This window comes from Schistocerca gregaria, chromosome 1, assembly GCF_023897955.1.
Source record: "Schistocerca gregaria isolate iqSchGreg1 chromosome 1, iqSchGreg1.2, whole genome shotgun sequence".
Classification (NCBI taxonomy): domain Eukaryota; kingdom Metazoa; phylum Arthropoda; class Insecta; order Orthoptera; family Acrididae; genus Schistocerca; species Schistocerca gregaria.
The window spans coordinates 733,362,830-733,434,918 of NC_064920.1; positions in this window are offsets into that span (position 1 = coordinate 733,362,830).

The window sequence follows — 72,089 nt, forward strand, 5'->3', positions numbered from 1 at the left end:
CACTAAAACTACTGTATGTGCAGGAAAGAATCCCAAGTCATAACCTTGCATTTCACCCTAACAGCTGTGACCGAATGAGCTGCCCAGGAACGTCCTGCCTGTCTACAATACAGATTCAGTCTCTCTCTTGCTCTCGGAACGAGGAATTGGCTGGACTGTCCGAATAGCTCATTCCCTACGAAGTACAATGCTTCTATAAGACCCTTAAAACGTACTCTCTCTTGTTGACAGGGGTCACAGTGGACGGTAAGATGACACGTGGACATTTCTGAACACTCGGTTACTTTACAGCTAAATTAATAAACCATCCACATTTGCACATCCCGATGAAAGTTCCTTCTTCCGTCAGGTATTACGCCAGCTGTCTTACGAGTCGAGCGCCACCGTACAATCGTGCGTTAGCGATCTCGACTACGCACGAGCGTATTTGTACAACTTGGCTCCAGTAAATAACGCATTATACACTGACGGAAAGAAAACGCTACGCCAAGAAGTAGATGTACCACATCAAGGGAAGTTGGCAGGTGCCTTTCTGCTTCTGAAAGACGATTTCTGTTCAAATTTCGCATAAGAGTGGCACTAATAGCGCCACTATGAGGATGCAAATCATGTTTTTGCTTCAAACAGACGCTGGAACGGTAGTGATATTTACTTATCTTTGAGACTGATCTTCGTCAACAATACTTTAAGGCGGCAAAGACGCTGATATCGAGACCAAACTGAGTTCGATCGAGATCGTTTACAAGGGTTACGAGAAGCAGGACGTTCCTTCTGCGATGCTGGAGAAAAACTTTGACACGATTATTGCCTCTATACATGATTGCTGGCAGCGGTGGTCATGAAAATGTACTGTTGTAAGAATTCCGGAACTCCGGACGGCCACGTGGCACTACCGAGAAGGAAGACAATCGTGTTCGGTGTATGGCTCTGATGCAGCGTACTGCATCTGCAGCAGCAATATGGCACCACAGCGACACAACGAATTGTTCGAAATCGGTTACTTCAAGAACAGCTCCGAGCCAGACGCCCTGTAATGTGACTTCCACTGATCTCGAACCATCGCCATTCGCGATTTCAGTGGTGTGGAGCGAGAGCTCATTGGAGTGTAGGATGAATGTCTGTTGTGCTTTCTGATGAAAGCTAGTTCTGTCTCGGTGCCAGTGATGGTCACGTGTTCGTTAGGAGGAGGCCAGGTGAGTGCATGCAACAAATCTTTCTGCGGCCTGGACACCAGAGACCTACACATGGGGGTATGATATGGGGCGCAGTTTCCTGTGACAGCAGGAGCACTTTCGTGGTTAATCCATGCACCCGAACTGCAAATTTGTACATCAGTTTGGTAATTCGACCTGTAGTGCTTCCATTAATGAACAGCATTGCAGGGGGTGTTTTCGAACAGGATAACGTTCGCCCTTATACCGCTGTCGTAACCCAACATGCTCTACAGAGAGGCCTGCTCGATCTCCAAATCTGCCTACTTACGGGACATCATCGGATGACAACTCCAGCGGCATCCATACAGCATTAACTGTCTTTCTATTGACTAACCAATTGCTAACGACGTGTAACTCCATCTCACAAATGATATCCGGACCCTGTAAAACACAATGAATGCACTTTATTAATGTACCAGCAGTTGTCATTTGCTATGGCGTATCTTGCGCTTACATTAACTTGTGGTCTTGCGATGTTAATTTCTGAAACAGACAAATGTATTACTGAAATTTCATTACTCTAAATTAATTATTTTTTGGTATTGCGATTTATTTTCCCTCTGTGTACGTTTCCATTAATCCCATTACATTTACTGTTGAAATATGCAACGTAATGGAGATAATGAACACAGAAATAGCATAAATAAACTTTACTTACAATATCTTGTCAATAACCGCTTTATGGGTATTCAAGTAGAAAGTACTGCTAGTAAAATTAAGATGGGAGGAGACTCATTCAGTTCCTTAGACCTTATCGGTGGCATTAGTAAACAAAAAAAAATTTTATGATGTACAAGAAACTAATTTATGCACACAGTGATACTTGCCAGCTCCTAGCATCCTGTAATATATAACTTACAGCCACCCAACACAGCCACAAACCAAATTAAGTTTTCAGAATGAATAAAAAATAACTGAAGAAATTGCATACAGGAGTGGTTATAGTTCCACCCTAGAAAGACTAGACAGAGAATAACAGCACCTGCATCCTTCTCAGAATGAAATAAATCAAACTAAAAACAAATGGAGACGTCCTCGTGTTATATATAGGTCGGACTTCACAGGTATTTGCCATCAAACTAAAATGTAAGAAACGTACACCACCTATTTATACCAGGAATACTGTTTCCCACATTCTGTGTGAGAGTGAAGACAAGAATCGACCTTTATAACAGAGTGGTATTTATCGGATTTCTTGTAGCTTGCGTGGGAACTGCATGTAACTCGATGAAGTGTGACTATAGCTGCTGGACTGAATAAACATGAAAGGAACTGGAGACTAATAAGAAAAGATTGCACCTTTACTGTGAATACTGTAAACTATTGCCACTGTTATGATACTGCACACCATGTTCTCCACAGAACAAATAAATTTATTGGAAATTCCGGCCATCAATAAACACTAGACACAGAATCTTGACTTTATCATGATTGGTCAATATTGCATTACTGACCCTTGTTATAGGAGCATCAGCCAGTTAACATTCTTCCCACCTCAAGATGATACGCTTGTCCTAAATTACGTGTTTCCGATATCGCATATTCTCCTTTCATTCCTCTAGACCACCCTATCCCACTACCTCCGGATTTTTCCCATATTCCATAGTATTCTGTGGCAGTGCTCATTTGGCATAATGTTTTGAGATTTAACATCTGTATAACTAGCGTACTACAAAATGTTTAGGCTAGCAAATCAGTAAGTATAGATTCATACTAAAACCTTCACCACAAACATCACACTTCTCGTTTTGTACCTGCGTCAAACTGAAACATTGCAGTTTTCTGTTTCTCGTATAAATTCATAATGTTCAGGTCGTCATCTTTAGAAATAACAGTGTTTGTTTGGCTCGAAACTGTCGGTGATATTGTGGGGACTGTCCGTTCACCTTAAGTTATCTGACGATGGCCTGGAATGCCGGGAGATGGTTCACCACAAAATGTAAATATTATGGTGGTACATCATTGCCGTGAATACTCAATAGATGTTAATAATTTTTGCGTGACGTTTTCTATGAAAATCAAACAAAAAGAGTACTATAATGTTCCAGAAGGCTACGTGTTGTGAGCTAGTCCATAAGACATTCTAAATGTAAAGATTCTAGCGGTGAACTCGGTTATTAATTACTTAGACCTCTATAATCCCACTTCATAAGAATAGCAGTTGTTCTCGTTTTAGAGCCACGAAAACCGAGCACTTGTAAATTTTAAAATTCTTTGAAGTGATATATATTACTCTTGATTTATAAGTATAGTTTATCGCTATAATAAATGTACTGAATGCATCTTAACATTTCTCGTGCACGAGTTTGCATTCTACGATCCATCCTCCCGTTAAGAAAGCCAAGTCTACAATCAATAATTTACCAACGTACTATTTTCTACTGCAACTAATTGAGGGAACAGAGACAAAGAAAGCGTGTTACTCTGAGTCTGCTACTGTTCCTTGATATTCACATGGGAAGACTGGTTATCCAGAACGAGTCCATGTTGTATACGTTCAAGCGACTTATCACATAGCGTAAGCACGCTTACAGATAGCTAACAAACTAGAGGACGTGGCAACAATGTAAAAATATTTGGATGATAGTAAAATTTACTTCTACAGTTATTTGTAAATTCATCCACTAAATGCCGGCCGGTGTGGCTGTGCGGTTCTAGGCACTTCAGTCTGGAACCGCGTGACTGCCACGGTCGAGGTTCGAATCCTGTCTCGGGCATGGATGTGTGTTGTATCCTCTCAGGTTAGTTAATTTTAGGTAGTTCTAAGTTCTTGGGGACTGATGACCACAGATGTTAAGTCCCATAGTGCTCAGAGCCATTTGAGCCATCCACTAAATCCTTTTGAAAAAGCCAATGGTACATGTCACGAGTGACCTACGTGATAGAACAAACTATTTTATAATTCGGGCAACTGTGGCTGTTGAAAGACATGATGTTAGAAAGAACTACGGTAGCAACTGGTAAAATTATCAAGTGCAATGTATACGGTAAAAAGCAAAGTACAGTGTCATTATATTTTATGGATATTAAAATTAATGAAGAAGTTTCTAAAATATACCCAACGACGTTAAAAGTACATAGGCCCAATCGCTCCTAGTCAAAACTTACTATTCCATGAATGACGTCAGTACTACGGAAAGCGAAAGGTACTGAAGACGTACTCCATTCTTTAAAATTTGCCTGCATGCAAAAAGAAAAATATTTTATACTGAATGGACGCTAAAAGTTTTTAAGAAGGGGTCCGATTGACGATAAAAATTGCCACACTGTGCCAACTACTGTGGAAAGTATCAGGATGCAGTTTCTTGCCAGTGTGAGGACAGGGCAGCTCGGTGCAGGGCAAAGCAAAAGCGACCCGCACGAACGACAAAGAGAGAGTAGCTGGCTGACAGAACGGAACCTGTCCATGTGAGCAGTGTGGCGTCGTATGCTCATACTCGCCACCTTTACAAGCGAGAATAATGCAGAATTTTATTACTTTCTAACATCTAATAGTATAAACAATGAAAAGTAGCCAGAATGCTATGGATCTTTAATTCCAACTGGTTATTCAACGTGGACTGTGCGTTTTCGTTTTTGCGTCTAATAATTTCTACTTCCTCTAATATATTAAAAATATGTTTTTTTTTCCTTTTTGAAAAGTATATTTAAATTTTCCGAAGGGCTTGTGATGCTGTACCCCCCTTCGCGTAAGTGCGCTGCTAATGTAGAATGTGAGTTACTTGAATTAAATACACAAGGCAAACAGGTAGGTCATTTAGAATAAGCTTTCAGAAAAGCCTTAGGGCGCAGAACCGGTTATGTATAATAAACAACAATTTTATCAATTGGTAGCGGATTTCTTCCTAACATTGTACTTGTTAGGAACTGGCACATGTGAAGCAATGGATTTAGTGGAGCGCCTGTGCCTACGAAATGTTGTTTATTTGGCTTAAATACTCACAATGTATCATATAATGCTCAAAATGCCCCTCAACACTGACAATGACCCGCAGCGTGTCCTGAAACTATATCAATAGTCTTTTCCTCGTGTGAGATTCTCATTAGGCAAATGATATTGCTGTTTTCAACCGCTGTGACCACGAGAGCGGTCAGTGAAGGGTAACTGCAACAGTTGACGAAATGTTGAAGTATGTTCATAAATGTAGTGAGATTATGAAAACTTGTGAGCGAAGTACCATCTAGCATACGCACAGAATATTTTCGGGAATAAATTTATGTTCACTGTTTGCTTTGTATGAGAAGAAAACCGGCAGCTGTTGCATTGGGACAGTAGCGTCTTTGAATCTGATGCCCAATATATACCTTAGAATAGTCCTCTACACAGGTAAAGAAACTTAACACTCCAGTCGAAACGACTCTACAGAATTATTTGTTGTTCTGGAAATTTCGTGTTACAGTACTTGGAGCAGGATTAAAGCAACCTGAACTGCCTATACCTCTCACGTTAAATTTAAGGAACATTTCCTCATACGGCACATGCACTACAAGGATAATACGATGGGAGGGATTTGTGGCAGGACGAATAAACCAGTCAGAAGACTGATAGTTGATAGTTATTCTTAACATAATTTCATGCAGCTGGAAATATTAAAACAAGTCTGTTATCAGATTCTTTTGGTACACAGCTTTTATTTTTGACATAAATATCAGGAAAAGACCATGATAAAAATGTAAATTTGTCGTGGGGTCCGAAAATTGAAAATTTTAGGTTGTGGTGCAGGACTTCGAACAAGATTAATGTAGTAAAACAAGTATCTTATTTACGTAAATGTTCCTCAAATTCCGATTACGTCATCTGCACTCTCTACTGTAAGCTGATCAAGATACGTGCTAGGTGACATTATCCTATGTACTGCTAATGAAAGTAATGAAATTCCTGTTATGTAGTTTAAAAAGTTGCAAATTATGAGAAGTGGAAGGCTGCTGTAAATAAGCATTCTGGCATTCACCTAGAGTGATCTAGGTATCCACGAAAACTGAAAATAATATTGCCCAGCCATGTAACAGTCCTGGTTCCTCACTACAAGAACAAAATTTCCTGATTTTCATTCCATTTAGTTAGATGTAGCAACAGTCTCGGCAGTTAAATTGGAGTTTTGTATTCGTGCGGTTAGTATAAGCAACTGCAAGGAGAGAAACCTTCAATCAGGTTTCAGTGTTATATTACTCCGTTGATGGTGAGAATCTGCAGAAATTATGCTTGCACTACCGGAAAATAAATCTCCATGTCCCAGTAGGCACTATTAATATTCGTACGTAACACTAACAAAATTCACTGGGTGAATTATGGACCCCTGAGGAAGCCTCAATCTAGAGATTTAAATTTAGTTATCAGAGGTTATGTGAGTGTACATTTCTACTTTATAGATCAAAGATAACATTAGAAGCAAATCCTTCCAAATTTAGAACAAATCATCACAAATACACTTTAACAGTGACATGAGTCATCCAAAACCAAGCGTTACTAATTAAACTGCAATAGTTCGAACCCCAGTCACTTCAATATGCGTGCATACGCACACATTGTTCATATGCAGTACATATGAAATCACATATGTACTGTTAACGGTACATATTAAAGCATATCGTGCACATAAAGTGATTTGAGTTGTAAAATTAGAAAAATATTATTTCCCACTGTTTAACTGAGATGCAATATTAAAATAATTAGACAAACGAATGAAACCATTTTATCCTGACTTAGTACTTAAAACTAGAATTTAGTAACATTAACAATAAACTTTGCACAAATTATCTCTATAATAACATGGGGCATTTAAAAACTCCATTATATACGAACAAATCACACGTGATGAAACAGGATTTCTGTTTCATTATTCATTTGTACATGAATATATCTGAATGGTTCGGATTTAAAGAAAGTTAACTAGCGGGCTCAGCAGCAGCAGGAGGACTGGCAGCGTTTTACCGAAGCGTAAATGGTGTAATTAGCGTCCTTGTCACTAACCCATCAATGGAGCCCATTTTTCAGTCAGTAATTTGGAATCCTCCACAGTGCAGCGGTCTCCGGTTTAATAACCAACGTAGGTATATCGACGCGAGTAGTTAGGTGGCTTCAGTGCAGCTCTACATGTCCAGCGGGACACTATACTAAATTTTCTTCTATATTTTCTTTGGATCCAAAGACAATATACCTGTCCGACCAGCCACAACAAAGAGACATTTATACAGTTTTCTGACGAACGTTTCGTATTTTAATTTACAGGATTTCTCTTTTTATATTTCTGCTCTTTTGGTATACAAGGTGTTTTCATGACAGTATAACAAACTTTCAGGGACGATGGAGAAAAGTTAACGTATCAACTTCCGGTAAGGAACACGGATCTGGAAACGACCGAGTCGAAAATTATACACAAAAATCGTTCTGCTATCTCTGACAGTGGACCGGTATTGTTGTTGTTAGGAGTAAGGGTAGGCAACTTCGTGACGTGGTTTTGCGGACCAAAATAAGGAAAATACACATGAGATGTAAAACATATACCCTAAAAGCTATGAAACTTGCTCGTCTTCGCTACTGTGAAACACAACTCCTCCACTGAGCAAGCGACCATACCTCTTAAAGTACGCGTTTTCGAGCCCATATTTAGTTCTATACTACTACTCCAAAAGTATGGAAATCAAAGACCTTACAGTAGAAGGGACATGTGAGCGAACAGTTGGTGCATTGCTGGCGTACACGTTGAAGAAGGCTGCCGGCGGCCCTTCCTCTTCAGTGACGACCTCGAGGAGCTGGTGCGACGTCGCACTATAGGGAACCGTCTCTCCGTCATTATGTGTCACAGCACCCTTTTCCCACAGATATCTCGATGCTTGTTGCATGAGTCCATGTCGTACGAGGAAGTGAGTCCCAGGTGGGTCATGGGAAACCTGATGCCCAAATACGAAATGAATCGCTTTCGAGCAGCGTTAATATTTCAGCAGTGGTACTATGATGACGACGGGATACTCAAGGGGGATGAGATGGGGCTTGCAACATTCAATGGAGTAGCGTCACAGTGGATCTCCAATCGAAACGAAGTTCAGACATATTGGGCCGTGTGTAACGGTGTGTGTACGCTGTTCTGGGACAGGAAAAGTCGTTGGCTCCTTGAGTAGTAAGGTGAAGCAATTTCTGGCACACTTTCGATATGAAATTGATATGCAATTTAATTAAATTTTGGCAGCTGATTGATTTATTACATTAATTTATTGTTCTGCTATGTGGTATATGATCCCATGGGGTTAATAAAACATTCTGAGAAACTCCTACCCCATCATCTCCCCTTCCTCCTCCACCACCCCTCCCCCTCCAATACAAGCTCACTGTTGACATCAAATTAATTAACTAATACTTAAATCGATCAATTAAATAAATAACTCCTCCGCCTCTGAGAAATTCCTCAGCTCTTCCCTCGCCTTCCCAACTCCTGCCCTCCCCTCCACCACCTGGAAATTGACAAGAGACTCAATCTGTGCTGGAGAGAAAGACTCTCACGGCACGAAATTGAAATCAACGTCAATTGAATAGCAAAGGATATACTGTTTATTTATAAAAAATCGGTTTGTAGGTGTTGGATCTCTCTTTCATTTGGTAGGAAAAAGCTCGTGATTCTCAGCTATTTATTGAAGAATCATGTCGTAAAATACACTGTAAAGAAGTAATTAAATATGTAAATAGATCGATTTTTTCTTTTCACGCAAGGAATAATGTCACAAAGTCGACGTCATCATAACTAACCGCACACACACCGTCTGCTGGGTGCACTACAACGTCCACCACAGCGCTCCTAGCTGTCGAAAGGCATGCAGATACCATACGCTGGAAGCAGCGGCGCACCTGGGCTCACACACACCACATTGCCACGAAAGACCACCAGCCGTCTAACGTTAAGCTATATCCCCTGCTACTAGCACAGTGATTGTAAGATACTGTAAATCAATACTAAAAGTACATCATGCGTACTGAGCACCTTGAAGTTCAGCTGTCGAAGGCATCAGATGTAAGGTACAATTTTTAGTGACCAACTGCAGCCAAGTCACGCCACAGCAACAGTTCACTTTCTTCAAAGTGACATCCTTTGTTGAAGCATTTCCTTCTCATGTGGCTACTTCCAGTTGCGGCACCTGCTGAATCTTCTCCTAAACACACGTCTTCCAAACTAGGTCAGTGGAAGCAGTTGCTCTATATTCTTGCTCTACAGTGGTTCAAATGGTTCAAATGGCTCTGAGCACTATGGGACTTAACATCTGAGGTCATCAGTCGCCTAGAACTTAGAACTACTTAAACCTAACTAACCTAAGGACAACACACACATCCATGCCTGAGGCAGGATTCGAACCTGCGACCGTAGCAGTCGCGCGGTTCCGGATTGCGCGCCTAGAACCGCTAGACCACCGCGGCCAGCTCTACAGTGCAGATACTGACTGAGTTAGTTTACAATACCACTAGTAGAGGCAGAGACAGGGCGTGGTGTGTGTGCTTGCAATATCGGAAACAATAAATTTTTCAAATGGGAATCTGATGTAGCTATTGGTTTTTAAAGTACTGCATAATCAATAAGTTGGTTCTCTCAACTATAACAGGACGAAAATCAGGAGTAGGAGGAGTTTATCATGTGCTCGGACAGTAACAACAATGAATAACATTCCCACCTTTCCACTGCAAGAAAGAGTCCACTGGACTGTATTTGAAGCAGTAAACACCACAGATTTAAAACATGATCCATACCATAGTAGTAGCTGTCATGATTAGATATCAGAGATCTTTGAGACACTCAAACAGTCCTCGCGCTCGTGTCTCGATGTCCACACACAGTGCCCCAGATCAGATATCATTCAGCACTAGTTGCCACCATGGATGCAAGTTGCGCATCTCAGTAATCGCACCATGTATGCAGCCGGACTCAGCCCACCAGTGGGGTCGCCTGGCTGTGGAAGGTGTCCAGGATGACCAGAGTCGTAGGAATTCAGATGTTATCAATACATCCAGCGCCAACACTTGTCAGTGACTGATACTGAATCTTCTCAAATATCCATGTAAGAATCATAGAATGCTCACAACAGACATAATCATGAAGGCTGCCCAGCGCATACTGAGTATTAGTTCACTATTTGCCTGCCCAGAGGACGACATGGTGAGGTCAACTGCATCCCCATACACTGCCTGACCAGTTCAGGAGGCTCAGTGATAGCTCGTGCCCTAAGCTGGAAACATCCACTCATTGCAGGTTCCGGCTACAACTGCCACATACCCACACGCGAAGCGGTGTCATCCTAGCAAACCAGCCCTATATATATCAGTGAAATCGCAATTAAATATTACAATTGTAACGCCAATCTGGCGATATTCAACAACGAGAAAAGTATCGTAAATACTTCCTGATGACTACGGCGCTGGAAATATCAATTTTCCACATACATTTATAGCCTATATATGACTCAAGATAATTTTCCACATAAAACCTTTCGTACCCCATTATGTATAGCCGTGACCTGAACCGCAATTTTACACGTCAAATCTATACTTCCCTTACAAATGGACATATTACCACCCACACTATTTTCCCTTACGCATGTCCTAACACTGACCACAGTAACCTGACGCTGCAACACATACACATTTCAGACATGTAGTGTAGGTATCATTTACATGGGTATAATGCCCGAAAAAATTGTGGTATTGCACACTTTCAACGGCTAGGTGTCTCGATTCTCCTCAGCTCAGCAGGTATTCACAATCAGCACTTTGGAAGGTGCTGCATTCCGCCAAGCCTCTCTCAAACATTTGTTGTAAAGCCCAGGCTTCTGGCACTATGCGATAATCAGCAGTGCCCCTGCGGACGAAAGGATTGGAAAGACATCACTGATATGGGTTGGTGAAGCAGTCGATAGTGCGACAATGAACATGTGACTATCAACTTAGGAGAGCCAGTCAGGTGATATTCTGTGCATCCATAATGTTACAGCCATATTCCTTGCCCTGTTTGTATTCTTTGGAGGCTATAGCAGATCCAGTGTGAGTTGCATTGCATTGCTATGTTGTGCAGCTGTTTATGAAGTGAATCTAGCATCCCTTATGAACGGATAAACTTGTCAATACGTTGAAATCACAATTCCCCATGTCAAATATATCCCACCATAAGGCCTAGACAAGCATAATTTTTTACGGAAATAGTAGACCGATCACTTTCCACACACGTCTGGTGGTATGCTGGAACACTAACCACAGTAACTTTACCCTCCAGCAGCATGACATTCCCTACAAGTATCGTGATTATCATTTGTACAAGATGCATAGTGTCTGAAAAATTGTGCTATGAGTTATGGTATGTCCACACTCACACCACCTGGATGTCGTCCTGCATGACATACCACAGTTTCCCAGCAGCAAATCCCTCCCGCCACACCATCATTATCACGTATTTATCGAGGAATAAAGTGCGTGATTACAATTAAAAGTCCTCATATCTCTTATCTGTGTTATGGACGCTCTTGAAGGACAGTTGCCGTTTGCTAGATGAGGGTGAACTGATATCCCAAGCTCAGTCACAGATCCCTGCTAGGTCTCTCGAAATCCCATCACGTTCTGACAGCAGTGTTCGATTAGTTACAAGGCTGAGAGGTAGAGAGCTATCACAGTGAGAAGAACAGCACACTAACTTGCAGCAAGGAATTCACAACCATACGTACTATACGTAGACTGAACCAAGAAATTCAGAAGGATAACAACTGCAATTCATCGATACCGAATGACAGTCTATAAATACCCCAATGTTCAAATCATAATCTCTTTTATCGTACTCCTACGATTACCATGCTAGAAATTTGAGTAGAATTGTGTGATGGTGTCAGAGTCTTCGTTGACAGTGCAGTCTCTCCCTCTCTCTCTCTCTCTCTCTCTCTCTCTCTCTCTCTCTCTCTCTCTCTCTCTCTCTCTCTATCCATCTATCTATCTATCTACCTCTCCTCACATTTCCGTAACATCCAACAGAGTAAAACTACAAACTATAAAAACCACTAATGTCAGCTGGTAGAGAAGACAATAAATTTCTCTCTTCCGATATACCAGAAACAAACACTGTCTGCTTATTGACGTCATCCATACGTGGTGATCCCATTAAATGTACTTGTATTGGTCAACTGGAGCAGGCGGCCAGTGATTGTATTCACTTCCACAAAGCTGTGTAATGTTTTGTCGCCTGCACTCGAGCAAGACCACATCCCAGACTGTCAATCACAATTGCAGGTTCCTGTCTGGTTCTTTCATAAGCAGCTTGGTACATTGTTTTTTGCTGTAACACATTGAAGCAGTGTATGACTACAGCTGCGTACACATAAATACATTTTGTCTTTCTTTTCCATGACTTTGAGATCTGTGCCAGGTACTAAACCAACATTAACATGATTGAATCTATTGGTTCTCAAAGAAAGCTGAGCATCGCATAGTGTAAACAAAGCTGCTCTCTTAACATGGAGAATGATTAATATAAAAGATAGAGCCAGTGTTTCTTATTGACAAAAATGGGGAACATCTCAATATATGGAAAATGGAAGAGGCTGCAGCATTGTGGAGCGTTTCTGAACAGTCATTCGAAGGTGATAAGCTCTATATTTAGTCTCATTTTCCACAGTGAAGAGATAGTAGGTCTGTGTTCCATTACTGAAGAGACCCATAGTACTGATTCCTCTTATTGTGCTGCAAATTGCCACCTAGATATGTTTCGCTGTCTGAGGTGGTTATCATCTGACCTCCAAATCTTTGGATATGGTGTCTTTCATTTTTATCTTACAATGCATAGCTGCATGTGGGAAAAGCGGTATTTTGCAGGACCTAAACCAAGAGAGCGTGGATAGTATGCAACATCTGTTGTCAAAAACATATAGGTTAGAAACGAGGGTTACTATACTTTCGAGAACCTAATATCAACTACGTTTCCAGGGCACCCAACATCCACTTTCTGCTGCCAAAACTAGGTAGTGTGCAATATAGTAATCCTCGCTTCCTACCTATATGACAACCATTGTGCAATGTCATTGACGCAATATAGCGTTTTGATGACGTTACAATTCGTCAAGAGTGGCGGTTTGGAACTTGAGTAAAATTCATTGAAGTTATGGAAAACCTAGCAAAATTACGAAAATTGATGGAAAACACATAAAATGGAAGAAAATACGACCGAAAATATATTATAGGATGAGGGTACTTACATGCTTGCCTTAGTATATGCAATCATTCCAGTCCATCACTGGTGGAATTGACAACTGACAGTCCATACTATGCATGCTCTATTACTTTAAGTCCTGCAGAATACTCCCTTATTCCACATGCATTTATGCATTGTAAGTCACAAGAATGAAAGATACAGTGTCTAAAGACTTGGAGGTCAGTATGACTACCACCTAGGTCTCCAAAACAGCGATCACACACCCAGGTGCAATATGCACCACCAATATGAAGAGTTAATGCTCTGGGTCACTTTGAAAATAGAACACCGACACATCTGCTACCTCATCACTGTGGAAGATTTACATGTAGAGGTCATCACTTTCAGGCAGCTGTTTGGAAATGCTCCACAGTGCTCCCTGTGAGAGCCAATACATCGAAATGGTTTAATGTTGGTTTAGTACCTGACACAGGCCTCAAAGTCATGGTGGAAAAAATGTAAGGCAGTGTACAAAACTGTAGTCATACACTGCTTCAATGTGTTACAAGAAAAAATAATGTATGAAACTGTTTATGAAATAAAACTACAAGAACCCTCTATTGTGACTGATAGTCTGTGGGAATAGTCCTCCTACAATGAGGGGACTTATCAGAGGTAGCTGGTAGCTGGAACGAATGGACATTTCTGGCTTAGGGTACAAGCTGCCACTTAGGTCCTTGAACTATTCAGGTGGGGTACAGGGATGTAGCTGAACTCACCATGCCGCCCTGCTGTCAGCTGAATAGCGAACTAATATTCATTATGAGTTGGGCACCCATTGTGATGATGTGTGCTGTGAGTATTTTCCGATTTTTATGTAGACTTTTGAGAAGATTCAGAATTGATCGCCGATAAATGTTTTCACTGGACTTATTGATAACATCCAAATTCCTATGACTCCAGTCATCCTAGATACCCTTCATGGCTGGGTGTTCCCTCCAGTGGGCTAGTTCTGGCTTCAGATCTGGTGTGATCGCTGAGATGCGTATCAATGGCTGCAACTGCACTGCACGAACTCTGATCTGAGTTGATGCATGTGGACATCAGGACATGATCACACGGGATGTAGGAGTGTTTCAAAGATCTGTGACACCTCATTGTGACAATTACTACCATATAATGGAACATGGTTTAAGGGTGTGTTGTTTAGCGCTTCTCAGTAGAGTCCAGTGAACTCTGTTTTGCAGTGGAAAGGTAGGAGTGGTATTCATTATTATTACTATCCTATCATAAGGTAGATCCCTTCTCCATCTCCTCCTCACTCCTCATCCTGGTGTACCTGAGAGAACCAGCTTAGAAATTGTAGACTACTTCAAAAACCAATAGTCATGTCAAATTCCCAACTGACCAACTTATCATTTCCAATAGTGGTATTGCGAGCAAACACACCAGTCCAATCTCATGCCCTGTCCCCCGCAAATTACGTAAGGACATTTCATACAACTGAGCTGAAATAAAATTATTAGCTACTTCCAATGTAATGGACTTCCTGTCAAATGTCCTACCTGTGTCAGTATCTATGAAAAGGATTCAAGCAGAAAATTCAGAAGGGGAAGAGTGGGGTTTGGAAACCAGGCAGCTGCAGGATCAAATCCCAGAATTCCCCACCAAATATCCCAGTCCTAAAATCCACCGATAAGAAGCACAGAATAACTATCCCACACAGAAGTTATAGATTAACTAGTTAATCAATTTGACTGAGCAGAGGTAGTACCAATGGACTATTTCCAAGAAGTCCACAGCTCATGATTTTGGGGAGGGCTGGGGATTTACCAGATACCCACTACTTCGTTCAAGAGAAAAGAGCAGTTAGCGTGGTTTTCTGTGACATGCAACAGACACTAACTGGGTAGGGAGTAGCCACTTGAGAGAGAGGAGGATGGGGAGAGAGAGAGCGAGATAGAGAGAGAGAGAGAGAGAAAGAGAGAGAGAGAGAGAGAGAAAGAGAGAGAGAGAGAGAGAGAGAGAGAGGTGGGTTTCACCAATAATTTCTCAGATATCAAAATCAAAGAGCTACCACCATTCATACTTCATCTGGCAGGAAATAATCAGAGGGATGAGGGGGAGGAGAGCACGCATTGGAGGGAGAAGGCGTGGGGAGGTTGCGTCTCAGCATTCTCTGCCAGTGGGGGAGGGGCTAGGAGAGTGCTGGAGGATTTCACAGAGGGGAGGGATTAATTAATTGGTCAATTCAATTAATTAGTCAATGAATTTGATATCGGCGAGGGTAAGGGGAGAGGAGGTGAGGATCTCACAGAGGGGTGGGACAGGGGGAGGGGTGGGTTGTTTCTCAGAATAACTGATTATCTCCAGGAGGTCATAAATCAACACCTAGGGGTTCATAAATCAGTTAGCAGAAGAACAGGGTTGCCTCTGATTGTATATTTGCCCCTGAACGTATGTAAGCCACACAGACAAAATGCACCTACATCCGATTTTCCCTACTACTTCCCTGACTAGAACTCAAACAGTGAACACTGAAAACTCTGCATATATTGCTACAGGCCATTAAAAAAAAGATGTGTGGAATGTTCAGTGCAAGTGTCATGCTGATCCATGACTTTTGCATGTCCACATACCACTCAGTGAATAACAACTGTTCTGAAGGAGTACTACTGCAAGCTGTTTGATCATCCACCAAATAGTCCTTATCTTGCTTACAGCTGTTTCAGTCTGTTATTGCATCTCAAAACTCTCTTTCCTTCCAGTCAGAATTTACATACAGTTGTTCCATTACCAAGCTGCAGACTTCTATGGGAACAACAGTTCAAAAGTTGATCCCACAATGACAACTATATCAATTGTAATGGTGATTACGTCGAAACTGGGCAAGTGCGAATAGGACTCGCGCTCTGAGGATTCTGTACGAACTTAATTATGTATATAGATAGTTCGACCACAGGCTTTGATGAATGAGTTTGGGAGTATCAAAATATACGAGATAAACGATCTTTTGTTTTTACCGCTTTAAAGCAAAAGCTGAAATTGTTTACAATGCCAAGAGATAGTGGACCTTAGTGTTTGACATACATTTCAACTTGATACCTCTATTTGTTAACGAGAAATAGGCGTCTTAATGGATGAACAGACAGCTTGTCTGACACTTCAGTAACTGGGTACAACGCATTCCGAACGTCCGATCGACTGTACACTTCAGCCTATAAATACAGACTGCAGTGCTACAGATCATTTCCATCAGGACCAACAACATCAGAGTACCCTTCACGCCACCCTCAGTTCATTAATGGTCTTGCCTGACCTCGCACTTCATGATAAGTACCTACATGTTGACCAAGGTTTTCTAAGCTTTGGTTACGGAAAAAAATATGTTACAAATGCTGAGAACAATGTGGCAGTATTAGCGGACTATACTTTTATCCACCAATCCCAGAAGCCATTCCATGTCCACTGTACAGTTCTGTAGTTATAAGCACCAATTAGCGTGCAGAGTAACAGCACACAACAGCTGTTAGTGAATGAGGTCTACGTGGACAGCTGGAGCTGTTCTATCTGTAGTATATCAAAATGCTTGTGAATAAAGAACTACAGACCTGAAGTACAAACGTGTATCCCTCTTTTACCTTGAGGTTTCAGTTAATAACAGACTATGCGTAACTAGCTTAGTGATCTTTAAAGCCAAATTTGTGAACTACGAGGTTAACCCAGAAATAATGTTGCCCCATGTTAAAAAAAGTAGTTACATGAAATACTTCACTGCCAACAGATACAGCAAAGTTCGAGCAATTTTTATGACCTCAGCCCATAGAAATGGAATCGTTACACGATCACTTCATTTTCTACCAATTATGGAATGGATAAAGGTATCAAGTTTAAATTTATGTCAAGTGCTAAGGTTTTCGATCCCTTGGTGGTGCAGAAACTTTAACCTTCTATGTCTATGTAATCAAGAGATATGACAATTTAAGTCATGTATTATGATATCCACAAACTCATTCATCAAAAGATATGGAGTACTTCCCGTTGACGTATAGTCATGAACTTTGACGAGAAGCAGGTATGATAGAATAAAAACATTCTCAAGATACAACTATGGTGGTAGTTTTTGTCATTTAATGGTTCTGTTTTATATTCTTTCTAAAGAAACAGTGATCCCCTCGTTAAAATCGCTTTAATTCACTATAATTATCCGGTGCTTAATTTGCATTTGTAGTAATAATAATAATTCTGTGGTCCATAAATTTAAAGATGTTTTAATGAACAGTGGTACCATAGAGCCACATTGGTAGCAGAGCTCGGTTTCGTTGTTTCCTTTCTGGGTCATCCCGTCGACTAAGCATTCTTCGTTTCTATATTTGTTATTTTTTGGTTTTGGTTAATTCTGTCCTTGGTTCAGAGAAAACCGATTGTTGATGTTTGCGGGTTTTTTCTGACTACTTGGAACCATTCCAGATGACCAGGTTGGATGTACTGGGCCAGGTGCAGCTCAGGTGGCCAGTTTGAAGATGGTGATGTACTGGATTTGTGTTCGCTGCTTCTTGGCGTCTTCGTGCCAGTGTAAATTATGTTGGAGTGTACAGGGAAGGTAAGTGCTCTGCTGGAATACTGAGTAGGCTAGGCGAAGTGAGTTTAATGGAGAAGCCATTGAAAGTTATCATCGTACACTGTGATATTTCTATCTTGGGGCAACTCGTTTCTGATGGTGGGGTTCGTGTGGACCAATTACAACCTCAGCTGATATACAGGTTCCAGTCTCCCAAAACCAAGTAAGGGATAGCCGAGTTCGTGGGCCCATGATTATTTTTCGAATGTACTTCCCACACTTTGCCACCCTAGGAAGGCCTTGTGTCGGAAAGACATGGAGTTTAAATGGACGGAAACCCACCACGTGGTGTTCGACAGCTTGAAGGACGCACTGAGTAATGCTCCCATGCTGACTGTGCCTGATTTTGACCTCTCATTATTGCACAAACTGATGCCTCAAACTCTGGAGTAGCAGCAGTGATACTCAAGGAGCAAAACTGAGAGGCTATTACCGCTTATGCTTCCCGTTCCCTGACATAGGTCAAAATTAACAATTTCACGTACGAGTTGCAGGCGTTCGTGGTCCTATTCATGGTCGAAATGAATCGAGAACTGGAACCTGAAACTGACAACCAGATCCTTACCTCGTTCTAGCTCGTCCACATAAGACAGTGCACCTACTGGCTCTCAAAATCTCGGTGAGGCATATTACGGGCAGTGATGCTCCAGCCGCCTATTCAAGGAGCTAGGGGTTTCGTTCAACACTTTGATGATCTGGAAATCATGGGGGCTGTTCTTGCTGATGTGCTGGCTTTGTTTACCAACTTCAAGGAGGAACAAGAGGCAGATCCTGAGTTGTGTGCTCTTAGGCGGCGAGCTATGTCGGGCGAAGAGGTACCAGGGTATCAGACGAAAAGGTGATCCTGCGTTTCAGGTGGGGATCCCTTGAGTGTTTGGCCTCGATGCCGGCAATATTATAACGAGTCCCTTTTAGGACGACACATACAGAGATATTAAGCAGCTAGTTGGTTAACACCCAGCGTGTACTTTAACGAAACCCAATTCAGCTAACCGGAAGGGGTTGCTGCAGTCCTCGCGAGTAGAACGGCCAGTGGAAAGAATTTTCATTGATTATGTGGATCCGTTACCCTATACTCAGGCAGGCTACAGATACAGTTTGTCTGCCTTTGTTCGAGTACGGGGCTGACTACCAATATCAGTGTCAAACATTTAAGTGGAATATTTTCGCTATTCCGTCCGACGATGTGTTGGTCAGTGACAAGGTTCCCGCATGTGTTTCTCGAAAATTTCGGCGTTTTTGCTTTCGGCCTGGTGTCACTCAGTGACAATTACTCCATATTACCCTCAGCTCTCTTTTGCTGAAAGATTTATTCGAAACTTTAAGGCAGCGTTGACTACCTTCCATGCCGAGGCGCACACCAAATGGGATCGGTCCCTACGGCGGTTGAATTTTGCTTTCAACTTGGCAAGGCATGAGGTCCAACAGGGTCACCCCTGCTTCCTTGTCTTTCGCCCACCCAGTTAACTCCTGCCCTGCCAACTTCTGGGACATTGCGGATTTACATGCAGATGAAACATGTGATGTTCTTCGAGATAATTGACAAAGGGCAAAGAGGAACCCTGAAGGAGCCCACAAGAGAGAGGCGGAGTGGTATAATTGCGGGCGGGAACCTGCCAAGTTAAAGGAAGGTGACAGTGCTTTCGTTAAAAAATTAGGAGGGTGGAAGCAGGAAGATGCGATTTCGATAAAATGCTTCATCGGCCCTTGGCACATCTTAGGAGTGCCCACCCCGGTGACCTTGCACGTCCAGAATGAAGAGACGGTGCAAACCCCAGAGAGAACACGCCAAGGAGGAAGTTCCTGCAGCGGGGACAAAGCTTTCCTGCTCCCTGGACATATAAGACTGGGTGAGTGCCATAATTATCATCGTGGGTCGTTTTCTTCAGATCCGGATGGTGAAGTATTTAGCACAGTTCTTGGAATTTTATTCGGAAACTTGCCCGTTTGCCCTGTTGTGCAGCGTCGCTTTCTTCTTTATTTCGACACTTGCCTGTATAGGTTATTTAGTATCGTTTGCGGTATTTATGCCAATCTAGCAACGCTATACTCGGTCTCTCTCTTGGCTGTAATTTGTTCTCGGTTTTGGCTTCTATTACCGAGCGTTATGTTTTCTGTGTTCACCTGTTGACTGGGCTTTACATGTTATCAAGTTCGGGCTAGTGTACCAGCTGTAAATTTCTTTAAAGCATGTTTGGTTACGTTAAAATCAAAAGTAGAGATCGCAATAATATTTGTTTATTTACCAGTTTCGGCTTACGTTCAACCTAACTTCATGATTTTTGGCTCATGATTTTTGGCTCGTGTTGGCGGTCCCTCGGTTTTCTCGTGAGCACGATCGTACACTGTCAGTTATAGAGAGCGAAAAATTCTGAAGATGACTTTAACATAAGCCGAAAGTGGTAAATAAACAAATATTATTGCGGGCTTGACTGTGATTTTAACCTAAATATAGTTTAAAAAATGGCTCTGAGCACTATGGGACTTAACATCTGAGGTCATCAGTCCCTTGATTTTGAGCTACTTAAATCTAACTAACCTAAGGACATCACTCACATCCATGCCCGAGGCAGGATTCGAACCTGCGACCGTAGCAAAACCGCGGTTCTAAACTGAAGCGCCTAGAACCGCATGGCCACATCGGCCGGCCTTAAATATAGTCCCAGGTCGCTGCACTCCGTGGGCAGTGTTGTACTAATACATGTTTGGTTATTTTTGACCCACTTTTTGGTATTTCATGTTTGACTTTGTTAAAAGTTACAACTGCTCTCGAGGCACGTCTTTTGTTTAATTATGTGAAAATGGCGACTGTAATATGCATTTTCTCACTTGTCATAAAGACTTTTTCTATATTATGGAAGTCAATTATAATATGGTGCCTCACGTCAGCCTTGTCGTGTGCCTGCGTGGTGTGGGCGGACCTTGTGCGTGCTTGTTATGGTTGACGCGTCGGCTGGGAGCCTTGACCAGTCTTAGGACACGCTGTTGGCGATCATGTCTTACAGACATCGCTTCTGTCTGTATTCTGCGCGACATTTTTGGTATTTCATATCTTATCATTTGGCCGGCCGCTGTGCCCGAGCGGTTCTAGACGCTTCAGTCCGGAACTTCGCTGCTGCTACGGTCGCAGTTTCGAATCCTGCCTCGCGCATGGATGAGTGTGTTGTCGTTAGGTTACTTCGGTTTAAGTAGTTCTAAGTCTAGGCGACTGATAACCTCAGTTGTCAAGTCCCATAGTGCTTACAGCCATTTGAACCAATTTTTTACCATTTCACTGTGTGTGTGTTTTTATTTCCTTAACTAATCTATCTTAAACCTTTTATTAGAATATTTGGTTAAAACTTAAACTAGTCTTCAAAGGACACCAAAATTCTGTTACCTACTTTGTAAGTTCTAAAGTTCTTTGTAATGAAATAGTAATTCCCTTGTTAAAATAATTTTAATTCACAATAATTACCTGGTGCTCAATTTGTATTTGTAATAATAATACTTTTATAGTGCAATAAGTTTAAAAAACAAGTTCGTTTGAAACGAACAGTGATGAATTGCCCCACGCGCTACACGCTCCACGTCCGCTAGCCCATGGTCCAGCCACTGCTAGAGTATTAAGCCGAGCACACGCAGTGGTATCATAGTGCCATGCTACAGTGACATGTGCTGTAGTAGTACTGCTTTCCTTTTATCTCTGTTAGATAGGATCTGAATTGAATAGTTTACAGTATAAACACAACTGGACTAAGTAAGTCAATATTTCATATTGAATTTAATGGCGCATCATAAGCGCGCATTCGTAATTGTTGGCAGACCCATGTTTAGTGGAACTTTTTCGCTTCTGTTTCGGTATTCTTGTCAGTTTTCGTTTTTAAATATGGTACACCCAGTATAGGCCTACAGGGTACTCAAAATGCCTGCTTCCGGCTTCTACGAGTTGTGGAGGGGACGTAACAGATGAATGTTAGATAGGGAACCCATGTCAAGAAATGTGCCACTTGGATGTAAAATCATTTTGAGGACCGAATTACATCCAAACCTCCCTCCTCAAGGTACGCACACATCTAGGACAATGAACTCTGACGTGCCTGCTGTAGGACCACATGGCATGGACAGTGTTTCGAGTACTCAGATTGTCTATATGTGACGAAGGACGTCCTCTTCAAAATCGAGAGTGCAGAGGGTCTCTAGAGCACCACAGGCAACATGACAGTTTCTCGCAGTCATTAAAGTTGACCGAAATTTAGATGATGTCGTGATTACAGTAGGGACCACCGAAGGCTTTCTCTTCTCAGCTTGTGTGCGTATTGTGAAGCTGGAGATGTTGTAATTAGGCTGTTTAGGTTTTTCTGTTGGTAACGCCACGTAGCGCTCTGTATGAAAATCACTGGCTGTGCTGTGTGTAATCTGTGGCTGGTTGGCATTGTTGGAATAGTCGCTACTGTAGTTTTGGGCTGTTAGCTGTAGACAGCTCGTAGCGTTGCGCAGTTGGAGGTGAGCCGCCAACAGTGGTGGATGTGGGGAAGTGAGATGGCGGATTTTTGAGAGCAGGTGATCTGGACGTGGATGACATCGGAAGTTCACTGAGGCTTTTTGCAGATGATGCTGTGGTGTATCGAGAGGTTGCAACAATGGAAAATTGTACTGAAATGCAGGAGGATCTGCAGCGAATTGACGCATGGTGCACAGAATGGCAATTGAATCTCAATGTAGACAAGTGTAATGTGATGCGAATACATAGAAATATAGGTCCCTTATCATTTAGCTACAAAATAGCGGGTCAGCAACTGGAAGCAGTTAATTCCATAAATTATCTGGGAGTACGCATTAGGAGTGATTTAAAATGGAATGATCATATAAAGTTGATCGTCGGTAAAGCAGATGCCAGACTGAGATTCATTGGAAGAATCCTAAGGAAATGCAATCCGACAACAAAGGAAGTAGGTTACAGTACGCTTGTTCGCCCACTGCTTGAATACTGCTCAGCAGTGTGGGATCCGCACCAGATAGGGTTGATAGAAGAGATAGAGAAGATCCAACGGAGAGCAGCGCGATTCGTTACAGGATCATTTAGTAACCGCGAAAGCGTTACGGAGATGATGGATAAACTCCAGTGGAAGACTCTGCAGGAGAGACGCTCAGTAGCTCGGTACGGGCTTTTGTTAAAGTTTCGAGAACATACCTTCACCGAAGAGTCAACCAGTATATTTCTCCCTCCTACGTATATCTCGCGAAGAGCCCATGAGGATAAAATCAGAGGGATTAGAGGCCACACGGAAGCATACCGACAATCCTTCTTTCCACGAACAATACGAGACTGGAATAGAAGGGAGAACAGATAGAGGTACTCAGGGTACCCTCCGCCACACACCGTCAGGTGGCTTGCGGAGTATGGATGTAGATGTAGATGTAGATGTAGATGTCCATCAGAAACAGTACATTTGTAAGAAGGGATATCATGAACTGCTATATATATTATGACTTCTGAACACTGTTAAGGTAAATACCTTCAGTAGTCTTTTATTTAGCCGGCACTATTGGCGCTCGCTGTATTGCAGTAGCTCGAGTAACGAAGATTTTTTGTGAGGTAAGTAATTCATGAAAGGTGTAGGTATATTTGTTAGGCAGGACCATTCTTTTGTAGGAATTTTTGAAAGTCAGATTGCGTTGCGCTAAAAATATTGTGTGTCAGTTTTACTCAGCTGTTTCAAAATCAAATAACGTAAGGGGTTTGTCAGCACAGTAATTCATAAATTTTTCTAAGGGGATGTTTCAATTTGAAAGTGGTACGATCTTCACACTGATTTTACATCAGACATCTAGAAGCCTGTAATAGGAATTTTATATCACCCTGTTACAGGTATAGGCCTGTAAAGTGGCTTCTGGAGCAGGAAGATGTATAATGCCTCAAAATGATTCAAATGGCTCTGAGTACTACGGGATTAAACTACTGAGGTCATCAGTCCCCTAGAACTTAGAACTACTTAAACCTAACTAACCTAAGGACGTCATACACAACCAGGCCCGAGGCAGGATTCGAACCTGCGACCGTAGCAGCAGCGCGGTTCCAGATTGTAGCGCTTAGAACCGCTCGGTTACTCATGCCGGCGAAGATGTAAATTAAAAGGTTATGTTGTAAAGCAGACGCATGCGGTGGGTGATCGCAGTAAGATTTTGTGGAATCGCTTTGGGGAGAGAAACTAGTAACAAACATGAGTACATGCGGCAACTGGGGCAGGACACTTAGTCACAGTGGCTTCAGGGCTCGATGAAAAGGCCCTTGTCACATCCTCAGCGGCGCAGTGTATTTCAGTGATTTGATTCAGGGATTATTAATAACGGCGGGGGAGTGGCTGCGCTGATGGACTTCTGAATGGAGGGATTAGGAGTGACACATTTCTGCGGGGGTGGCGCTGCACGCTACACTACTGCCCCGCGCGGCGTGTATAATAAACAGGCGCGCGTCGCGCTAAGTCCGCCTGATGGACGGCCTTATCTGGCGGCGGCGGGGCAGGCGGTCGCGCCGGGGGCAGTGGCTGGGGGCGGCTCGCTTTATTGGCCATTTAGATTAGGCGGCCCGCGTGTGCGCGCGCACTCCTAGAGGACGCGGATATCGCTTTACGACTTGCAACCGGGCCGCACTCCAATGGAAATTACGTAGCGCTGTCGCGCAGGCGGCGCGTGTGTGTTCTGTCATAGTCGCCGGCGGCCAGCGGCCAGAGGCGTCCCCAGCAACACGTGGACGATTTAGGGAGCACCACTGCTTTCACTGGCTGCCACATGTGCAGCAGCCCGTTACGTGCTAAGTAATTAACAGTGGATGAAAGCATCTTGTCGATTGGAGGGCTCAGCGCCGGAGAGCATTGGCGTGAAACTCAGACAGTCCTCTTCCAACCCAGGAGGCCACAGTTAGCGCCACTCGAGCAGATGCTACATTTATTTTATTTCCAGGAATTGTTCGTTGAGCTTCCCCATAATCATTGAAAAATAGCGAAGGTGATTGACGACCCTCATGGTCCGTCAATTTCTCGTAATGGTCGTACTGATTTTTCTTCACCTAATGCTGCTACTGAAAGTGGATAAGCGCGGTTCACTGTTGCTATCGTGCGTCTTGATTCAGCTTTCCATTCTTTGGGTATTCATTTGGAGAATTTACCACCTCGTGATATTACCCCTTACAGGAATTTTGTGTTAACTCAGTCGTATCCAGCAAAGAGAAGTGATTTTTTTATTGACAAGCCTCTGTGTGTACGGACCCGAAGGTTGTGTAAGCATTTGAAAGATGATTCCCTATGAATATTTATTGAGGGTTGTGATACTAACATGAACCAATGGCCTTGCCGCAGTGGTAACACCGGTTCTCGTAAGATCAGCGAAGTTAAGCACTGTGGGCCTTAGCTATCTCTTACAGGGGTAAGCGACTGCATGTGCCAAGCGCTGTTGGCAAACGGGGTCCACACAGTCCTTATGAAGCCAATTGAGAAGCTACATCGTTGAGAAGTAGCAGCTCCGGTCGCGAAAGCTGCAAATGGCCGGGATAGCGGTGTGCTGACCACGTGCACCTCCGTATGAGTATCCAGTGACGCTTATCGGCTGAGGATGTCACGGCGGTCGGTCGGTGTCGCTGGGCCTTCCGAGCCATGTGCGGACGGAGCTTAGTTTAGGTACTGATTTGTGTGGTAACAAGACATTTCATATACAAACTGTATTCCCCTGACAATTACACCGATATACTTAATACACTCCTGGAAATGGAAAAAAGAACACATTGAAACCGGTGTGTCAGAACCCACCATACTTGCTCCGGACACTGCGAGAGGGCTGTACAAGCAATGATTACACGCACGGCACAGCGGACACACCAGGAACCGCGGTGTTGGCCGTCGAATGGCGCTAGCTGCGCAGCATTTGTGCACCGCCACCGTCAGTGTCAGCCAGTTTGCCGTGGCATACGGAGCTCCATCGCAGTCTTTAACACTGGTAGCATGCAGCGACAGCGTGGACGTGAACCGTATGTGCAGTTGACGGACGTTGAGCGAGGGCGTATAGTGGGCATGCAGGAGGCCGGGTGGACGTACCGCCGAATTGCTCAGCACGTGGGGCGTGAGGTCTCCACAGTACATCGATGTTGTCGCCAGTGGTCAGCGGAAGGTGCACGTGCCCGTCGACCTGGGACCGGACCGCAGCGACGCACGGATGCACGCCAAGACCGTAGGATCCTACGCATTGCCGTAGGGGACCGCACCGCCATTTCCCAGCAAATTAGGGACACTGTTGCTCCTGGGGTATCGGCGAGGACCATTCGCAACCGTCTCCATGAAGCTGGGCTACGGTCCCGCACACCGTTAGGCCGTCTTCCGCTCACGCCCCAACATCGTGCAGCCCGCCTCCAGTGGTGTCGCGACAGGCGTGAATGGAGGGACGAATGGAGACGTGTCGTCTTCAGCGATGAAACTCGCTTCTGCCTTGGTGCCAATGATGGTCGTATGCGTGTTTGGCGCCGTGCAGGTGATCGCCACAATCAGGACTGCATACGACCGAGACACAAAGGGCCAACACCCGGCATCATGGTGTGGGGAGCGATCTCCTACACTGGCCGTACACCTCTGGTGATCGTCGAGGGGACACTGAATAGTGCACGGTTCATCCAAACCGTCATCGAACCCATCGTTCTACCATTCCTAGACCGGCAAGGGAACTTGCTGTTCCAACAGGACAATGCACGTCCGCATGTATCCCGTGCCACCCAACGTGCTCTAGAAGGTGTAAGTCAACTACCCTGGCCAGCAAGATCTCCGGTTCTGTCCCCCATTGAGCATGTTTGGCACTGGATGAAGCGTCGTCTCACGCGGTCTGCACGTTCAGCACGAACGCTGGTCCAACTGAGGCGCCGGATGGAAATGGCATGGCAAGCCGTTCCACAGGACTACATCCAGCATCTCTACGATCGTCTCCATGGGAGAATAGCAGTCTGCATTGCTGCGAAAGGTGGATATACACTGTACTAGTACCGACATTTTGTATGTTCTGTTGCCTATGTCTATGTGCCTGTGGTTCTGTCAGTGTGATCATGTGATGTATCTGACCCCAAGAATGTGTCAATAAAGTTTCCCCTTCCTGGGACAATGAATTCACGGTGTTCTTATTTCAATTTCCAGGAGTGTATATTTGACATCTTCTGTTGGTTACACACCTGTTCTTGACTTCTCTGTGAATTACAGCCATCAGCTAGACACACCCATATTGCAGTAGCATGATTTTTAATGTAATCTACCGGAGATTCATGAGACCATCTTCTTTTAGTAGTGCAGAAAAGAAAAAGAATGGGGAAATAAATGGTTCAGAAACACATAATTGTGACTGTGATGAAGGTGAACTACAGATAGGCTGGACATACGCGTGGACGATGTATCAAAGAAGTACTTTGTTGGATTGCAAGAGTGATAAACTGTGATATTTTCTATATTAACCTTTTTACTTGGTTCTCAGGTACTGTTGAATTTTTGGGACGAATATACTTTATGATGGAATAAGTTACTGTATTAACAGATCACATACATTGATTATAAAGAGGGAAAGCTGCAAACAAGAGCTGCGCCAATTTCAACGTCCACTTTCCCCATCGAGACTGACATGCGCTCTTTGGGAGAGTAGCGACAACATTCATAAAACTCTCTGATCGACTTGGTCACGACGCTTTGAAACGTCCCCTTAGAAAAATTATTGAATTAGTGTGCTATTAAACCTCTTACATTAGTTGATTTTCAAACAGCTGAGCAAAACTGAATGTACTCAGACATTCCGAATGGCCCTGACTAACATTAACCTATACCTTTCACATATGACTTACCTCGAAAAAATCTTCGTTACTCGAACTACTGCAATACAGCGAGCGCCACTATTGCCAGCTAAATAAGAGATTCAAACTACTGAAGGCACTAGGTATAGTTAGCAAATGAAAGATTTTGATAGAGAACAAACAATGTATTTAACTTATTAGTGTTCAAATGTCATAATATATATAGCATTTCATGACATCCTCTCTTACAAATGTATTGTTTCTGATGGACACGCGTCCAGATCATCCGCTCTCAAAAATCCGCCATCTCACTCCCCACATCCACCACTGCTGGCGGCTCACCTCCAACTGCGCAACGCTACGCGCTGTTTACAGCTAACAGCCCAACACTACACTAGCGAATTTTACAACAATGCCACCGAGCCACAGACTGCACACAGCACAGCCAGTGATTTTCATACAGAGCACTACGTGGCGTTACCAATATAAAAACCTAAACAGCCTACTTACAGCTTCTCGGATCCTACGTCGGAAACGTGATTTACCTACTGTAAAGAGAAGTTTTCCACCAGCGATGCTTGCAGTTGATCCTCATATACCACGCAGGAAAAGTGAAATATCTAGTAACGAAAAGATTTCCATGTGTAATGTTTCCATTCTGTTCAAGTACTTCTACAGAAGGACAAGATGAACAACAAAACGGTTCTCCCTCGAACACGCTACAGTAGCTCCACAGCATTTCTGAAGCAGACACGACACCGCAGGCTGGACACGTTAGTCGAGTGGGTCGAGAGAGATCACCGCGTGGCGCGGATTAACATCTCGAACTGGCACCAAGGACGCCCCACGCTTCAGTTCAAGAGAACTTTGAAGTAAGTCCAGCCAACTGAGAGAACAGCGCTAAAGTGATGCCTGAATGACGCCGCTACCTGTATGTGCTACGGGACGGACTGAAACGAATGTAACTTCACACCTCTGCTGAAACCGCCGAGACATGCGTTTCAGCAACAAAAATCAGTCGAGAAATGTAGTCATGTCATTGAACTACATACAGTACTATTCTAACAATAATTAGGCCACATCGCAGTGCATTTCGTTACAGGTTCATACAGTAAGCATGAAAGCGTCACGGAGATAGTCAACCAACTCCAGTCCAGAGGCTGGAAGAGAGGCGTTAGGCACTTCGGTGAGGTTTACTGTTAAAGGTCCAAGAGCGTGCGTTCCTAGAAGATTCAAGTTGCTTCTTCCTACACATACCTCGCTCAAAGACCGTGAAAACAAAATTAGAGAGATTAAGGCCCACGTGGAGGCTTACCGCCTATCGTTCTTCACGCGAGCCATCCGCGACTGGAACAAGTAAGGCGAGAATTAACAGGGCTACACAAAGTGCCACCCGCCAAAAATGGCAAGGCAACTTTCGGAGTAGTAGATGTAGATGAATCACTGGGAGATGCGGTAATCTTGTATTGCCATGTGTCTCCGAACACTCAGCGTCGTTCGTTGCAACAAGTCACTTATCTAGTTAACAACATGTCGGCCTATATTTGCTGACATCAAGAAGCTTAAACGCAGAGAAAGAGTCTAACTGAAAGAACTAGCAATTTGATCGCATTCGTCCTAAAGAACGGCGCTCAATTCTCGCCTGATTTTCAATGGACGCTATATGATAAGCAACGGATACTTCAGGTCACGTCACAGATTCTCGAAGGAGTTCAGGTCGGGGATTTGAGTACGACGCCAGTCCACTCGAACCCTAATGTAGTGGTGTTAGCACTGTGCCCGAGAGCAACATGTTCTACACTCTGAGAAGCATATTTCTGCGTAAGAAGTTTTTATATAGTGTATACCAGTATTAATTATCGTAGACTAAAACTAATGGTAAGAGGGGAGCAGGCCCAGTCCATCACAGCTCCACTGAACTTCACTCTCGAGACGAAACACTCAATTAGAATTATATAGTAATACCTTCATCTGCTGACGTGCGTTGATATGTCAACGGGGACAGGTGAAAATGTGTTCCCCGACCGGAACTCTAATCTGGGATCTCCTGCTTGGATGGCAGACGCTCGATCCATCTGAGACACCGAGAACACGAAGGATAGTGCGACTGCAGGGACTATATCGCACACCCCTCCCGCGAGATCCACATTCTCGCCTGATATGTCCATACACTGCATTCGTAGTGTCCCTACCCAACACACTCATTACTCGTGGAAGACATTCTTGCCAAGTCCCGTAGGATTTCGGGTAATATGTGTGCATCCGCACAGAAGAAGAAGGTCATGGTCGGTATTGCCAGAACTATATACTTATATGGATATGGTGTCTGTTATGTCCGAAAGAACAGACACCGTATCCATATAAACAAGACACTCAAGCAGACACTGTTCACCAGACTCTTACCTGTCCACACACTACCACCCCACTGGTAGTCATTCAACAGTGACTTTTTTCAGAAATCACGGAGTCCGTCGTCCATGACTTCATGAGTTTTATTCTCAATGAACGCACTGTATTTATTGCCAAGCTCCATGCAATTATGAATGCACTGGAACCTATAAGGCGTCTCCATAGTGAAAAGATTATCATATGCTCCTTAGTGTCCTCCTGGCATTGCAGCGAATGTATCCAGCGTAGGAAACGACGCAAAATATGTTGGACACCCTCCCCTTCTTTTTTCAACGAGAGGAGAAAGACGTATCCTTCTGCTGGGCACAATGGCACGTGATAATCTGCGGGAACGAGCGAGCATACCAAGCAACTAAGAACGTCTGTTCTGTCCCCTGTAGGCTGTTATTTCGCTACTGGCAAGGAACCCCTGGAGATCGATGTCGCAAGTTCAGTCTTTAGTGAGACTCATTTGAAACTGTTGCGTTAGCAGTTCCGACAGAAAAAAATATTAGCTGCTAATGACTCACCATTGCCGGCCATTGTGGCCGAGTGGTTCTAGACGCTTCAGTCCGGAACATCGCGGCCGCTACGATCGCAGGTTCGAATCCTGCCTGGGGCATGGATGTGTGTGCTGTCCTCAAGTTGGTTAGGTTTAAGTAGTTCTAAGGTATAAGGGACAAATGACCTCAGTAGTGCTCAGAGCCATTTGAACCGTTTTTGACTCACCATTTGCATCAGGATAGAGACAGAGAATGAGTGTACGGGAGGTGCGGCGATTAAACTTCTATGGAACGTGTTACACTTCACAAAATGGATATCGACGACATTCAAGAAATGTTCAACACAAACCTTTAGATTACACCAAGAACACCGTATGGAAAATGGCATTCCACAGTGATAACAAAGGTTCGCACCAAAGGCGAACTCCTTGGCAGCTAGAAGTCATGCAGAGCATCCAGCTAGGTATCCTCTCTTAAAGATTGCATATAGAATCTTATTGGTGTAAGGGGGTGGAATGTGATGGCATGTAACCGAATGCGAAACAGTCTGTCGTGGAGCTTTTCGTGAAACTTGCTATGCTTTAAGGTGCAGCTGCAGATAGTCGGATAATATTTTCTGCATGCATCGAAAATAATAAACATCAAGAGAGTGAATCCATCAAGTAGTTTCATGCGGTATGAACTGCAATACCACACACTTTTCAGGTGGGATAGTTTGCTCTCAAGAAGTATGATTTTTATACGCACACCAGAAATCAAGCACAAGCAAATTGGTTGACCAGCTGTTGGCCAAAAGCAGTGACCATAAGGTAGTTGTAAGTTTCTTATGTCCATTTTCTCACTCTTTCTTGCTTTGACGTAAATATTCCCTACTACCCTTACAAGACCATGCGCACGAGAAAGAATCATGGCGAGCAGAGTACGTCCAACTTCTCGCTGCACAATAAATAAATATCCAGCCAACTTACTATCCAGATTAACAGTCGGCATAATTGTATACGAATGGTTTAAGGCATTGACGTTAGTCGACCTTGATGCAACTCTCTTGGTATCTGTAATTTTCAGCGTTCCTTTCATGTGCATTTACCCTTCAAATCCCAATTAATCGGAGCTCAAAACAAGTTTGTTACTAACCGGCGGGATAAGTTTCATTATATCATCTACAAATCTTCGAGCCGATTCCGCAGTATGAGGTGCATGGTCAAGTTGACGCTTTCTTTGAAATTGCGTTATTTTATGCCTTCCAATTCTGTACCACTGTTTTAAGTTATGCAACGATTCATTGCTTCCCTCTAAATCACTGCACTCAATGTCACGCGCAATATGATGTGCATGACGTAGAAAATCACTATTACGCACACACTGTAAACTGTATCGAGCATTGTTGAAACGTGCAAACACCAGTTTTTGTAACAAGTGCGCCTTCTCCTCCCTTTCTCCTTCCTCCTTTGATTATCCATAGTTTTTCTTATGCGCTACACAGTCGTATTGCTGGGGACTTATTCAAAACTGTCTTTTTTACTGTGCTGCGAATGAACTTCCATGTATGAATTATGTCTAGTACCAGGTCCTCGACAACTATTGTCCTTTACTACGTTACCCTGGAGACTGCATTTGTGGCTCCACGTCCGACAAGGATGATGAACTAAATGTCTCTACACCTGTTTCAGTATCACTTTCGCTTGATAAGCACGCATCGTCGCTATTATGCACATTGTGCACACAGTCGAGCGTATACGAGACCACACATTCCGCTGACCTATCTTACAGAAACGCTAATACTTCATCTGTCACTTGTCACTTTCCCACACTGAGAAATTCCTTGCGTCACTTTCTCAGGAAATGTCAACTTTAGCAACAGTTGTAGTAGATATAACGAAGTGTTTGCTTTGTTTATCGTTGACAATGCTCTGCCTTGTGTCAACACCACTATCACTGTAGCACTGTTGTCAGTTACTCTCGTACCGAGCAGTTGAACTACGCTCCGTAACCTCATACTGTGTACTTTTTGGGTACCTCCCGTCCCGGCCCTTCTTCCCATTAGGATCCACTATTGTTGTTGCATGGCAGACTACATGAGGGGCGTCGAATGCCGTAAACACCATTGGCCTTTTGCGACCTCGCGTTCAAGCTGTGGGAAGTGGAGTTGCAGGCCATGGAACGTAAGCAGTGGTCGGTGGTACTCACTGTCCGTTCATGCTCTAATCGACATCGGTCTCTCCAGTGGGATGAAATAACATCATTCTGCCTGTACCTGAGAACACGACTTCATACTACGAACGGAGCACACGCTGGTCTGTGACAACTTGAGTACTAAGCATTGTACGCCATATTTTGATGGAGGGCATTTTATTTTGTGATTCGAAATCAGAAGCAAACATGGATGAGAATTGATCTCTGTCTTAGCTGACGACGAGACTGATGTGTTAAAGATTTTAAATGTTCTTTTAGTGACTAGACTCCACCCTAGGATTTGACACTGGAGATTTTATTACAGCTTCCGTCCAATAAGTTCAAAGACTGTTTTTATTTTGGCGTACGAGCGACGCCAACGCAGTAATTAGGCGTCAACGCTTTGATGACATAACCGACATTCGAGCCAATGTGATGCGTGAGTGGAACCTCATCCTATATATTTTGTCTAACAGTTTCATGTGGCTGAATGAACATTCTGCCCGTTGTATTCAAGTGGGGGAGAGTATGTAGAACACCTGAAGCATTAAAACCACCGTCTTGACTTTGCTCTTGTTTTATGGAAACAGCCTCGAAACGTTTTGGACTGATGGAGTGTGTTGCAGCGTATCTGGCTCATCATTTTCATTGCGGCTATCAGTCACTAGCAGCTATCCATAGCCCTCTCTTATTTCCACAGAATTCATTTTTTCACTGTAAGTTCTAGAAGTGCAAAATGCTTCATTTTCGCAGTTCTCTCTCTCTGTCTGCCTCTCTCTCTCTCTCTCTCTCTCTCTCTCTCTCTCTCCCTTTCCCTCTCTATCTCTCTCTCTATCTCCGTATGTATGTATGTGTGTGTGTGTGTGTGTATCCTCGCACGTATGTGTTCCTGTTTTATCTCATTCTTGTATTATGATGGTTGTTTCCCCCTTTATACACAATCGTCCCACAGAATTTTAGTACAAGTGCTGAAGATGTTCCTGTCATACACCCAGATCAACGCACTATCAACACCATCATCATCAGTACCACTCATGAATATCTAAATCAGAGACGTCCACCTAGTACAACGGAATATTCGTTGACATTCCAATGGTGACAGTGGCCATCGTTGCTTGACTTCACGAGATATTTCACGCCCACCGGAGACTAGTCCGAGCTGCGTACTAGGGTCGTACTACTCGCTTGATGGTGTCTCGTACGCCCTCAATTGGTCTGAGGTCAAACCACCATCCTGACACGCCCTGGGACCGATGCATTGTCCTTCTGACGGTGCAGGTCGCCTGGAGCGTCTGTTCAGTATTGAACAGATGTACACGATTGGGCAGTCGATTCGTGTATCGTCCGCTGGTGAAAGATTACAGCAAACGTGTCAGATGCTCCATGCTATCATTGCTCGAGAATTCCACGCTAATCGTGTTCCGTGTGAATCACAGTGAACTTAGATACACGTCTGGGGCACTTGCTTCTGCACCCTACACCAGCGAGAGTTTCCAAGTGGTGTGGTTGCCCACCAGTTCTTGAAGTTGGCTGGTTATTTGCGGCCCTGTAGCAGTCCTGCAGTCCACGATAGCTCACGTTTAACCATATCATCGACAGTTTGCTAACCAAAGCAGTTGTCAAATTTAATACACACGCTAAAGACCTTGCTGTCGTGCACCTAAACCAACACATTTGCAATTCCAGCATGACAACGATGCGAAACACACTTCTGGTCTTGTGAAGACAATTCTGAAGCAGTACAAAGTAAAGGTATTTGAACGGCCCAAATCCAGACTTAACATCCACAGAACATCTTTAAGGTGAACTTAATAGATGTATTAGTCAAGAAAACTGCATCAATAAGGAGGCTTTCTGCAAAGAATTGTTTGAGCAATGGAAGAAGTTTCCTCTGGCGCAATTGTCCAAACCTCGGATGTCCCAAGGACGACAAATACAAAAATAAATAAATATCACAAAAATAGCTCATTGTAACAATGTGGTTGCAGAAAAAATGTGCTTTATATTAAATCGAAAGCCAAAAGGATATGAAATTCGTTTTGCTGACTTAAAACGCTCTTCACTAGATTTGGCACCCTGTCTCGTATTTCCACACTAACATAAATCTGATTCTGGGAATAGTTTTGAATCACATTTCACCGGAAGGATTTACTTACTTGAAAAGCTTTGGACAAAGTCTATTGTCCTAATTTGGGACTACGTCGAAGAAAAGCGCATTTAGACCTAAAATGATTACTTCTTTTTGCTTTCTGATGAAACTCACGTTAACCAGATGCGGAATTGGTTTCCCATAAATCGAGAGACTTCCAGTTCACTGTAGGACTGAAAGCAGCCTGTACATGCACTTTCTCTGAGAGACGAAGTACATTTAGATAAGAATTACAACCGTTGATAATGTTGCAGTCACATATTCAGCTGTAGGTCTACTGTCAACTTTTGCGTGATCCTGGAGTTTGTTTAGTAATTTCTAATAAATATATGCGATAAGAAGAAAAACCCTTCTGCCGACATTTAAAAATTTCACTCTGTGGATGTTTTTCTTAGATAATCAAGTGCTTGTATTTGGAAACCCTTAACGATCTATTATGGAGAACATGAATTGCAATTAAAGATTGTATTCAATCATTACAGACTATGGAGAAGCTTGTCGTTGCGATAGCACAGGCTCTGTATGACAGGATTTCATGAATACCCATGAATATCAATACATTGCGTGAGCTGAATCACGACCAACACGTATCTACATGCCCTGCTTAGAAATGAAATGCTTAAAAGCCTTCGTTATCAATTCCCATCTAACAAGTTTTTTCCGAAAGTATAATAATCATTCTTAAAGTCAACGACTACCTGTAGCATACTATAGCAATCAATAAAGCTATCTCTGTCTGTAGAATAAAGATTGTTTATGAATGCTCTCGTTGCTAGACTACTCATTTTTTTTTACACTTTTAATTCTCTAGAGAGAACCTAGTTCTTACCGCCTACTTATCATTATCGTACGAGGTAGTGGTGTGGCAGAGGGAGTCCCAATTAGGATTATTTATCAGGGGATTTCCAGTTCCGGCATTTTCTCTATGACCAAAAAATACCTCCCAAAAACCTTCTAATTTTTAATTTATTTGTAGTGTAATACATTACAAGCGGCCTACTATGTTATAAGCTAGTCTTGTAAGGTAAATTGTTAGACAAAGCCTTGATATAGATATACTAATGATCCAGTTATCACTTCTTTAACGTGAATCAGAATAACCAAATATTGAGCATTTCCCACGTGAGGATCACAATACACGTCAGACATGAGTCGAAATTGTAGCTATAACAAAAATGTGAGTCTTTTCTACACGACATCCAGTCAGTCCCAGATCTACAGCATTTCCGAATAGGGGCAAAAACACGATACTGGTGCCCCCACCTTTCCTCATCAAGCGTTTATGATAGGATGCCAAAAACAAAAAAAAACTTTAAAAAAATATATTTATTTTGTTGTTCACATCTTTCTGAAGAGTTTGATATACAAACACACGTGTTCGAGGAAAGTCTTAAGGGTCCCAAAGTGCAGTGTCACCCCTCATCACATAGCGTTCTTCTACCTGACATCAGTGTATTTCGCTCTGTGGAATTCAAACGTGCATATTTTGTATTGGAAGCCATCGAACCTACATTCAGGACAGTGGAAATTAAGATGTACTGTGGTGCTTCTCGTGCTCCCAGTGGGCCAGTTTGACAACATACTCCCTCACTTAAAAAAAAAAAAAAAAAAAATTGATGAGATTATTTGTGATCGGGAAAATAAGAACTTTTCAGAAAATTTGCACTTTTTCTTGTCTGTTAGCTAATAACTTTCTCTTTTGTACGATATAAAATTAAATACAAACATAGAAACACTAAAGACAAGAGACAAGCAAGACAGTACACATTTTTTTAATCGTTAGGTCCCAGAATTTTTTCTCTCTTATCTTGTACCCAAGACAGGTGTGGTTTCTCGATTTGATTACGTCTATTTTGTCACTGTCTGTCGGATAAAACGAAATAGGCCTTTCTGGTACGACATCAGTTATGACACACGCCAAATAAGCGATACAATTTTGGCACAAATGGTCATTTTTATCTACCTCATTTGCATGAATAACTAGGCAGAATGTAATCCACAAAGTACCAATATCTAACGCCAATTTGGCATACTCAAAGAAAAAGGAAATAGTTTTGTATTTCATTCATATGCTCCAGTTTATCCAGCATGACATCGAAATATAAAAGAAGGACGAAATTTTAATATAAATTTGAAATCATAATTTTTTTTATATAATTTGTACGATGTTCTCGTTTCTTCTTCTTCCTCGTTCTTATAAACAATCTTGTCACCACTAATTCTATAACTATTTCTGCTGCTGTCAAAACTTATTCACCCCTGAACTTCACCAACACTGCCAGAACCACCGGTTTAGTTACCCCGAGTTTGTTCTCCGGTTAGGCGTTATTACGGTTTCGTGCAACGCGTTTTCCGCCCTATTCTGAGAACAGAACTGAAGTGACAGCTAACCGGGAACTATACAACTGCCCGTTAGTAGTGCATCTATCTGACATAAATTATGTGTCAAAATTTTATTTCCTTCCATATACGGAGAAGATAATACGTAACCTGCCTTACCTGTTATTCCTGTTAGTTGTTTATTTCCACTGTGGTAGGGTGAGTCTATAGATCTCATCAAAAATTATAACAACATTTACCATTCGCTCACCCAATCGACCCCATAAACAAACAGCGATTGGCATCATCCGTTCGGGTTTATTCGGCTCAGCTCGTATAGCCCCGTCTCCTTTTGGTTGCAGGAAAGTTTTCTATTTCTAGATACGACGGGTATTTCCCTGGCAGAGACAGCACGTGCACTATGCACAGATTCAAAAATCAACTTATGCTTCGTTCAGATATCAACTTATAAAGTATTCAAAAATGTTCATAAACTAACAGGTATGCGTTTCAAAATCTTATGAACAATCGATAGACCAAGGTGCATTCGATGTTAGGCGTTATGAGAAACAAGGTTTTATTCTTCAAGAATATGAATATACCACCCTCTGAAATTGCCGCCCGAGGCAGATACTCCGGTGTGACTTTCTTTTTGTACTTTTCAAACTCTGCCGCAAGGAGCAGAGCAGACAGTTAGCAATCTAGCTCATTATAGAGCTTCGATTTTTTTTTCACCAAATATCAGATGAGTTGGTAGTGGAACAGAAGAGTTTCCAAATTCAACGTTTGCTTTCCATTCAAGGAACACATCTGGAAAACCGTGATCATGATCCGCTAATAGGAAAAACATATAATTTAATTTTACGACCATAAATTCCAGACAAAAGCTTACTGCATGTTAAAGCGCATTCCCTGTAGTAGTTAGGCGTTATAGGTGTTAATACAATGCGTTTTCCGCGCTAGTCCAAGAACAGAGCTTAAGTGGCTATTCGATTTTTGTTACACTTCTTTCATCCTAGATAGTGAGAGCAACGCTGACTATTGCAGAATTTCTGGCAAATAATGCAGCAATCTGGGAGTCAGACAGAGGGAATCCGCACTAGGAATGTATTATTTCTGAGACAATGTCCATTATCCAAGACAAAAATTAATTGTTTTTTTTTGCATAGGTGTGTGCATGCTTGCTCGACATATCGTCCACAATTTTATCGAAGGAAAAAAGAAAAAGGAAATTCATTCTATCAATTGACTGGGTGCTAAATTTTTACAGTAAGTCAACTGAGAATCAGCATCTCTTTTGGATGTTATGAGAACATCGGAAAAATAACATAACCTTGGAATGTCCTCGGAGATGTATAACGATACTGCCACTATTTACAGTGTATCTAAGCCACTTTCTACATAACCTATGTGGCAGTCTAAGATCTTTTGGCAACGATTCTGTCACTTATGAAGTAAAAAATTGCGAAAGATAGAGGCACTTACATATACATCACGTAGTGTGTTACCGTTACTAGTAGCAGTGTGTCTGTGTACAGTTTTGTGTGTGTGTGTGTGTGTGTGTGTGTGTGTGTGTGTGTGTGTGTGTGTGTGCAGGGCTCTGTGTCAGGCGAAAGCTACAGCTTTACGACTTGCGACCAGACCACACTCCAATGAAAATTACCTAACAACTTTCGCAGTGGCGAGTAGTGGCGTATTTTACCTCATACTTGACGGCTTCCAGTAAATTCGACCGTCGAGTGAAGCCGCGCGTGGACAACTTACTGCGCATGAACACGCTGAATGGCTACCGCATGTGTAGCAGTCTATTACGTGCTGAGTAACTGAGTAATTAGCTGTGTGTGTTTGCGTGCTCAGGCACTGACACTTTATTCCTGCTAGGAAACGTGTGAAGTGTGCCTCGTGCCAGACAGTTTCGCATAATCTTCACAAGTACGCTAGTTAGATACAGTGAAGCAACATGAGTCTGTAAGAGTAATTGGAGGAAAAACACAGAATACATCAATATTTTATTTGTGAACTCAAAAACTGATACAGTTAACAATGATATCTCTTAATTTTCCGTTTCGTGCCAATGTCGACGACTGTCCATTTGTAACATTTTCCAAATTACAGACATGAGTGTCAAAACTACTTTTTTTCTGAATTGACTGTCGCCCTACAGAAACACAATGAGTGTTTTTTAAGTAGAAACATCCCACTACAGTTAAGTTGTCGTGAGGACAGTGAAGGTAAACTACAGAAAGAGGCAACACATGAGAATCAGAAATCAAATGGCTCTGAGCACTATGGGACTTAACTGCTGAGGTCATGAGCCCCTAGAACTTACGACTACTTAAACCTAACTAACCCAAGGATATCACACAGATCCATGAACGAGGCAGGATTCGAACCTGCGACCGCAGCGGTCGGTCGGTTCCAGACTGTAGCGCCTAGAACCGCTCGGCTATCCTGGCCGGCTGAGAATCACGTTGGATGTATCATGAAGTATGTTATTACTCATTAAGCAGTAAGAAGTTTTTTCGAGGTCAGCATAGCAACACCGATTCAGCAAAGCTCTGATCTTGAGAAACAACTGAATAGACTCCAAATTCTCTTTTTCATATCTTTCAGAATACAGTAAATGTAAACTTTTGGAGAAGAATGCACGTCCGCATGTATCCCGTGCCACCCAACGTGCTCTAGAAGGTGTAAGTCAACTACCCTGGCCAGCAAGATCTCCGGATCTGTCCCCCATTGAGTATGTTTGGGACTGGATGAAGCATCGTCTCACGCGGTATGCACGTCCAGCACGAACGCTGGTCCAACTGAGGCGCCAGGTGGAAATGGCATGGCAAGCCGTTCCACAGGACTACATCCAGCATCTCTACGATCGTCTCCATGGGAGAATAGCAGCCTGCATTGCTGCGAAACGTGGATATACACTGTACTAGTGCCGACATTGTGCATGCTCTATTGCCTGTGTCTATGTGCCTGCGGTTCTGTCAGTGTGATCATGTGATGTATCTGACCCCAGGAACGTGTCAATAAAGTTTCCCCTTCCTGGGACAATGAATTCACAGTGTTCTTATTTCAATTTCCAGGAGTGTAGTTTGGACAAGAAGAGAATAGAAGCTTTCGAAATGTGGTGCTACAGAAGAATGCTGAAGATTAGATGGGTGGATCACATAACTTATGAGGAAGTATTGAATAGGATTGGGGAGAAGAGAAGTTTGTGGCACAGCTTGACTAGAAGAAGGGATTGGTTGGTAGGATATGTTCTGAGGCATCAAGGGATCACCAATTTAGTATTGGAGGCACATTAAGCAGATTCAGAAGGATGTAGGTTGCAGTAGGTACTGGGAGATGAAGAAGCTTGCACAGGATAGAGTGGCATGGAGAGCTGCATCAGACCAGTCTGAGGACTGAAGACCACAACAACAACAACAATGAAATTTCTGAAATACATTTGTCTAGACAATATATTTAAGTGATTTATATTGCGAGAAAAACAGATTAATCTAAGATAAGCCATCGAAGATGTGAAATGCAGGTGTATTAATAATCGATGTAACCGCCAGAATGTTGAATCCAAGCATGCTTTATGTTGTACAGGTGACGGATGTCAGTTTGTGGGATGCAGTTCCATACCTGTCGATCAATACAGAGGCGTTAATGCTGGTTGTGGATGGCACTGGAGCTGTAGTCCAAAGAAGTTCCATATGTACTCAACTGGAGTTAGATCTGATGATCGAGCAAGCCATGGCAACATGTTGACGCTCCGTAGAGCGTTTTGTGAGCGAGCGTTATCGTGTTGGAAAACACCAGCTGGAATGTTGATCATGCAAGTCGAATCATCAAACTGACGTACAGATTTGTAATAAGGGTGCTTGGGGTAACCACAAAAGTGATCCTGCTGTCATACGAAATCGCATTCCAGACTATAACTCCAGGTGTAGGTCTATTGTGTCTAGGTCACAGGGAGATATGTTTTGGATGCGCTTGCCTGGCTTCCTTCTAACGAATACATGGTAATCACTGGTCCCGAGACAGAAAGGGATCTCATCACAGATCATAACAGACCTCCATTCTGCCCTCCAGTATGCTCCCAGTTGACACCACTGAAGTCGCAAATGGCGATTGTTTGAGGTCAGTGGAAGGCTTGCTACAGGTCGTCGGGCTCGTAGCTGTCGCTGAAGTAACTGAGTTGTAGCATTTCGTTGTTACTGTGGTGCCGACTTATGCTCAAATTGTTGCTGCAGATGCAGCACGATGCGCCAGAGCCGCACGCCAAATACGATGGTCTTCCCTCTCTGTAGTACCACGTGGCCGTCCAGAGCTCGGCCTTTCTGGTAACAACCGCGGCCAGTAAACAAGTACAGTGGCTACATTCCTGCCAAGTCTTTCTGCAATATCGCACAGGAACATCCATCTTCTAGTTGCCCTATTACACGACACCATTCAACTCAGTGAGGTGTTGATATTGTCGTCTTTGTCGTATTATAGGCATTCTTGACTAATATCAACTTACCACGTCCAGTTTCAAAAGCAATTGGCGCTCACGACAGTTACAGCGTATATTTAAAGCAAACCGAATTTGCATCCTCATAACATACCGAAAGAGCACCTGGACTCTTTGTTGTGGCTCTCCTTCCGCAATGGTTCTGCTGAACACAACATATTTTCATTTAGGTGCACAAAAGCCAGGTATTTATCTCGAATACGCTTTTTTGAGCACTATGTCAGCGCACTCATCTCTCCAGCTTACCAGCTGTATGACAAACCGAATTTGCATCCTCATAACATACCGGAAGAGCACCTGGACTCTTTGTTGTGGCTCTCCTTCCGCAATGGTTCTGCTGAACACAACATATTTTCATTTAGGTGCACAAAAGCCAGGTATTTATCTCGAATACGCTTTTTTGAGCACTATGTCAGCGCACTCATCTCTCCAGCTTACCAGCTGTATGACAAGAGCAATTGTATCATTAAAATGTATAATATAGAAGAAAGAATTTACAATTATAAGTGAAATATAACTCTCCATGAGACGTAGATCACCGTAGTTAGCCGGCTGTACTACTGTCGTCTAGCAACAGTGTTTTAATCGGCTACATTTAATGGCCCTTGTTTGAGTTGGTGGATAATTCATTGTGTAGGCGCTGCTGACGCAACAGTCTGAATCCTAATTGCCGTAATTATCTTTCGGTCTTTATAACTTTGCTATTATTAGGAATCACAGTCATATAATATTGTCTAAATGGTAAGCTCTCCGTCTGACTGTTATTTTATTTCTTTTAGGACACTAATTCAATTTTGGCACCTTAGCCACGTCAAGTGATTCGTTATTATCCCTGCAAATATAGGTACATTGCATGCCGCACCATATGTCAAGAGCATCATAGTCATAATTTGACCAGACAGGGATCGTTATGTGAACGACATTGAAATGATGTTTCAAACGTCCAAACTCAGCACCAATTACAAGGTGGATTGGTGTTGAATTTGGAGGTTTGATATACCACCTGAATGACGTAGCACGACAATCTATACGTTTTAAACCTTCAAATGCAACAGAAATTTCAAGTTGGGTCGGTGTTCAATTTTGAAATTTGACTTGCCGATAAGTGTCGTAGACGTAAAAATCTCAGTAAGGTCAAATAATGAATATGTTCTTGGTATGAGCTACAACATGCAGTATAATTAAATTCGAAAGCATTAGAACGAATCTCTTAGAAATAGCTACCGATCCGAAATCGCAGTTCTGACTAAAAGGACATAAAAAGTAAAAGTGACACGAAGGACAGAATTGACATTCAGGTATTTCTCAGATTTCTATTTAGGTCTCTCCTAACTCTTTAGTTTATTCAAGACTAAAAGCGATGCTCTCCCTATTGCTCTGTTCCTCCACTAATCAGCTTCTTCAGTTGGTACTTTGAAGTCATAGTACTTTAAGATCCTTCAGCTTTACATTCTTTGACTGAGAGTAACAGTTTTCCCACACACACTTGCACACATGTGGCGATACTGTTAACACCTGTGTGTGGATGTGACTTGTGGTTATAAGCCTGGAAGTTTTGTCTCCCTGTTTTAATTGGCTACATGTTGCACTTTAATTGTGTTTTATGCTATAGTTCACGGGCCCATTACAGCTCTATGCATTTGATATTTTAGATCGTGCACGTTGAAGGCCATACTATGAACACGTGATTTGTGTTTGACGAGGAACATGTATCCACATCTCTTGTAGGCAGTCACTGCTTTTGAGAAAACACTACATCCAGTATATCTGCGTAGACTTCTTTATTTTTAATTTAATTTAATTATGGTGTTGTTATGATCCTAGCTGTACTTCAGAATGAATAATGTTTGTAACTATCAGTGGTTAGTAAAATAATATTTTAAAATGCAGCCTGGTGGAACGACGTCTTTCTTCAAATTGTGCCACTAAATTTCTGAACGTATGCTATAAGGTTACTTCCGTCTGCTTTTACAGCTCCATGACAACGTCTGACGTATCCTAAGTAATGATCGAAGGGGTCGCTTTGTTAAAAAGAAGTGTACGGATACCAGTGGCTGTATGCTGGCACGTATTTCGATTGTACAACAGCTGGGATTCTTCCTACACGTCCGTCACTGGGCCTGGATACAGCGTAATGTAACGCTGAAACTGGCTGCACAAATAAAATATAACTGCAAATTTAGACGGCTGAAGGTATTTTGATCTGACATTTTATACCGAACAGCCGAGGTCCCGCATCCACCTTCTATAGAGATAGACTTACAAAGAGTCACAGGTATACTGGTTCTTCTATTAAATGATAAAGGAATGTAAGACCATAATTGCTTCACGGGCACCATTGTTTATTCCTGAGTCAAGAAAATTATTTCGACACTTCTTTTCCACTCAGGTGTTGTGGGGTTACCGTCTCCTTGTTTATTAACAGGCGCTCTCTGACCTCCCTTGCTTCCTTCATACCCTGATCTACCATCGTTGATTATGTGCCTTCATTTGCATTTTTTTGAATGCTGTAATAGAACAAACAAATTACTTATTGCGAAAAATGACAGTCACTAGGCTCTACACTTATAAAATTAAGAAAACAAGTCTGAATGGTCCTAATAGCGAATTTATACAAACAAGGGACGTTCAATAAGTAATGCAACACATTTTTTTCTGAGAGCAGGTCACTTATATTTAGAATTGCAACACACCGCGTTACACCCCACTTTTTTGGCTACAAAACACTATTTATCAACATAATCTTCGTTCAGTATGACGGCCTTACGTCATTCTTTTCCTGCTAGTCAAATTAATTCATAGCTGCCTTGGAAGGGAGTATGAGAAAATCGTTGCTCTATTTAATACTTCCGATTCGTGTGGAAGCAGCATATGCTAACAGATCACAAGAAACACTTAGAAAAACTTTCACGCCGCGTGATGTAGCCACGTGGTCGTGGGCGGCCTGTCACGGTTCGCGCGGCTCCTCCCGGCGGAGGTTCGAGTCCTCCCTCGGGCATGGGTGTGTGTGTTTGTACTTTGGATAATTTAGGTTAAGTAGTATGTAAACTTAGGGACTGATGACGTTAGCAGTTAAGTCCCATAAGATTTCACACACATTTAAAAAAATAACTTAAATAATAATAAATAGACGTATTTGTAGCCAAGTCTGCTTTAGCATTAATGGCCCCCACCGCGCGTCCACGGCACGTAATGCTGCCCACGAGCGGTCAGCCACTTGTGGAGCACGTTTCACGTGTCGCAAGATTCCCCTCAGGATGAGCTCCTCATTCACGGATTTTCAGTCTACAGGCATTCATTTTGCATCCAACTGGGCGGTTTCAAAATCAGGTGACCCCCAAATCCCCCAGCACAAGCCTGGTCTCTTTCCTTCCAGTAAGCCTGCCGCCGTGATCTCGCGGTTCTAGGCGCGCAGTCCGGAACCGCGCGACTGCTACGGTCGCAGGTTCGAATCCTGCCTCGGGCATGGATGTGTGTGATGTCCTTAGGTTAGTTAGGTTTAAGTAGTTCTAAGTTCTAGGGGACTGATGACCACAGCTGTTAAGTCCCATAGTGCTCAGAGCCATTTGCACCATTTGAACCTTCTAGTAAAGCTATTATTTGCATTAATTTTGTACATGAGACGTACGTCTCGCTACCTTAAGTACCTGAATTTGACCTTTTTTATTAAATTAGATCGCTTCCTGTGCTTGTGCCTTTTATATTTAGAACTGGAGCTGTTCTCACAGTTACGAGTGTCCATTCGAAAATCTCCTCTCGAAGGTTGACGGGTGGCAGGAATGTGTATCCGGTGCCGCAACTGTTGTTTTAGCGTAAAACAAGATAGGCAGGTTACATACGGCGTCTTGTAGGTTTGGTCTTTCCACCTGGGTTCACGTACGCGAAAGCTCGCCTGTAATCCATCATCTTACTCTGTGTTTCTCATTTACTTTATTTGCAGTCGATCTGGAACCCTTTAATGGCTCCTCTTCATGTAATTAGACACACATTCCAAAATGAAATACATCTATAAATATATCTTGTTCTTGCACCATGCTGTTCCGTTATTCAGTCTGAACACTGGTTTGATGCAGTTCTCCACGCTAACCTATCATAAACAAGCCTCTACGTCTACGAATAACTACTGCACCCTACATCTGTTTGAACTTGCTTACTGTAACCTTCCTCTACAGTTTCGCCTCCCTCCCCCCCCCCCCCACCCCCTCACTTCCCTCAGATGCTAACGTGACGATCCCTTGATTTGTCCAGATTCGTCCTACCAACCGGTCGTTTCCTTTAGTCAAGCCGTGGCAAAAATTTCTTTTCTCCACAATTCTATTGAGTATCGCCTCGTTAGTTACATGACTACCCATCTCATCTTCACCATTGTTCTGCAGCAGCACATTTAAAAAGTCGAGACACGATTTCGTGTCTCAACTGTTCAAAGTCTACATTTCCCTTCAACATAAGCCTACACTCCGCAGAAATACATTCAGAAAAGACCTCCTACAACTTAAATCTGTATTCGATGTTAACAGATTCGTCTTCTTAAGAAACGCTTTTCCTGCCATTGCCAGTCTACGTTTGATGTCCTCCCTACTTTGGCTGTCATCAGTTATTTTGCAGCCCAAATATCAAAATTAATCTACTACATTTAGTGGCTCATTTATTAAGCTGGTTTGCTCAGCATCACCTGATTTAATTCGACTACAATCATTACATTTGTTTTTGCTTCTGTTGATGTTCTTCATTTATCCTCAGTTCAAGACACTGTCCATTCCGAGTCTCGTCTGCGTCTGACAGAATTACAGTGTTACCAGAAAATATCGGAGGTTTAATTCCTACTACAAATTTTTTTCTTTGGTTTCTTTTACTGTTTGCTCAGTGTACAGAATGGATAACATCGGAGATAGGCTACAACCCTCTCTGGTTCCCTTCTCACCCACTGCTTCCCTTTCATAGCCCTCGCCCCTCGTAACTGCACAAGCTGTAAATAGGGTTTTGGTCCCTGTATTTTACCCGCTACCTTCAGAATTTCAAAGAGTGTATCGCAGTCAACATTACCGAAAGGTCTCTCCAAGTCTTCAGATGCTATAAATGCCCGTTTGCCTTTCCTTAACGTAAGAGAAGGCGTAGCGTCAATACTCCCTCGCGGGTTGCTACATTTCTTCGGAATCCAAAGTCATCTCCACTGAGGTCGGCTTCTAAGAATTTTCCCATTCTTCTGGAAATAAACCACGATAGTATTTTGCAACCCGGGATTACTAAAGTGATAGCTCGCCCGGTTAGCCGAGCGGTCTAACGCACAGATTTCCGGAGTGGGAAGGTGCGCCTGGTCCCCGTCACGAATCCGCTCGGTGGACTAGTGTCGAGGTCCGACGAGCCGGCCCGTCTGTGGATGGATTTTAGGCGGTTTTCCATCTGCCTCGGCGAATGCGGGCTGGTTATCCTTATTCTGCCTCAGCCACACTATGTCGGCGATTGCTGCGCACACAAGTTCTCCACGAACGCCTACACCACCATTACTCTACCACGCAAACGTAGGGGTTACACTCGTCTGGTGTGAGACGTTCCCTGGGGGTCCACCGGGGGCCGAACGGCACAATAACGCTAGGTGGCGGAGGGATGAAGTGGACTGCGGTAGTCGTTGTGGGATTGTGAACCACTGCGGCTGCGGCAGGGACAGAGCCTCTCCGTCGTTTCTAGGTCACCGGTTAACATACAATACAATACAATACACTACTAAAGTGATTGCATTGTATGTATTTTATGTTAACCGGGGACCTAGAAAAGACAGAGAGGCTCCGACCCCGCCGCAGACGCAGTGGTCCACAACCCCACGACGACTACCGCAGTCCATTTCACCCTTCCGCCGCCCCACAACGAAGGTGTACGCGTACTTGAAGAACTTGTATGCGCAGCAATCGCCGACATAGTGTAGCTGACGTAGAATAAGGTGAATCAGTCCGCATTCGCCTAGGCAGATGGAAAACCGCCTGAAAACCATCCACAGACTGGCTGGTTCACCGGACCTCGACACAAATCCGCCGGGCGGAACTAAAGTGATAGTTCGTTGAAATTCACACCTCTCAGCACCTGCCTGTTTTGAAATTGTGCCACATTGTACCACCAATGTGGTAATTATAAGAGTGTCCATAGCTGAAGCATCCATTCTAAAGCGTCACTGACTCAACAGTATTTATTTCTCGTCACTTTTCCGTACACGATTTATGCTACCATACCTCAGAGTGCAAAAATGGTTCAAATGGCTCTGAGCACTATGGGACTTAACATCTATGGTCATCAGTCCCCTAGAACTTAGAACTACTTAAACCTAACTAACCTAAGGACAACACACAACATCCAGCCATCACGAGGCAGAGAAAATCCCTGACCCCGCCGGGAATCGAACGCGGGAACACGGGCGCGGGAAGCGTGAACGCTACCGCACGACCACGAGATGCGGGCCCTCAGCGTGACGTGAAGACGTCCAGTAGCGGGAGGCACATATGTGACGGTGCTGGAGGGAATCAGCGGGGAATTAAAATTTTTCGGGTCGGCTGGCGTGCGCGGCTGGCCGGCGGTCTACGTGAGTCGCATGCGGGTCGCGCTGGCGCAGTGTTTACACGGACGCCGCCGCCGGTCACGTCCGCCGGGGATGGCCGCTGTGCGGCGCGGCGCAGCGCCCCGCCGTTCCGGGAACTCATTACTTAGAGCTGATAGCGGCCGCCGCTATCTCCGGCCGCAGCCGGAATGGCCGCGCCTCAGCTGCCCGCCGCCGCCCCCGCACCGCGCTGCGCCGCAGCTTCGCTTCACCCCGTAGCCACTCCCAACCCCCGCCCCCTAGCTAATTACACCAGCACAGTAGCGGCCACTCTCCCGAAATACCTGCGGATTGCGGGGGGGGGGGGGGGGGGGGGGGGGGGAGGGGGAGGGCAGGGCTCCGTGTCTCTGCAAGTATTGTCGTGGTGCGGGAGGAACGGCGAGCGACGGAATTAGCTTGTCCCGTCCTGCTGCGTAGCGTCGTTTGCTTTGTGGGATGGATCACGTAAGTGAAACGAATTCTGTGCTAATGTTGTAAAGTCCCGCAGCTACACTGTCAAGTATTGCTATTGCTTTTAAGAAAGGCCACTTTATGTTTCTTGCCGTCACGAGCCGCTTGCAGGCACGAAAATGAAACACTGAAGTTTCTGCCTTGCATTTCCTCTCACCATCACTCAAATAAAGTAGTTCTTGATCAGAGCTATTTCAGAACACTAGAATTATTTGGAGTGGTTTTGGTGCTTCGTTTTCTTTCTTTATAAATTTAACACAAAACAAATTATTAGAATACCCATAACACACAGAGCAATGTACTTCATAAATCAGTGAATAAGGATCATCGAGAAAGATGATGAGGTCAAGGAGAGTAATCGAGCAGTTGCAGTGAACCTCATGTCTTAATGTAGCAGACAAATGAATGTAGCATAAATTCTCAGAGTACATTTTTCCTGGCCCTACTCACGGATTTTCATGGGGTTGGTATTTTGATTTTAGGATTTGGGAATGTTAGTGGTAGAGAGCGGTGGGAAATCTTTCCTGACGTTCTTTGTGAGCTGTGTGACACGTTTCTACAAATTGCAAAGAGCAGCGGACGTAGTTCCCTAGAATAGATACACATTTGTGTTGATCCATTGTGTCTTGCAGAGCGACGAGATCACCCAGGGAAAGCCACTAAAACATTCCAGAGTCCATAAGGCTGCCTACTCGGACCTGGGTCCCTCCGACAGTTGGAAAAGAATGGTTCAAATGGCTCTGAGCACTATGGGTCTCAACTACTGTGGTCATCAGTCCCCTAGAACTTAGAACTACTTAAACCTAACTAACCTAAGGACATCACACACATCGATGCCCGAGGCAGGATTCGAACCTGCGACCGTAGCAGTCTCACGGTTCCGGACTACGCGCCTAGACCGCCGACAGTTGTTGCAGGATAGTTACTTCCAGACGATTCGCTCTGTACACGACGACAGTCATCTGTCCCGTGGAGCATAAAACGTGACTCACCTGGAAAGGCCACCTGTCGCCACTTAGGATGATCAGTGCTCAGTTGCGGTACAGACGTAGAAACTGCAGCCTTCTTCGCCGATGAACAGCAGTCAGCAGGGGTGCGTCAACCAAGCTCTTGCTGCGGACGCCCGTCGTAGTAACGTTTGCTGAACGGTCGTCGAGGGGACACTGTAGGTAGCTCCTTGGTTCATCTTGCTGTCTGTTGCTCAAAAGTTCCACGTTTATTCGACTGTGCACATCTCTGCAGCCGTCGTTGACCCCTGTCATCTGTGGCCCGTGGTGCGCCAAGTTGGCCGGCAGCTGTGGCCGAGCGTTTCTAGGCACTTCGGAACCACGCTTCTGCTACGGTCGCAGCTTCGAATCCTGCCTCGGGCATGGATGTGTGTGATGTTCTTAGGGTAGTTAGGTTTAAGTAGTTCTAAGTTCTAGGGGACTGGTGACCTCAGATGTTAAGTCCCATTGCGCTTAGAGCCATTTGAATTTTTTTTTTTTTTGCACCAAGTTGCCACGACACCGGTTTTAGACAGCACCATTTTTCTATTCACGGTATACTTTAAACGTGGCGGCACACGAACAGTTTTCTAACGTAGCTGTTCCAGAAATGTTTTCACAGTTTACCCGAATGTCAATCGTCAAGCTCTTTTGGACGTCCGTTTCCTCATTACGATGACTGCACTGCCCCCCCCCCCCCCCTACCCCTTTGCTTGCTTGCTTCAGCCTGACAGAGACAGATTGGTCTCTGTTGTTCGGTGGAGTCTAAGCTGGTTGGCTATTCCTCCAAGCTGGCGGTGTGTGTGGGTTGTCCTTTCGTTGTGTTTATGTCCTTTCAGTCTGCTGGGACGGCGTTCCTGGCGTGCTTGCAACTTATTGGTCGCGAAGCAGATGTGGCCATCTGGTGGCGTTGAGACGTTGCACACGGTGGCCTAGTGCTCGGAGGAGCGGATTTGTTGACTGCATGGTCTTCTCGTAGAAAAGTCGTGCAGCCTGGCGAAACCTCTCTCTAACAGTTGGAATGTTCGAGACTCGGTGAAGGTCGTCCGACGGGAAGTCCCGAGGGAGGTGCAACGCCAGCCGTAGGATCCGGTTTTGGAGTCGTTGTAGTCTTCCGACATGGCTCGCTGCGGCGTTGCCCCAAACCACAGCGGCGTAGTCGATGAGTGGACGGATTAGAGTCAGATACATCGCAACACCCAGGTCAGGTGGGAGTGCAGTTGATGGATTGAGGAAGGGGTAGAGCTGTGTCATTCTACCCCTGACCTTTTTGACTATATCATCGATGTGATGTCTCCAAGTGAGCCCTCTATCCAGCGTTACACCCAGGTACTTTGCTGTAGTGCCCCAAGGTACGGCGGTTCCCCTAATGGTGATCTGCGGTAGAGCAGCTGGAATATGTTTCTTCGTGATGAGGAGGGCTTGCGTCTTAGCCCCATTGAAGCTGAGGCGCCACCTCCTGGCCCACTGACTAAGTGTGTCAGCTGCTGCTTGTATGCGTCGTTGGAGTAGAGCTGCATTCATGCTCCTTGCGTACATCGCTGTATCATCTGCGTAGAGGGCAAGATGGACCCTGTCCATCCGCGGCATGTCTGCAGTATACAGGATGTAGAGTATGGGGCCGAGGACGGAGCCTTGGGGAACTCCAGCCCTGACCAGACGGCGCGTCGACAAGTCCTCCGTGCGGACATGGAAGCTTCTGTTGGCGAGGTAAGATTGTAGAAGGCGGACATGCGGCAGGGGCACACCGAGGTCCAGAAGCTTGAAAACGAGCCCCTCATGCCATACAGAATCGAACGCCCGTGAGACATCCAGGAAGATGGCCCCGAAAAACTCCCGTCGTTCGATGACATCAAGAGCCTCTTCGACTAGTCGAAGCAGTTGGTGCGTTGTTGCATGACCATGGCGAAAACCACATTGTTCGTCCGGCAGTAGACGTTCTTCCTGAATGTGACGTTGTAAGCGTCGGAGATAAAGTCTTTCAAAGACCTTGCTGACTGCTGGTAGTAAGCTGATAGGCCTGTAGCTACTTGGTAAACGAGGGTCCTTCCCAGGCTTCTGGATGGGCACTACCTCCGCATGTTTCCATGCTTGAGGATAGTGTCCAGTGCGGAGAATGTTGTTGAAAAGTCGAGCCAGGTGTTCTATGGCTGCTGGTGGCATCTGTCGCAGCATTTCATTTGTGAGCTGGTCAGGGCCTCCCGCCTTGCGCTTGTTGAGTCGCCGAAGTTCTACGGAGACTTCATCAGCATCCACCTCTTCGATGTGATCGTCGCCCACAGGTGCATTGAGGAATACCGGAAGACGTTGTGCAACCAGTCGAATGTGATCCGGATCCATGGGGTCCATGATGGGCTGGAAATTTCGTTCAAAAACATCAGCGATGGCGTTGGCTTTGTCCGCTGGGCTGCTGGCGATGTTTTGACCGACTTGTAGCGGCGGTATCCTCTGTCGTCGGCGGAGGAAGAACTGCGTGGCTTTCCAAGCAGTACCATCATCAACCCGAAGAGTGGCCAGGCGGTTGGACCATTCCTGATGGCGGTGATTTGCAACGGCAACCTTTATCTCTCTCCTCATCCGGTTTAGTGCCCTCTTCGTTGCTGCGTTTCGTGTCAGCTGCCATTCACGGAATAGGCGATTTTTGGTGGTTATCGCCTCCATTAGATGTGGTGGCAGTTGCCGTGATCGGTCAGGCGGTACAGATCGCGGCCGCGGTGTGGCCCGGTGCACCGCCTGTATAGCACAATCTTGAAGGAATCGGGCATAGCCATCAACTCCAGCCTCAGCAGCATCTGGTGCATCTCGGAGGCCCTTAGCGATCAGCTCCTGGTATCGGATCCAGTTGGTGTTCCTGGTCTGGATTCCTCTCCGCGACACTGGCTGAGCATCGACATCGATGTCAAAGATAACTGGAACATGGTCCGAGGATAAGGCGTTGCGAGTGCTGGCAGATATAACATAGGGCACCCCCTTGGCCACCGCAATGTCAAGCACGTCTGGAAGTCCACCATTGTTAGGAAAGTGGGTGGGATCATGAGGTCCGAGGATGATGGCGTTCCACCGCTGTGCGACTCGGAGAAGTTTTCGTCCGTGGTTGTTGGTAAGACGAGAATGCCATTCAGTATGTTTTGCATTAAAATCACCGCCGGCAAAGACCTTTCCAGGTAATGTCAGCAGCGCTTCAACGTCCTGTTGGAGTAACTGCCTGCCAGGTGGACGGTAGACAGCCACAAACGTGATGCGCCCATGTGAGGTGTCAACAGCTACAGCAGTTGCCTCCATCGCTTGTAGTGGCGGAAGCTGAATCTGATGGTGCGCCAGTGAAGTCCGGACGTAGACCGCAGTACCACCGCCATGAGTTGGTCTGTCAGTCCGATAGCACACGTAGTTCGCTGCTCGGACGTGAACTCCAGGCTTGAGAAAAGTCTCCGAGACGAGGCAAATGTCAACGGCTTCATCTCGCAGCAGCTGACGAAATTCGCCATCGTGGGTGCGGATGCCCTGGGCATTCCACACGCATACAGTGACTCCTCGTTGACTACGGGCCATGCTGGGTCTTCAGTGGTCCGGTGGTGATTGCCTGAACGGCTGCACTAACAGCGGCGATGAGTTGCCGCGGGATATCCCTGAGAAGCTCCCGAAGTTCTTGCAGGAGGAGCTTCATTTCTTCCATGCTGGAATCGGCCGCCTGGGAGGGTGCAGATGCAGCGTGTGGGTGTTGAGCTGGGGTTTCCACGACGACAGCCTGGCGTCCCTGTTGGGAGCGGTCGTGTTGTCCCTGGTCTTCACTCTGTTGCTGATCAGGACGCAGTGCTGGTGGTCGCGCTGTGCCTCGTGGACGGCGGGCCTTCTTGTTGTCTGCAGCTGTTGCAACAGTGGCTGGCGCCGTCGCAGGTACGGGGGCCTGCGGAGAGGAGCCAGGGGAAACAGCAGCAGCAAAACTGACTCCAGGTCTGACTGGTGCAGGCCGCTTTATTGAGCCAGGGCGCTGGCCACGGCTCCGTGCCGCAGCCCGTTGGAAGCTGGAACAGCCGCGGTAAGAGGCAACATGTTCTCCCCCACATCCAGCGCATTTGGGCTGTCCGCTGCCGTGTGCAGTCGCGACTAGCGTGCTCCCCTGCACACTTAACACAGCGTGGGGGTAGCGTGCAGAACCGTGCTACATGCCCAACCATTTGGCAGTTGTAGCACTGAGGTTCTCCCCTCTTCGAGCGGAGTTTTTCTGTAGTGACTGGTGTCGCCGCTATCTGCGTGACCTGCCACAGCCCACGGTTGTGTGGGATATCACAAGTGACCACTAGGACCAGCGGCGTCTCCTTTCTGGTTCGGCGAGACGGTAGGCGGGTTATCGACCTGAGTCCAAATCCATAGCCCATATCCTCCATTTGCTGCCGGATGTGATCCAGGCTGTAGTTTCGAGGGAGCCCTCGAAAGACGATCTTTAGCGTCTTGTCCGTTGCCGACGGATAAGTGTAGAACGGCTTTTCCTGTTCTCCGAACGCAGCCGTAACCTTTCTGTAGTCATCAGCTGTTTTCAGCGTGACCTTGTACAGGTTGGTGCCAGCAGGCTTGATGACAACGTTGTCTTGGCCAACAAGACGAAGCAGCATCCTGTAGAGGCCGTCGTAGTCTTCAGTATGTTGGACCACAATAGGCGGCGGCCTTGGTTCACTCTTCTGAGTAGGTAACTCCACACCCTCAGCGAGCTCATCATAACTGTTTGTCGTCGGAACCGGCGGTGCAGATGACAGTTGAGCCTTCCTGGCCGGCCGTTTGACGAGTTGAAAACCTTCCTCATCGACGACGACATCCGCCGCTTTTGCCTTCTTTCCCTTAGGAGGGGCTCGAGTAGTTCCTGTGGCGGTGGTCGCCCTCCTTTTCTTCGTCCTGGTGGAGGTGGACGCTTCTTGTCGTGCCGCCGCCTCGTCGTCAGATTCGGGCAGCGGTACTTGCAGTGCAGCCGACTCGAAATCCATAGTCGTGTCCAATGACGATGCCTGGGTCGTCTTAGGTGGGGGGCCGGATGGGGCCGCCGGCAAAGCAAGCTCTGCCGGACGACGATCCGCCACACCCTTCGCTGTACGGACATCCTCTCGCTCCGACATCTTAGCGCAGACTCGTCTGTCGCATGTGGCCCCCCTACCCCCCTCACCGACACGCCTTATATACCATTCAGTGCTGCTGCTGCCATCTGATGTCTGTGTGTGATTACTGCACGTTGACATCGAACGTAGGCGATGTTAACAATGAATGTAACTGGACCGTGTATGTTCTAACAGTACTGACTAAAGAGAAGTTTTACTTAGACAAAACTGTTATAGCTTCTTACGATGTAGGACATTGACATTAAATATGCGTCGATTTCTTAATGTTTTTAGAGTGAAAAATTGACCTCATAGTGTCAACATTCCCTTTCAAAACCGAATTAATGCCTCACTTTGTCACTGTTCAGTCGAAGCTACCTGGAGCTACAATATAATACCTGGGAATTTCTTTCGTTCCCTTAACCAGATATGTACGTCGATTGCTAGCTACATGCCACTCCAACGGCCGTTAGGCAGACAATGAATCATCTTTGGTTGGGATCCAACTGTCCTATAGGATCACTAAGTTTGGTTCTGGCTATTTGTAAGGAAAAGAAATTGTTTCCAAAATTATGATATCAAAGTGATGCTTAAGGTTGCCTGAAAACGAGCAAGTTTCCCATCGTTGGGTGCATTTCTCGTAATCTCCGCATAATGACCAAAACGTGGACTTCGGACATTCGGAACATGCTTCATATGGTGGCAACGATTATCGCACTGGACCAGTCCTCACCGATGTAAGAGCACACTGGTCGCTGTGGGGCGTTGCAGATGTTGGAGAAAAGCTACACAAACGTAGTACGACCCTCCGCCGTTGAATTGAATCTTGACAGTGAAGTGGTATTTTCGCGTATTGTTGATAATTCCACGGAAATTGTTGTGTAAGAACACATTCTATATCTACGTAGATGTCCGCAGGTCACCGTGCGGTGCGTAGCGGAGAGTACCCTGTATCACGACTAGTCATTTCCTCCAATAAACCGAGGTCATACATTCGCCTTCCCTACCACAGTTCTCTCATGCACGTTCCATCTCATATCGCACTGCAACGTTACGCCCAGATATTTAAATGAGTAGACCCTGCCATACAGGACACTGTATCCGAATATTACAGGTTTGATGTTCCTACTCATCCGCATCAACTTACATTTCTCCGCATTTAGGGCTAGTTGGCATTCATTATGTTGCTGTTGTTGTGGTCTTCAGTCCTGAAACTGGTTTGATGCAGCTCTCCATGCTACTCTATCCTGTGCAAGCTTCTTCATCTCCCAGTACCTACTGCAACCTACATCCTTCTGAATCTGCATAGTGTAGTCATCTCTTGGTCTCCCTCTACGATTTTTACCCTCCACACTGCCCTCCAATACTAAGTTGGTGATCCCTCGATGCCTCAGAACATGTCCTACCAACCGATCCCTTCTTCTGGTCAAGTTGTGCCATAAACTACTCTTCTCCCCAATCCGATTCAATACTTCTTCATTAGTTATGTGATCTACCCATCTAATCTTCAGCATTTTCTGTAGCACCACATTTCGAAAGCTTCTATTCTCTTGTCCAAACTATTTATCGTCCATGATTCACTTCCATTCATGGCTACACTCCATACAAATACTTTCAGAAATGACTTCCTGACACTTAAATCTATACTCGATGTTAACAAACTTCTTCAGAAACGCTTTCCTTGCCATTGCCAGTCTACTTTTTATATCCTCTCTACTTCGACCATCATCAGTTATTTTGCACCCAAATAGCAAAACTCCTTCACTACTTTAAGTGTCTCACTTCCTAATCTAATTCCCTCAGCATCACCCGACTTAATTCGACTACATTCCATTATCCTCGTTTTGCTTTTGTTGATGTTCATCTTATATACTCCTCTCAAGACACTGTCCATTCCATTCAACTGCTCTTCCAAGTCCTTTGCTGTCTCTGACAGAATTACGATGTCATCGGCGAACCTTAAAGTTTTTATTTCTTCTCCATGGACTTTAATACCTACTCAAATTTTTTCTTTTGTTTCCTTCACTGCTTGCTCCATATACATATTGAATAACATCGGGGATAGACTACAACCCTGTCTAGCTCCCTTCCCAACCACTGCTTCCCTTTCATGTCCCTCGACTATTATAACTGCAATCTGGTTTCTGTACAAATTGTAAATAGCCTTCGCTCCCTGTATTTTACCCCTGCCACCTTCAGAATTTGAAAGAGAGTATTCCAGTCAACATTGTCAAAAGCTTTCTCTAAGTCTACAAATGCAAGAAACGTAGGTTTGCCCTTCCTTAATCTAGCTTCTAAGATACGTCGTAGGGTCAGTATTGCCTCACGTGTTCCAACATTTCTACGGAATCCAAACTGATCTTCCCCGAGTTCGGCTTCTACTAGTTTTTCCATTCGTCTGTAAAGAACTCGCGTTAGTATTTTGCAACTGTGACTTATTAAACTGATAGTTCGGTAATTTTCACATCTGTCAACACCTGCTTTCTTTGGGATTGGAATTATTATATTCTTCTTGAAGTCTGAGGGTATTTCGCCTGTCTCAAACATCTTGCTCACCAGATGGTAGAGTTTTGTCAGGACTGGCTCTCCCAAGGACGTCAGTAGTTCCAATGGAATGTTGTCTACTCCAGGGGCCTTGTTTCGACTCAGGTCTTTCAGTGCTCTGTCAAACTCTTCACGCAGTATCGTATCTCCCATTTCATCTTCATCTACATCCTCTTCCATTTCCATAATATTGTCCTTATATACATCGCCCTTGTATAGACCCTGTATATACTCCTTCCACCTTTCTGCTTTCCCTTCTTTGGTTAGAACTGGGTTTCCATCTGAGCTCTTAATATTCATACAAGTGGTCCTCTTTTCTCCAAAGGTCTCTTTAATTTTCCTGTAGGCAGCATCTATCTTACCTGTCGTGAGATAAGCCTTTACATTCTTACATTTGTCCTCTAGCCATCCCTGTTTAGCCATTTTGCACTTCCTGTCGATGTCATTTTTGAGACGTTTGTATTCCTTTTTGTCTGCTTCATTTACTGCATTTTTATATTTTCTCCTTTCATCAATTAAATTCAATATTTCTTCTGTTACCCAAGGATTTCTACTAGCCGTCGTCTTTTTACCTACTTGATCCTCTGCTGCCTTCACTACTTCATCCCTCAAAGCTACCCATTCTTCTTCTATTGTATTTATTTCCCCCATTCCTGTCAATTTCTCCCTTATGCTCTCCTTGAAACTCCGTACAACCTCTGGTTCTTTTAGTTTATCCAGGTCCCATCTTCTTAAATTCCCACCTTTTTGCAGTTTCTTCAGTTTTAATCTACAGGTCATAACCAACAGATTGTGGTCAGAGTCCACATCTGCCCCTGGAAATGTCTTACAATTTAAAACCTGGTTCCTAAATCTCTGTCGTACCATTATATAATCTATATGAAACCTGTCAGTATCTCCAGGCTTCTTCCATGTATACAGCCTTATTTTATGATACTTGAACCAAGTGTTACCTATGATTAAGTTGTGCTCTGTGCAAAATTCTACCAGGCGGCTTCCTCTTTCATTTCTTTGCCCCAATCCATATTCACCTACTACGTTTTCTTCTCTCCCTTTTCCTACTACCGAATTCCAGTCACCCATGACTATTAAATTTTCGTCACCCCTCACTATCTCAATAATTTCTTTTATTTGATCATACATTTCTTCAATTTCTTCGTCATCTTCAGAGCTAGTTGGCATATAAACTTGTACTACTGTAGTAGGTGTGGGCTCCGTATCTCTCTTGGCTACAATAATGCGTTCACTACGCTGTTTGTAGTAGCTTACCCGCATTCCTATTTTCCTATTCATTATTAAACCTACTCCTGCATTACCCCTATTTGATTTTGTGTTTGTAACCCTGTAGTCACCTGACCAGAAGTCTTGTTCCTCCTGCCACCGAACTTCACTAATTCCCACTAAATCTAACTTTAACCTATCCATTTCCCTTTTTAAATTTTCTAACCTACCTGCCCGATTAAGGGATCTGACATTCCACGCTCCGACCCGTAGAACGCCAGTTTTCTTTCTCCTGATAACGACATCCTCTTGAGTAGTCCCCGCCCGGAGATCCGAATGGGGGACTATTTTACCTCCGGAATATTTTACCCAAGAGGACGCCACCATCATTTAATCATACAGTAAAGCTGCATGCCCTCGGGAAAAATTACGGCTGTAGTTTCCCCTTGCTTTCAGCCGTTCGCAGTACCAGCACAGCAAGGCTGTTTTGGTTATTGTTACAAGGCCAGATCAGTCAATCATCCAGACTGTTGCCCCTGCAACTACTGAAAAGGCTGCTGCCCTTCTTCAGGAACCACACGTTTGTCTGGCCTCTCAACAGATACCCCTCCGTTGTGGTTGCACCTACGCTACGGCTATCTGTATCGCTGAGGCACGCAAGCCTCCCCACCAACGGCAAGGTCCATGGTTCATGGGGGCATTCATCATACCAACTGAAAATTTTGTCTAAGTCGCCTTGTATCAGCTTCGACACCTTACCTTACACAACGGCATCACCATCAAATAACCGCAGATTTCTGCCCAACCTGTCCCGCAATCGTTTATGTATACAGAGAACAACAGCGGTCCTATCACACTTTCCTGGGGCACTCCTGCGGTACCCTTGTCTCTGATGAACACTCGCCGTCGGGGTTCTGTTATTTTAAAAGTCTTCGAGCCAATCATATGCTTGTGAACTTACTCCATAGACTTGTATCTTCATTAATAGAATGCAATGGGGCACCGTGTTAAACTGTTTCGGGAAATCTAGAAATAGTGAATCTGCCTCTTGCCATTCATCCATAGTTCACAGTATATCATGTGAGAAAAAGGCTAGTTTTCTTTTGTACGAGCGATACTTTCTAAAACCATCCTGATTCGCGGGCGTAGGCCTCTCAGTCTCAAGAAAGCTTATTATATTCGAGCTGAGGATATTTTCAAGGATTCTGCAACAAACAGAAGGTAAGGTTATTGGTGTGTAATTTTGCTCATCAGTTATTTTACCCTTCTTGTCTACTCATACTAAAGTCACTTGCGCTTTTCTCCAGTCGCTTGGGACATTGTGCTGGGTGAGAGATTCGTGACGAATGCAAGCTATGTAAGGGACCAGTGCTGTAGAGTAGCCTTTGGAAAATCGAACTGGGATTCCATTCCGGACGTGGTGATTTATTTACTTTCAGATCTTTCAGTTGTTTCTCTATGGAATGTAGGCTTATTACTATGTCGCTCTTACGGGAGTCTCTCCGAAGGTTTAATGACCGAATGTTTGTACGATTCTCCTGTGTTAACGATTTCTTGAAGGTGAAATTTAAAACTTACCGCTTTCATACACACGTCGAATGAAACATTATCTGTGTGCACGCCTATACTTTTTTCTGTGGGGTAGAAACTTGAATCCCACTTCGTCTGCCGTCGTCTCCCTCCTTTCGTGATTTACACACCAGTGAATTTCTCAGCTATTGTTTTTGTTAACACGTTGCCGTCTCTGTGGGCACTGCGAAAAGTTTCTCCTTCGCATTGCCTATAAATTTACAGACGTTAAAACCAAGCAGTGACCAGCCCGTTAACACATTTTCTGGCTCATACTACGAGCTATGAATGCGCCCTACTTCGAATTGATACATGGCTGCACCAGGTCACATCTACAAGCTAGTTGCTTCTACGGTCAGGTCTACGATTCGGTTTGGTGAGTAATTATGAGATAAGCTCTCCCACAGCACATCGTTCACTCGCCCGAAAGAGCACATTGGTCTGTTTGAAGGATGTGTTGAACCATAAACAGGCGGCTATCTGGCCATCTATCACTGGACCTTGAATGGTTCAAATGGCTCTGAGCACTATGGGACTCAACTACTGAGGTCTTAGGTCCCGTAGAACTTAGAACTACTTAAACCTAACTGACCTAAGGACTTCACACAAATCCATGCCCGAGGCAGGATTCGAACCTGCGACCGTAGCGGTCGCGCGATTCCAGACTGTAGCGCCTAGCTCCGCTCGGCCACTCCGGCAGGCGGAAGTGGAATGGTGAATATGCACCCGTCGATTATATGTAATCAGAACGTCAGGAGGGAATCATCCTGTTCGGACGTGCTCATAACCACATCGTAAATCAAGCTGCCAGATATGTTCGTGTATCACTACGATCTGCCCAACAAACAGTGAACCTCTCGCAGTCATGTACCATGACGTAAGAACAGTGATAGTAAAAAGATCATAATTGACAGGAAACGGAGACAACTGTCACGACTTGTCACTGAAAATGGGTTTCAAGCCAGTGGCGGTTCTGTGATCGTTTGAGGATCTTTTTCATACCACGGTTTGACCTACTCATTCGGGTTACGACTGAGCAGATTACAGCAATGGGTGAGCGATGGAATGGCAGGTAGATAGGCCCAGTGACACTCTGTTAGTCAAAAGGAATGTTTCATTCAACTTTAAATACACATCACGTCATTAGTAATGCGAGACAGACTCGCCCTACTCTTGTTCGGTGTAGCCTCGCAGGCGGCGGGTTTCGCCCTGGTGAAGTGACGTAACCATGGGCACCCTGCGATGCTGACATCAAGCCAACCAAAGACGAGCCGCCTGACAGTAAGCCATAACCTTGACATCAGCGGCTCCCTCCTACTTCACTTGTGTCGGCGTTCCTATATGGAATGACCACACTTTGTGGCTCAGGCCCCGCTCGCATCCATTGAGGAGCTTGGTGGAGACTATCGTGTACAGGACTCGAGCTGCAGCTCGCTGGCACGTTTGGCGACTGCAGGCAGCGACAGCAGGTCAGCAGCGCTGTAGCACTAAGTCCCAAGAGGGCACTCAATGCAGGTTGTGAAATCCAGTCTCGAAGTCATGACTGTAGTTGGCGGTGCCCAATCAACTCGTCGTCTAGCATGGTTCAAATGGCTCTGAGCACTATGGGACGTAACATCTATGGTCATCAGTCCCCTAGAACTTAGAACTACTTCAACCTAATTAACCTAAGGACATCTCACAACACCCAATCATCACGAGGCAGAGAAAATCCCTGACCCCGTATAGCATGGATCTGGCGTCGTGATGGCGCTGCTCGACTCCGAATGAGCCTGCCTCAAGATTTATACCTATTTATATGGCTCCGAGTCGTCGCATTTCTTGCACTGTTATTCAGCCCACGGGACGCAGCTCATAACATCGGTGTTGCTCTCGTGTGGTGATACCGCCCTGTTGCTTTGGCTACAATCGCTACGCGGTGCCGATTTCGACAAGCAAGACTCGCCTGCATTGCAACCTTTTTGCGTATGGTGACGAAAAACAAAAACACCTCCAGCTGTCCTTACGATTTTATATTATTTTGTCGCTACCAGTTTCAACGTTTCACTGCGTCATCTTCTGGCCTCATGCATAAAACATTAAAGATAGCATTATCAACTTATCGGTCAAGTTACAGAGAAACAGAGTAAAATAGAATGAGAACAAAGGCGAGACTCTACAAACGAATTCACACCGAAAGTTTGACAGAAAGAACAGATACGTCCATAGTCACATATCTAAAATGTAACATTTATATTATCTATTAAAACTTCTTTAAATACTATTCACGGTTTTTATTTGACAGTCGGACATGCATTATCTGAACAATCTTGAAATAACTTACTGTAAGACAAAATAACAGTAAAAGGTGATGAATGGAAGGAAACAATACTTCACAAAAATGTAAAAAGAAGGAACATGACCTATGTGTCGTGTCAAAGTATAAAATGCTTACGTGTACCCAGATGAGGGGCATATCTATAAAATGAACGTCCAAGACGTGGTATAAACCGAATTTAGGACCCACATATGTAGAACGTATGAAAGACTCCCACAAGGAAAGTGTTCATGTAGCAAATGCATCATATATCGTGTATTACCATGAAACAATCACACACAGGGGTATTAAGTAGCATGCAAGGATGCAGTGTCTCATGAAGGATGACAACAGTATAACCAGAAAAGCTTAATGCGTAGCACACCGCTTGAAAAGTACTCTTGTGTGTTAAACATAAGTGATCACGAGGAAATAATTGAAATACGAAAATTATGGTAATGAATAAATGCATTGTAACTAGTACACACTTCGGTCTTTCGATGACATCAAAACCAAAAGCCATTACATGCTAGCAATTAGAAAAAATTTCAGTCATTCAAATCGTGTCAGAGCCAAGCCACATTTTTAATTGACCAGTGACGAGGCCACACACTATGAGCATAATTAAAACGTAAGTAATTGTAATTTTTCAATCAGACGTACACTCTTAATGAGTGACATCTATCTGAATGTTGGCAAAACATACACTAGTACAAGAAAAACACTGGCAATGCCACGAGTCGTATGTAGTGGAACTTAAGGTAATGTAATGCAAATCTACCCGAAATAGAAAAGAGGTACATAATCAATGTCTCATATATGACTAAAGTAATTGCATTACAGAAAGCGACATTTAACATACACAGCTCCACACGAAACACGTAACTAGAGGCCAGTGGCAGCAACGTTCACGTGAGCTTCCTGAACAACAACCCACTCGAAAAGTACTCGTACAAATAAAACCCAAGTAAACACACAAAAATACAACAAAATTTAAATTACATATACTTACGAGTAAATGTATTGTAACCAATACACATCTTGGACTTTGAACTACATCAAACCTAGGCCGGCCGCGGTGGTCTCGCGGTTCTAGGCGCGCAGTCCGGAACCGTGCGACTGCTACGGTTGCAGGTTCGAATCCTGCCTCGGGCATGGATGTGTGTGATGTCATTTGGTTAGTTAGGTTTAAGTAGTTCTAAGTTCTAGGGGACTGATGACCACAGCAGTTGAGTCCCATAGTGCTGAGCCATTTGAACCATTTGAACATCAAACCTAAAAATCGTATCGATGTAATCAAATTTCAAAAGAGCCTTACTGGCCATACGTATCGTCACACGAACCAAATTATCAATTGACCAGTGAGGAGCCCACACAAACAGTCAATAATTGAATCGTAAATGAACCCTATACTTATGTTTGATGTGAGCCTGACCATGTCACAACAGTCTACGAATTAACATTATATCCAGTACTACGATTGCAACACTGGGGATGCCATAATCCTGTCCAGCAGAATCTGATAGATGGTAACTGCATACTTATGTAAACACGAAATGCGTGCATAATCACTAAATGTGTCACATACGACCACAATAGCTGCATGTGAAAGAAACAGCATCGGACACTTCAACATATGCCATTACTCGACAAATCATAATTATTATTTGCGTCGAGAGCCTGTAGGATCACGCAAAGCATTCTGCCTCATTTGAGCGTTCTTTCTGACCTTCCATTATTCTCTCAATTTTTCTCCATGGAGTTTCTTTCTATCTTCAGTCCACTAGGTCCCTGGTTTCTTTGGGGGCTTCATTCTCTGACCTCGCATTCCTCTTATCTTTTCCCTGTATACATTTCTGCCTTCACTTTCTTTTGGATCGATTTTTGCTGCTTCTAGGTTCAGTTTGACTCATGTGATCTATGGTATTGTTGATTTGACCCTTTGTACTATGTTAGAATTCTATTGCTGAGTCGTGATAGGTTCATGATTTGCTCATAGAACTTCAACTTCCTTTTTTCGATATCTGCTGCTCTGTTTGACGTCTTCCCTGTAGTTTTCCTAGGGTATTTGTATCCCTCTTCTGTCGGCTTTGGGCCGAGAACTTAGCTCATGATTTTCTTTTTTTCCTTCAGTATGCTTTCCATGTCACTTTTCGCACGGAGTGCTAGCGTCTCACCTGCATACAGTATTTCACGCTTGATTACTGTTTTGTAGTGTCTGACTTGTGTGAATGCACATGCATTTTTATTATATATGCGCTGTGTCTCTCCGAGCGCTCACTTCTTTATTTGTAGTCGTGTCTTCTGTGTGATCTTTTCTCCTCCTGTAGGTCCAAGGATTTTACCTAAATAGTTGAAGTGTGCAACTGTATTTATTTTGCGTATTTTTAGTCTAGTTTTGATGTGTTTAAATTCGAGCAGGAAAGTTCCGACTTCTCGAAAGAGATTTGCAGCCCAAATTCTTCCGCACATTCTTTTAGTACTTCTGTTTGTTAGGGTGCCGTTGCTTTGTAGTCTGATAGTATGACCAGGTCGTCGGTAAAAGCTAGGTTTGATATTTCTGTTTTGTCCCGGCATCGTCCTACTCGTGTTGATTTTCAGTGTCCTTGAGTTTTCGGTTCTTTTTCCCATTCCCTCATTACTTTGTCCAGGACTAGGTTGAATAATAGCGGGGATAATCCGTCACCTTGTCGCACTCCAGTTGTGATCATAAAGAGATCAGAGATTTCACCCATGAACTTAACTGTCGCTGATGTGTCAGCTAATATCTGTATGATTAATCGTAGTGTTTGTGGGTCGAGTCCCTGTTTTTCTCAGATGCTGAATAAGGGTTGTCAGCAGAATCATACGCTATATACACTACTGGCAATTAAAATTGCTGCACCACGAAAATGACGTGCTACAGATGTGAAATTTAACCGACAGGAATAAGATGCTTTGATATGCAAATTATTAGCTTTTCAGAGCATTCACACAACGCTGGCGCCGGTGGCGACACCTACAATGTGTTGACATGAGGAAGGTTTCCAACCGATTTCTCATACACAAACAGCAGTTGACCGGTGTTGCCTGGCGAAACGTTGTTGTGATGCCTGGTGTAAGAAAGAGAAATGCGTACCATGACGTTTCCGACTTTGATAAAGGTCGGCTTGTAGCCTATCGCGATTGCGGTTTATCGTATCGCGACATTGCTGCTCGCGTCGGTCGAGATCCAATGACTGTTAGCAGAATATGGAATCGGTAGGTTCAGGAGGGTAATACGGAACGCCGTGCTGGATCCCAACGGCCTCGTGTCACTAGCGGCCGAGATGACAGTCATCTAACCCACATGTCTGTAACGGATCGTGCAGCCACGTCTCGATCCTTGAGTCAACAGACGGGGACGTTTGCAAGACGACAACCATCTGCACGAACAGTTCGACGACGTCTGCAGCAACATGGACTATCAGCTTGGAGACCATGGCTGCGGTTACCCTTGAAGCTTGCGATGGTGTACTCAACGACGAACCTGGGTGCACGAATCGCAAAACGTTATTTTTTCGGATGAATCCAGGTTCTGTTTACAGCATCATGATGGTCGCATCTACGTTTGGCGACATCGCGATGAACGGACATTGGGAGCCTGTATTCGTCATCGCCATATTGGCGTGTTACTCAGCGTGATGGTATGGGGTGCCATTGGTTACACGTCTCTGTCACCTCTTGTTCGCACTGACGGCACTTTGAACAGTGGAAGTTACGTTTCAGATGTGTTACAACCCGTGGCTCTACCATTCATTCGATCCCTGCGAAACTCTACATTTCAGCAGGATAATACACGACCGCATGTTGCAGGTCCTGTACGGGCCTTTCTGGATACAGAAAACGTTCGACTGCTGCCCTGACAACACATTCTCCAGATCTCTCACCAATTGAAAACGTCTGGTCAATGGTGGCCGAGCAACTGTCTCGTCGCAATACGCCAATCACTACTCTTGATGAACTGTGGTATCGTGTTGAAGCTGCATGGGCAGCTGTACCTGTACACGCCATCCAAGCACTGTTTGACTCAATGCCCAGGCGCATCAAGGCCGTTATTACGGCCGGAGATGGTTGTTCTGGGTACTGATTTCTCAGGATCTATGGACCCAAATTGCATGAAAATGTAATCACATGTCGGTTCTAGTATAATATATTTCTCCAATGAATACCCGTTTATCATCTACATTTCTTCTTGGTGTAGCAGTTTTGATGGCCAGTAGTGTATATAAACAGCAATAAATAAACCAATCTCTGATTTATTCCAGAAACAACACTGTTCGGCATTATATTACGCCATCATCAGGCCCTATATGCTAATATAACTGGAGTGGCAGTTGTCTAGAATGTGTATGTATATGCACTAGAGATCGATTGAATAACCCAATCGAGTACCAGTCGAATGCATGCGGTGGGCCCTATGAAGTGCACACTGTGGTGACAGAGTCTCTAGAGCGTTTGTCCGACGTCCTACTTGTGAAACCGTCGCAGTACGCGTGGAGAGCCCCTGCTGCAAGCAGAGCGGTGGCAGCCTCCGCTTTGCCGGTGGCTGTGGCAGCAGGCCGCCGGGGCGCAGCTGAGCCGGAGACGCTGCGCCGCCGTGTGTACACAGATGGCCAATTAAGCCGGTACGGGGCCTGGGCGGCCTCTTTAATTTCATATCCATTTGAATCGGCCATCGATCTCCGGGCCCGGCGTCGGAGGCTGGGCGGGGCAGCGACGTGGGGCGGGGCGGGGAGGGGCGGCGCAGGAAACGTGATGGGCGATAAAACGCGATCCAATTTGCAGAGTGCGTCGGCCCGGCCGCCACATGGCGGCGCACTAAACTGCTATTTATTTATTAGGGACGACTGCGCGCGCCGCCAATTACCCGGCCGCCGGCCTTCCCCGCTGTAAACACAGCGCAAGACGCGGCCGAGGGGCAGCCGCCTGGACCGCGCCTCCGCTGTGTCACCGCGGCTGTCCCCACCCGCAGGCGCAGAAACACCGGGGCTGTCCGGGGAAGGGAGGGCCGTTTCCGGAGTCGACTACGACGCACCTGCTCTCTCGGCTCACAGGATGTGAATCATCAAGTCGCACTGTGTTTCTTGCTGTAGTCAACAGGGTCACTGACGAATACAAATGCAGGTAAAACAATGAATAAACCAGTTACCTGCTGTGGAAAGGAGCCTGTGCTCTTTATTAACACCAACTACACTGCCCTCCATAAGTTTTGAAAAACCATACTGCGCATTACAACGGAGCAAGAATGTGAGTTATTGGTTAGAATACGGAAGAGCAAGGTCATATAACGTTTAAAAATGACACGTACAGTATTGTACACTTAATTATTGTACATACACAAGCATATTGTGCAACGTAACATTCCACTACTGGTGGTGGTAAAAGTCTACCTAAGTAGGTAGGTTACCGTCGCTTTGACATGTCCTACCACTCCTGTAAACTATCGTCTCTAGTAAATGGTTTCTTAAATTCGTGTGGTCCACGAAATTACTGGCCCCTGCGAGTTATTGCTGGGTATTAATAATTTCTAGCGGAAGGTTATAACGAACCGGTAGAAATTTGAACGCAACGGATGATGCATTTTTTTTAACCTCTACAGAAGGTAACTATACAGGGCTTCATAGGCAGTATATAGCTTTTATTTGCTTTCATGACCCAGAATTTGACTGTGGTACTGACTGCCACCTATTCTTTATGATGGAAGGAATAAATAATCAGTCGAAGGTAGAGATTAATTGATATTTATTCAGTACCGATGGAACTAGTCGTGTTTCTCTTGCAATGTATATAATCAAAACCGGTCTCTAGTTAACATGGTTCAGTTTCGCCGCGTAATTATGGAATGGGACAGAGCAGCGCAGACCTGGCTTCAATGTAATTTTATACAACCGCACAATTATACCTAAACCCTCGGTTATTACATTCAGTTTCTGTAGATTACTCAGAACAAGTTCCGCAAAGACAATACAAGCAAAACTAGGCCAGGGTGGAAGAGTGTATCGCAAATCTGTATCAAATCAGTGGGCATTAAAATCTGATACTTTTCCTAGGGGCACGAGTATTTTACTTAGCGCACCACATCGCCAACAAATCAGATCGTTAGGGGGGTGCACAAGAAACATCACTTCAATGCTGTTCAACCCACATGGCCAAGTTTCAGTAGCCAACGGAAACCCAGAAAAATATGGACACACACCATTATTCCTTCCCTATTTTACACTCGCTCACTATCGTATGATTATTCATCGTGTACAATATATTTTCAGACCGAAACTACAATTTATCAATGCGGCAGTTGCTCCAACCGACCACGTGGCGCGAAAACAAGTTCACAAAGAAAAAAATATGGAAAATAAATAAAAATCTCCAAAATATTACTGCAAATGGAAGAGCACATTAAAATACATTGAATGAGTGAATTTCCGTTAAGCACAGAGCCATAACGTGACCGTGAGCTTAGAGCGTATGATGTGTTGCTGAACAAGGCAGTAATGCAAGGTCTACTGAAGTTCGAGTAAATTAAGAAACTCAATTCCCTCATGGGGTTCAGTGATAATTTCGCACCTGATTTCAACATCTGGACTTCATTACAGAGCAGATTTCAGACATCTAATAACTATGTTAACAGTACCAAAACGAGAGCTGCGTCTCCATGTCTGTCCAGCACCACGACACAGGTCGTGCTCTTCCCACCGAATTAGCCTAACCGTTCCGCTTACAAACGTGGTCGGAGTGGCGCGCCAACATGACAGATCCAATACGAGTGCCTACGTGTCATCTTTGCCCTGACCTGCGAACTTGGTCTCTGCTAAACTTCTTCACGCTTGGGGGGTTGGTACTACCCTACCCCAGAAAGACCTTTCATGCAGTGTTACAATTTGTGCCTAAAGCTTTCTGCTAGTTCACACACTCACTCATTTATACCGTCCAGGCCGCACAAAGGAAAGGAAAATGGGAAACGTGGTAAACAAGAGAAAAAAATTCAATAAATAACACTGTTTAGTCCATGCTCTCCTTTTGGACACCAGCTGAGGTATTACCTGCAAGAGAAGAAAATCTTACTAATAATTTCTGCGTGCTAGCAATTTAATAAAACATTGGAACGGCACAACAAGTTCCGTTTAAATTGGAACATATTAGTATTGCTCCGTTTTATGTAAACCGACATTACCTGTCCAAGAAGTTCTACTAAACACGGCAGGTGGCGCCACATGGCTATGTAGAGGTGCGATGTTTATATTTCTGTTCACTTGTAGTTGCGTTTGCATGAAGGTATAACACGCCACGAAAGTAATTTAAAATGGCCCCAAAGTGCCAGATTCCGTATGAATCACGGGTAATGATAATCACTTTCCACCAAGAAGGCAATAGTGTTCAACAAATAGCTAAGAAACTGATGATTTTCATCAGCAGAGGTGTCACAACCATATACCGGCGTCGAGAAACAGGCTCCTTTGGAGATCGGCCTCGTTCAGGAGAGCCCAGGAAAATATCAGAACGCCAGGAAAAGTATTTGGTAGTGACCAGTAAACGTAACAGATTAAAAACTGTCCGTGAATTGACTGCTGAACTAAACGCAGGGATACATCTGTGAGTGAGTCAACAGTGAGACGACCCCTGGGAGACAACAACCTCCGAGATTATGTAGCAACAAGGAATCCACTGTTGCGTCCTGTTAGCAAGAAGAAAAGGCTTCAGTGGGCTAAGACACACCAACAATGGACAGCGGGGGATTGGAAAAGTTATTCACTAATGAATCCAAGTTCGAAATATTAGGAAGTAAACGCAGTCAATTCGTACGCCGTTTACCCCATGAACGCTTGAATTCTCAGTGCCAAATTCCAACTGTAAAGCATGGATGGGGTTCTGTAATGGTATGGGGATCCTTTGCAGGGAATAAAGTCACAGATTTGGTGAAAATAGATGTAAAACTTAACCAAAAGAATTTTCATTCCATTCTCCAGTGACATACTGAGACATCTGGTTTGCGTCTGATTGGGAAAGACGACCCGAAACATGTCTCGCTTTTGTCAGAACTACGTGAAGTCTGTAGAGGTTCGTAAAATATTGAAAACATGGAATGGCCGCCCAAATCCCCTGGTTCTTACCCAAACGAACTCCTATGAGATGAATTGGACAGGAGGATCGGAACACGGGAAATCATGAGTGGGTCACAATTGTGGAGGTCCTGCAACAAGAATGGAGATTAATTCCAACTGAAACCTTGACAAAACTGACGCAGTGCATGCCGCGAGTGTGCAAGGCAGTGATGGAAGCAAAGGGTCGCTGTTCTGAGGAATCGAAAATTTAATTGTTGCATCTTGCTGTGTATTTTTTGAGCTTAATAAACAATTGGAAAACAACAAAATGGATTTTTATACTGTATTTCCTTTCCATTGTCTATAATTACTAGGCGCAATTACTAGATGCTTCCAAACTTATGGAGGGTAGTGTATGTAGCCAATCAGTTCTCCACATGAAGATGGTAATGTGGACCATCTAAATGCATGAAGCTGAGTGATGCAGAAAAAATGTATTATTTACAGTGAAGCGCGAAAGAAACTGGCACAGGCATGCGAATTCAAATATGTAAACAGGCAGAATACGGCACAGAGGTCGGCAACGCCTCTATAATACAACAAGTGTCTGGCGAAGTTGTTAGATCGGTTACTGCTGCTACAATGGCAGGTTATGAAGATTTAAGTGAGTTTGAACGTGGTGTTATAGTCGACGGGCGAGAGATGGGACACAGCATATCCGAGGTAGCGATGGAATGGGGATTTTCCCTTACGGCCATTTCACTAGTGTACAGTGAATATCAGGAATCCGACAAAACATCAAATATCGGTCATCGTTGCGCCCGGAAAAAGACCCTGCAAGAACGGACCAACGACGACTAAAGAGGGGATTGTTCAACGTGACAGAAGGGCAACCTTTCCGCAAACTGCTGCAGATTTCAATGCTCGGCGTCAACAAGTGTCAGCGTCTGAGCATTCAACGAAATTTCATCCGTATGGGATTTCGGAGTCGGAGGTACACTCGTGTATACTAGACGATTGGACGACGCAAACCTTTGCGCCTCACTTGGGCCCGTCAACATAGACATTGGTTGTTGATGACTGGAAACATGTTGCCTGTTCGAACGGGTCTCGTTTCATATTGTATCGAATGAATGGACGTGTACGAGTATGGAGAAAATCTCATGAATCCATGGACCCTGCATGTCAGCAGGGGACTGTTCAAGCTGGTAGAGGCTCTGTAATGGCGTGAGGCGTGTGCAGTTGGTGTGGTATGGGACCAAAAGCATCCTGTCTGATCACCATTCGTGTCCATTATGCATTCCGACGGACTTGGGCAATTCCAGCAGGTCAATGCGACACCCAACACGTCCAGAATTGCTGGAGAGTGTCTCCAGGATCACTCTTCTGAGTTTAAACACTTCTGCTGGCAACCATACTCCCGACAGGAACATTATTGAGCATCTCTGGGATGCCTGTTGAGAAGAAATCTCCACCCTCTCGTACTCTTACGG